The sequence below is a fragment of the Miscanthus floridulus genome, chromosome 2, assembly GCF_019320115.1.
Source record: "Miscanthus floridulus cultivar M001 chromosome 2, ASM1932011v1, whole genome shotgun sequence".
NCBI lineage: Eukaryota > Viridiplantae > Streptophyta > Magnoliopsida > Poales > Poaceae > Miscanthus > Miscanthus floridulus.
Window position 1 is genome coordinate 178,691,869 of NC_089581.1, and position 60,948 is coordinate 178,752,816.

At 43.2% G+C, this 60,948-nt stretch overlaps 7 protein-coding genes across 10 annotated transcripts; 1 reads left to right on the forward strand and 6 right to left on the reverse strand.

Annotated features, from left to right (window-relative positions):
• Positions 1 to 2,871: 2,871 nt before the first annotated feature.
• On the reverse strand, positions 2,872 to 7,710 carry LOC136535879 (uncharacterized). Of its 3 annotated transcripts, none has more exons than XM_066528317.1 (2): positions 6,738 to 7,710; positions 2,872 to 3,348 (listed from the first exon to the last, which is right to left on the reverse strand). In XM_066528317.1, exon 1 carries the CDS (start codon positions 7,532 to 7,534, stop codon positions 6,758 to 6,760), a length of 777 nt encoding a protein of 258 aa, XP_066384414.1. In that variant the 5' UTR covers positions 7,535 to 7,710; the 3' UTR covers positions 2,872 to 3,348; positions 6,738 to 6,757. The 3 variants fall into 3 exon arrangements, with proteins under 3 accessions (XP_066384414.1, XP_066384413.1, XP_066384412.1); XM_066528316.1 differs by having other exon boundaries at positions 6,747 to 7,686; XM_066528315.1 differs by lacking the exon at positions 2,872 to 3,348 and adding an exon at positions 3,361 to 4,330 and having other exon boundaries at positions 6,738 to 7,686.
• Positions 7,711 to 22,426: 14,716 nt separating this feature from the next.
• On the reverse strand, positions 22,427 to 27,867 carry LOC136535880 (serine/threonine protein kinase OSK4-like). Its single transcript, XM_066528318.1, has 11 exons — positions 27,577 to 27,867; positions 26,061 to 26,251; positions 25,737 to 25,921; positions 25,153 to 25,335; positions 24,928 to 25,059; positions 24,648 to 24,833; positions 24,119 to 24,208; positions 23,964 to 24,047; positions 23,733 to 23,873; positions 23,429 to 23,659; positions 22,427 to 22,956 (listed from the first exon to the last, which is right to left on the reverse strand). The coding sequence occupies exons 2-11, from the start codon at positions 26,242 to 26,244 to the stop codon at positions 22,843 to 22,845; spliced, it is 1,530 nt and encodes a 509-aa protein (XP_066384415.1). The 5' UTR covers positions 26,245 to 26,251; positions 27,577 to 27,867; the 3' UTR covers positions 22,427 to 22,842.
• A 4,500-nt stretch (positions 27,868 to 32,367) lies between these two features.
• On the reverse strand, positions 32,368 to 37,577 carry LOC136540846 (uncharacterized). The gene is made up of 7 exons (XM_066532874.1): positions 37,233 to 37,577; positions 37,066 to 37,121; positions 35,899 to 36,752; positions 34,350 to 34,548; positions 34,008 to 34,187; positions 33,532 to 33,908; positions 32,368 to 32,746 (listed from the first exon to the last, which is right to left on the reverse strand). The coding sequence occupies exons 1-7, from the start codon at positions 37,406 to 37,408 to the stop codon at positions 32,606 to 32,608; spliced, it is 1,983 nt and encodes a 660-aa protein (XP_066388971.1). The 5' UTR covers positions 37,409 to 37,577; the 3' UTR covers positions 32,368 to 32,605.
• A 1,556-nt stretch (positions 37,578 to 39,133) lies between these two features.
• Positions 39,134 to 42,080, forward strand: LOC136535884 (lipid phosphate phosphatase gamma-like). Its single transcript, XM_066528323.1, has 3 exons — positions 39,134 to 39,863; positions 41,024 to 41,234; positions 41,762 to 42,080. The coding sequence occupies exons 1-2, from the start codon at positions 39,387 to 39,389 to the stop codon at positions 41,228 to 41,230; spliced, it is 684 nt and encodes a 227-aa protein (XP_066384420.1). The 5' UTR covers positions 39,134 to 39,386; the 3' UTR covers positions 41,231 to 41,234; positions 41,762 to 42,080.
• Positions 42,081 to 42,248: 168 nt separating this feature from the next.
• On the reverse strand, positions 42,249 to 45,881 carry LOC136535881 (uncharacterized). The gene is made up of 11 exons (XM_066528319.1): positions 45,300 to 45,881; positions 45,031 to 45,092; positions 44,827 to 44,938; positions 44,462 to 44,529; positions 44,287 to 44,364; positions 44,093 to 44,157; positions 43,899 to 43,965; positions 43,590 to 43,772; positions 43,258 to 43,314; positions 43,065 to 43,160; positions 42,249 to 42,789 (listed from the first exon to the last, which is right to left on the reverse strand). The coding sequence occupies exons 1-11, from the start codon at positions 45,616 to 45,618 to the stop codon at positions 42,625 to 42,627; spliced, it is 1,272 nt and encodes a 423-aa protein (XP_066384416.1). The 5' UTR covers positions 45,619 to 45,881; the 3' UTR covers positions 42,249 to 42,624.
• A 1,231-nt stretch (positions 45,882 to 47,112) lies between these two features.
• On the reverse strand, positions 47,113 to 52,045 carry LOC136535883 (RNA pseudouridine synthase 5-like). Of its 2 annotated transcripts, XM_066528322.1 has the most exons (14): positions 51,877 to 52,045; positions 51,741 to 51,810; positions 51,619 to 51,646; positions 51,376 to 51,422; positions 51,135 to 51,225; positions 50,147 to 50,324; positions 49,311 to 49,398; positions 49,142 to 49,223; positions 48,903 to 48,978; positions 48,687 to 48,754; positions 48,440 to 48,509; positions 48,130 to 48,214; positions 47,951 to 48,044; positions 47,113 to 47,445 (listed from the first exon to the last, which is right to left on the reverse strand). In XM_066528322.1, exons 1-14 carry the CDS (start codon positions 52,004 to 52,006, stop codon positions 47,362 to 47,364), a joined length of 1,191 nt encoding a protein of 396 aa, XP_066384419.1. In that variant the 5' UTR covers positions 52,007 to 52,045; the 3' UTR covers positions 47,113 to 47,361. The 2 variants fall into 2 exon arrangements, with proteins under 2 accessions (XP_066384419.1, XP_066384418.1); XM_066528321.1 differs by having other exon boundaries at positions 51,741 to 52,045.
• Positions 52,046 to 52,254: 209 nt separating this feature from the next.
• Positions 52,255 to 53,753, reverse strand: LOC136535885 (uncharacterized). The gene is made up of 4 exons (XM_066528324.1): positions 53,621 to 53,753; positions 52,970 to 53,145; positions 52,729 to 52,858; positions 52,255 to 52,654 (listed from the first exon to the last, which is right to left on the reverse strand). The coding sequence occupies exons 2-4, from the start codon at positions 53,137 to 53,139 to the stop codon at positions 52,586 to 52,588; spliced, it is 369 nt and encodes a 122-aa protein (XP_066384421.1). The 5' UTR covers positions 53,140 to 53,145; positions 53,621 to 53,753; the 3' UTR covers positions 52,255 to 52,585.
• Between the last annotated feature and the right edge of the window lie 7,195 nt (positions 53,754 to 60,948).

Consider the following 60,948-nt stretch of genomic DNA (forward strand, 5'->3'; position numbering starts at 1 on the left):
AGTTTTAGTTCTACTAAGTCTAAAACCTTTGGACTCCAAAGTCTCCCGCCATAACTCCAGTTTCTGATTCACTCTTGTCCGGCTTTCATCAACTAGCACTACATTATCCGCGAAAAGCATACACCAAGGGATGTCCCCTTGTATGTCCCTTGTGACCTCATCCATCACTAAAGCAAACAAATAAGGGCTCAAAGCTGACCCTTGATGTAGTCATATCCTAATCGGGAAGTCATCCGTGTCTCCATCACTTGTTCGAACTCTAGTCACAACATTGTTGTACATGTCCTTAATGAGCCCGACGTACTTCATTGGGACTTTATGTTTGTCCAAAGCCCACCACATAACATTCCTTGGTATTTTATCATAAGCCTTCTCCAAGTCAATAAAAATCATGTGTAGGTCCTTCTTCTTCTCCCTATACCGCTCCATAACTTGTCTTATTAAGAAAATGGCTTCCATGGTTGACCTTCCGGGCATGAAACCAAATTGGTTCATAGAGACCCGCGTTATTGCTCTCAAACGATGCTCGATAACTCTCTCCCATAGCTTCATAGTATGGCTCATCAACTTAATTGCCCGGTAATTTGTACAACTTTGAATATCCCCTTTATTCTTGTAGATCGGTACCAATATACTTCTCCTCCACTCATCAGGCATCTTGTTTGATCGAAAAATATGGTTGAACAACTTGGTCAACCATACTACAGCTATGTCCCCGAGGCATCTCCACACCTCGATTGGGATACCATCCGGTCCCATCGCCTTACCTCCTTTCATCCTTTTCAACGCCTCTCTGACCTCAGATTCTTGGATTCTCCGCACGAAGCGCCTATTGGTGTCATCAAAAGAGTCATCCAACTGAAAGGTTGTGTCCATATTCTCACCATTGAACAATTTGTCAAAATACTCTTGCCATCGATGTCGGATCTCATCCTCTTTTACCAAGAGATGCTCCTTTTCATCCTTAATGCACTTAACTTGGTTGAAGTCCCGTGTCTTTCTCTTATGAACCCTAGCCATCCTATAAATGTCCTTCTCTCCTTCCTTCGTACTCAAATGTTGGTAAAGATCCTTGTACGCTCTACCCTTTGCCACACTTACAGCTCGCTTTGCAGTCTTCTTTGCCACTTTGTACTTCTCTATGTTGTCCACACTCCTATCATGGTACAAGCGTCTATAGCATTCTTTCTTCTCCTTAATAGCCCTTTGGACTTCCTCGTTCCACCACCAAGTATCTTTAGCCTCGCGTTCCCTTCCTTTGGTTACTCCACACACCTCTGAGGCTACCTTCTGAATGTTGGTTGCCATCTTGTCCCACATATTGTTTATGCCGTCTTCTTCCTTCCAAGAGCCCTCTTTGATAACCCTTTCCCTAAATACCAATGACGTCTCCCCTTTCAGTTTCCACCACTTTGTTCTTTCAATCTTAGCTTGTTTATCCCTACGGGCACGCACCTGAAAACGAAAATCTGCCACCAAAAGCTTATGTTGAGAACCAACACACTCCTCTAGTATCACCTTGCAATCCAAGCATGCTCGTTTGTCCTTTCTTCTTGCGAGGACAAAGTCAATCTAGCTACAGTGTTGTCCGCTACTGAAGGTCACTAGATGAGATTCTCTCTTTCTAAAAAAAGTGTTGGCTATCATCAGGTCAAAAGCTACCGCGAAGTCCAGAACTTCCTCCCCCTCTTGATTCCTACTACCATACCCAAAACCTCCATGAACTGCCTTGAAACATGCGCTTGTAGTACCTACATGCCTATTAAGATCTCCTATAAAAAGCTTCTCACTAGTAGGTATAACTCTAACCAGGCCATCTAAGTCTTCCCAGAACTGTCTCTTAGCACTCTCGTCGAGGCCTACTTGGGGGGCATACGCACTAATTACGTTCAAGACCATATCACCAACGACAAGCTTAACTAAGATAATCCTATCTCCTTGCCTTCTCACTCCCACCACACCATTCTTGAGGCTCTTATCAATCAAAACTCCTACTCCATTTCTATTCGCGACTATCCCTGTGTACCAAAGCTTAAAACCTGTATTGTCCACCTCCTTCGCCTTCTGACCCTTCCATTTAGTCTCTTGAACGCATAATATATTTACACGCCTCCTAGTCGCGGTATCAACTAATTTTCTTAACTTACCTGTAAGTGACCCTACATTCCAACTACCTAAACGGATCCTAGTTGGTTCGACTAGCTTCCTTACCCTTCGCACCCGTCGACTCTGATGCGAAGACCCTTACTCATTTTTCACTACACCCGGGCACCAATGTAACGCGCCACTAAGGAAGCGACAACCCGATCCTTGGTTACTTGACACCATGCCCAGATCACGACACGGCGCGTCACGAGGGTGACGACCCAGCCCTTGCCCATTTAACACCATACCCGGGTTCCAATATGGCGCGTCGCTAAGAGGGTTACGCCCCAACGATTTTCTTTCGGGTTTCATCTCCATTTAAGTGGCTAAGTTTTTACATTGGCTCGCCACGCCTAACACAACCCTCCTCCTTTACCAGGACTTAAGACCTGCTATGCTGGGACACCAAAGGCGCCCCCACCATAGGCGGAGTTAGACACCATCAGCCTAACAGAGAAAAATATTTCCCGGGTAACTTAAAAGTTGCAACCATGCTACGTATAATATAAGAGCAACAAGTGGATTTAATAATGGATGACACATCCTTGCCTTTTGCAAACAAGATAATGCCAGCCTTTTCACATATGAACCAGAAATGCAAATAAGATAATGCCAGCCCTTTCCCATATTAACCAGAAAATGGTGCCATGCGTAATCGCACAATAGCACAAATTGCAAACAGCTTATTTTGCTATCCCAGAAGATAAACTCAATGCAAGAGTCAACTTGTAACAAATGAAAGAAAACTAACGTTTCCTTTGATTTATGATGATTCAGTAACTACCACGATGCCTGAAGAGAGAACAATTATCTCTGCCAAAATGCATCACTGACAAATAAACGGTGAACAGAAAAGAAGTACCACGGTGATCTAAAAAAAATAGGAGTCGTGGTAAGTAATCATAATTAACAAGATTTGCACCGACCACGATCCCTTTAGAAAGTAAGATTTCCACCACTACTTCAGCAAAGACCTAATTACTGCACATTTGCTGTTTCTGGACCTCGATTTCCTTTTCTTTTTACCAAGATCTACACCGAACACCAACCATTACCCACTGGAAGTAAGAGATCACTACAGAACATCTCCCCAACTGGCCAGATCGTATGTAGTTCTGCAACAACACAGCAAAAACACTCCAGTGACTGGTAAAAAGGCAGTCCACTGTCCACATCATCCGCTAAACAAATTACGAACATAATCTGCACAGAAAGGAGAGAAACACAGTTTATAAATCTGTACACAGTAGCAAAAAAAAAAGCAATCCAAAGGTTTTCATAATGCACAAAGTTGCAAACACAAGTACAAAACAAAAGTGCTAGCTGATAACAAATATTACTGTGCTCCAACATGTTCACCATTTTCATATGCTTACACTTTCACCACATCACCAATTGTGCTAAAAGAGAAGAGCATTCACTTTTTTCCCACCACAGTAAAACCGAATTTCATTACCTTGGTAACGAAATTACAATGTTTAACAGTTTGAGAAAGTAAAACGTAATTGCTACCCAACTCATGTTTCTGATAGGGAGCAGACAACATGAGCCAACGACCAACTAACAACTGAACTAGCAGAGCTCTCCAACAAAACACCCAACCTAGCGAAGACCGATAAAAAGAACAGCATTCAGTTATACTCTTGGAAGGCCAATCCAGGTTCAGACTCCGTGATCTGGGCTTACTGACAGTAGTACCCAATCAAGTGTAGAGGAATGGCGGTACATAGCACTGTGGTGACCTAAGCTTGAGGCCATTGACCATTGACCCTAGAGTGCATAAGGAGAAACAAAGACTGGATCTCAGCTGGACTAAGTGCCATAATTGAGTGCCACCATTGGTTTAGAGAGTATCGACAAGCACATCCACAAACCGCCGGCCACCCTATTCAACCTTTTGTTGCCTTATACAAATGACAGGATAGGACTTTATATTCCCGCAGAGTGACAAGGTGGCGGTGGCAGCCAGCCACCACATGAGGACACTTGACGGCAAAATCCATCCACCCCCAAGCCAGATTAAGCACCAGCAGCAGGCTAAACACTCCAGGAGGTCATTTCAACAGTTGCAGCAGCAGCAAGCAACCATTTAATCCTCTGCCATCAGATCCAATCACTCACATGCTGAGTTGAGCAGCAGCTGCCACTGAATCAAAATCAACGCAAGGTGTTTGACATCATAGCCCTGTCAATGTGGACACCATAAAAAATGTTCAAACCAGCGAGCTCAACGGATAGCAGCCACAAGCATCATCGTATGAGAGAGATGTGTGGGTGATAAGGAAGAGAAGAGGAAAAGGAAATGCCCTGCCTTCCAGGACAGACGGGCCACAGGGGAATATGGAGGGGATCGTGCGAGAAGTGCTGAGCTGCTGCCACATGTTGGCACAAATTTTACCAAGGGTACAGACATAATACTACACATGGTGGTGACCGGACAACCACCACCAACTACCGCCACCACAGCCACAGTAATACTATATATATAGGCAAAGCTTAATTAATGTACTGATAGAATACACATCTTTAAGTTATCGTAGAGATAATTGAAATAAGCCACAGAAAATAATTTTCTTGAGTTCAGGCAGGTTGAATTTATGTTTCCTTTGAAAGAACTGCTTGAATTAGTAAATGAGTTTATCTGACCTATCTCATCCCTAGAACATTTCTACTTAGCATATCAAACAAGCAATGTAAGAGCTGGCCTGAGATACATAATGGACAAAGCACGGAGCACGCACAGATTCCTTTAGGTAAAATACGAAAAGAAAGAAATGATAAAAACAGTTAATCATATATCAGAATTCAGAACTACCAAGTTGTTTAGCTGCATAAAGACACTAAGTATCTTCAGCCACTGAGATAAAAGGACATCTATTAATTATGTTAAAGCCCTCCATGCTGAAGGAGTTGAACATTTTACTCTAAAGCGTCTTCAATTTGTCATTCGATTTAGGGACATCACTGGGTTCATTTATCAACAACTTGTCAATTTCCAGTTCTAAATGACACTTGCAGATAATATCCACCAGCGATTTGTCATTAGATTTAACAGAATTATCACTTATAACATGTGAACATCACTATCACACTGCTAACTATTGCATTGGTTTCAATGACACTTGTAAGTCAGTCTTGAATGAGTTACAATCATATATTTGATGCTAAGCAGTTGAACAACCTTTAAGACTAGAAAAGTGGTCAACAGCATGCAAGGCATTCCCAATTTATGTAGGAAAAAAACTTCCAGTGGCATACAACACATCCTAGTTTCCAATAGCTACACAAACTTGCCTCATTTGACGTTCGGTACATTACCTCCATCTTGCTAGTACTAATTTCATTGCCATAAACATCTATTGCTAGATGACTTATAGTTCAACCGCAATCATGCAGCGCAAAGAATAAAACTACCTTGTAATCCCTGGGCAACCAAATAATCGACTACATTTACAATTCAGAGCCCGACTCTTATCTTGTATATGGCCTAACTCTGCAGGTCTACTATCAGTTATCAGTCAGAACTGCTACCGATTTTGCATTTTGTTTTCACATGCACAATGTCATCAAGTAATTTTCAAGCACCTACTACTCAATTACAATCAGTAAGAAGATGCAAAACTTCGAAACTATGAAATGTAGATACTTCGCAAAACTCACATACCGGTATCAGACCCTCCACGCACAAACGTATCCCAGACGTATCAAAAGTTTACTCATTCCAAATAATAATAAAAAAACCCAGATAGTCTTGAGATACCTCACCAGTACACATGTGATACCTTGAAACCTTCGCTTCGTATAAGAGACCTTGTCAGATCATGGCTACTAGTTTGAATGCATTTTTATCTACCCATGGGTGGTTAAAGCGGAGGATTTCCTGTCTCCAACAACCCAGCTATTGCAACTAGGGTCTTGGCTTATGCCCTAAATAATGTTATATTATGTAATATTTGGCGTCTTTATTTTATTTTATATGCATATTGGCATATCGCCGTAACTGTGTTTTTTTGGCGGAAAATAGCGTAACAGAGTATCGCTGTATCGCGTACTAGTATCTATATCCAGGCATCACAGCTTCCAAATAAATTAAGTATGTTAAACATTACAAGGGAGAGTTGTGCGTAACAACAAACACATTACAGATACTTCAGGTGACCAGATATGGCTATATTAACTGGGGTAGCGCATAACCACCTTTCAGTTACAATCATGGCAGAAACAAGACCAATATCATGGGGTAATCAAGTTAAATTCAGATGAGATGAACACAGCAAACATCCATCCAACTCTGTGTTCTATGAGGTTTCAAAGGAAAAGAACAGAACAATAACGTCAACAAACTCATATCTTATTAAATCAAGATTGTAGTGGCTAAATGTTAGTTAGTTGGCATACAACCAAATATGTTCATATATATATTTCATTTCTCCTCAAATCACAATAATTATGTATAACACCTCCATTAGAGTTAAAATGATTACCTTAGAGGTTTACACAGTAAACTATTGCTGTACTGTAATCACTGGTGCATATAACAACAATAATCAAATTAAATATTTGCATGATCTAGTATAGTTGTCCAAGCATACCTTCCATACCATAAACGGTATCAGAAGATGACGAGCAACGAGAAGAGCATGTAGACGAGCCAGCACGCATAAGCGATGAGGCCCCTGTGCTCGTCTCCGCTGGATGCAAGCTCTGCTAGCAGCCTGGTGCAGACCCTGGTTGACCATATCACGAACGCCATCCCTACTCCAAATATGAGCCCACCGCCGCGAGGCAGGAAGAGGGAGACAGCAGAGAAGATGACCATGGGCAGCATGCAGTAGCCGACGAGGCTAACGCATCTGTACAGATCGAGGTCCCCGCGGCGGCCGCCCGAAAGCATGGAGAAGACGAAGTAGAGGAAGAGGGACGCCACGGTGACCCAGCCGAGCACGATCCCGAAGTGGAACTTCCCCGCGAGGAGCTGGAAGAGTCCAAAGGAGAGGAGGAAGAGGAACGGGCCCGATAGGTCGGCGTCGGCGTGGAGGGAGGGGTCGGCGGAGCGGAGCGGGTGGAGGATGGAGATCGTCTTCCGCCAGATCTGGCGCGTGTTGATACCGAGCTCCTCGAGGAGCGGCGGCTCGTCCTCGAAGGATGCGCCGGAACCGCCGACACCGATAGGCCCCGCGAAGAGGGGCGGCACGGAGGAGGAGGAGGCCGCGGCAGCTGAGACATCGAACGACATGAAGGGGAGCGGGTTGGCGGCGGATGAGGTGGAGGGGCGGGGCGGTGCGAACGCGGGCGGAGGGGAGGCCCCCACGCCGGGGCCAGGGTGGCGGCGGTGCGCCGGGGTGGACGGCGCGAAGACCACCGGCGGCACGGGGAACTCCTTCGCCATGGCCGCGGCGATCGGGAAAGAAGCGGCGGCGGCGGCAGATGCGGCGGCGAGGGTTCGAGATCTAGGTAGTTGCGGGGGATCGAGGAGTATACGACCGGAGCGCCCAACTGCGAGGGACAGCGCTGTCTTTACTTCGGCTTTCGGCTTTTGTTTTTCTCCTTTTCTTTCCTCGTTGTTAAGCAAAGGGATGCGCAGTAGACTTGTACTGTGTACTCTGTAGGTTGCTTTGGTGGAAAGTATCAGGCTGGGCAGTAGGACCTGTTTGAAAACATTGAAACACATAATGCAAAACAGATGAATTAAATAAAACATAGGAAAAAAAATAGGAACAAACCCCCTCCATCCTATAATATGTGACGATCAAGATTGTCCCGAAATAATTGACGTTGTAGACTAACAGGCCAGTGCCAGGCTGTTCAACGGGTCAGGTCAGCGCTTTGCTGCTTGCTTCCGTCCGGAAGTGAATAAAAAAGATTAAAAAATTCTAGCGCTGGCAGTTGCTCCCTCACAGCACCAAGCACCAAGCACCAAGGCGAGGCCTGTGCATGTCTCCTGCAGGACGTCGCAATCATCATGATTCTTTTGGTATATTACAGCCCGTTCGGCTGGTAATGTCCGGCTTGTTCCCGTCGCTGGTGTGAGCTTATTTTAACTTATTCTCTTTCACATAATACTATTTAATCATCTAAAATCAGTTAAAAGCTGTCAGCCGAACGCCATAATTAGCTCCAGCCTCGGTACCTGTGAGATGTTCTCAAACGATATCTTTTGAGACAGAACGAGCAGCGTTAGAATATATGAGTGAAAAACACAGGAATTAAATAAAACATATGGAAAAAATAGAAATATAGGGTGTGCTTGGTTCACTTTTAAAATTTACCAAACCAAAGATTTAGCAAACCATAATTTGAATTAGTATTTGGTTGTCTACCAAAACTTGTCAACTTTTCATATTTGGCAGTTTTTTTTGTCCAACTTTTGGCTGTCAAAACTTTGACATGGTAAATTTTGGTCGCGAACAAAGCAGAACCATAGTGTTAAAAACAGATGAGTGAAAAACATAGAATTTTTTTATAGGAATTTGGAATTCCATTAAGCAACCAGGTCGGCTAAATCGCTCGAGACACCGAGTACATAATAACAATCTGGCACACCGGCCATCATCGAGGATATTTCCTCAACACACATACTCCCTAAAGAGGCTAGCTCACGTGCTACTCGATTACAATCTCTTGGTACAAATTTCACTTGAGGAGATATGAAATTTTCAGCTAGCAGATCCTTCGGCTCATGCACCATTCCAGCCACCAAAGACAATCTAAAGGCCTCCGTTGGTGCAGCTCCGGACGGTTCCGGCTCCTCTTATTTCCTATAGCATCACTGTTTACCACTGTGATAATGAGCTATTTCGTTTCCCGAGAAAAAAAAATGAACTACAAAGAGGAAGAGCTGGAGAAGCCACGATTTGCAGCTTCACCGACTCCATGCTATAGTGTCGCTACGATGGAGAAGCCGGAGCTGGAAGAAGCTGTGCCAAACAGCCCCAAAATCATCACCCAGCAGCGCTTCTACTACCTGCAAAGCATCAGTTTCAAAGATAATATCAGTACATCCCATGACCGCTGCTGTTTTCAGCCCCTCGGGAGGCGAAGCGCTGTCTTCCATAACCAGACTGGGGCCTAGATTGAGGTTAGGAATTAGTATTTGGCATTATAGCACTTTCGTTTGTATTTGATAATTATTGTCCAATCATGATCTAACTAGGCTCAAAAGATTCGTCTCGTAATTTATAATTAAACTGTATAATTAGTTATTTTATCTACATTTAATACTCCATGCATGTGTCCAAAGATTTAATATGATGAAGAGAGAGTGAAAAAACTTGCAATCTAAATAAGGCCCTAGAGGTCGACCACCACCACCATGCATTGGTGTTTGAAATGCAGGAATAAAAGACGTAGTCAAACTTGATATTAACATATATAATTAGACTTTTGTACAATGTTTCGGTCAGCTTGCACGCCAACATACACACGCTACTGTGCTTCATTGTCTTGGACTTCACGAAGAAAAGAAAAAATAAGAGCTACAACTTAATGTTTTTTTAGTCTGTCTGTTTGACACTTCGGTGTTTTACCCTAACTCCACACCTGAATTTTTCTGGCACTATTCATCTTCTACCTCCAGCAGCCCGCGCGCACTGTTCATCTTCTACCTTTAGCCGGCCGCTGCACACTGTTCATCTTCTACCTTCATCCGCCCGTCGCACCGTCCGCAGCACTGTTTATCTTCTTCGTTGGCACAGATCACATGAAATAATTTTTTTCTATGAAAGGACAAGAACAAATCGCGGTTGTGTCGGCACAGATCACAAGCAACAAATCACGACGGAGCGGGCACGGCCGTGCCGCGCGAGGGAGGGGGGCGGCGGAGGCGGCAACGGAGGTCCAGCCTAAGGGTGGCGGCAACGGAGATCCGGTCCGGCCGAGGGCTGCGCGCGGCGCCGTCGCCTGGGCGGGAGGAGGCGCGGGCACCGAGAGGAGCTCGCCGGTCCCGTCGCCGGTGAGAGAGAGAGAGCACACGGAGGGGAGGACGGGAGCGTGAAGGGAAGGAGTCGGTCGGAGCCTCATGTCAGACACAAGGAAAAAATCGTGTGTTTACAGGTGCTAAAACACCCTTGTGGTGTTTAGCATTCCTGTTTTTTTAGGGGGCGTTTAGTTCCCACCGAATCCAAACTTTGGCACTATGCAAAAAGAAGATTCTCCGTCACATCAAACTTGCGGTACATGCATAGAGTATTAAATATTGACGAAATCAAAAACTAATTGCACAGTTTAGTCGTACTTTACGAGACGAACGTTTTGAGCCTAATTAGTCAACGATTGGATAATTGTTACTAAATACAAACGAAACGCTACAGTGCGCTGCAGTGCTGTCACGATGATTTTGGTTGTCCAAAATTGGGCAACTAAATAAGGGCTTAGGCGCAAAGCTAGAACTCAATGTTTGTTTCCCCCAAAACGTACACACACAGTAAACTTTTCTTTGGAAAGGAAGTGATCAATCCTCCATTCCAAATGCTGCTATAGCAGAAAAAAGAATATAGGAATGTTAATTCCTTTAAAATTTAATTGATCCAAATAGCCCCTACAATTCCCGGAGTAAATCAACTTTTAGTTATATAGTTAGACAAGTGTTTGTCTAGCTTCATAGCCAAAAATTGAATTTTGTTTCATAAGATAAAAAAACTGATTTATTTTGGAATGGAAGAAGTATGTGAACTGGTATATATAGCTGGGGCTATATAAGCCCATGTTTAGTTGGTGGAAAGTTAAAAATTTGGCTACTGTAACACTTTCGTTTTTATTTAGTAATTAGTGTTTAATCATGGACTAATTAGTCTCAAAACGTTCGTCTCGCAGTTTCTAACCAAACTGTGCAATTAGTTTTTTTCGTCTATATTTAATGCTCTATGCACGTATCGCAAGATTCGATGTGATGGGTACTGTAGCACTTTTTAGGAAAACTTTTCGTGGACTAAACATGGGCTAAGAGCACTATCAATGTAGGCAAATATACTACAATAGCATAAGAAAAAGCTCTGATATAAGTAAGAGTGGTTCATTGAAGCCAATAAGTAAGGGGGTGTTTGGTTCCAGGGACTAATTTTTAGTCCCTGTCACATCGGATGTTTGACACTAATTTAGAGTATTAAATATATTCTAATTATAAAACTAATTACATAGATGGAGACTACTTTGCGAGACGAATCTATTAAGCCTAATTAATCTATCATTAGCGCATATTTACTGTAGCATAACATTGTCAAATCATGTACTAATTAGACTTAATAGATTCGTCTCGCAAATTAATCTCCATCTATGTAATTAGTTTTGTAATTAAAATATATTTAATACTCTAAATTAATGTCTAAATATTTGATGTGATAAGGACTAAAAATTAGTCTATGAACCGAACAGCCCTTAAGAGTGGGTGCATTGAAGCCAATATCGGCTCCGCTAGGATGTGATTATTTCAGCTCCAGTGCTACTCTCACTGACTCACTGACAGTAAATAGTAGCAGCTGCAGTGCAGCTAAATGAGCATAGCCGATCGGAGCCATCTTCCCAACTCATGGTACATCTATTTTCTTTTTGGCCCTGCCACTCCATACTCCCGTGACTCTGTCACTTTAGCGCGTTTAGTTCCCACCCCAAATTCTCAAAAAGGGCTATAGTACCTATCACATCGAATATTGCGATACATATATGGAGCATTAAATATAGATGAAAAAAAAACTAATTGTACAGTTTGATTGAAAATTACGAGACGAACGTTTTGAGCCTAATGAGTCCATGATTGAACACTAATTGCTAAATAAAAACAAAAGTGTTACAGTAGCTCAAATTCCAAATTTAAGGCAACTAAACACCCCCTTACCTTTCTTGCGGTTTTTAGAAAACACACGCTTAGCCATAGCAGATACAAGCAAATAGCTTCATTGATGCTCTTGTAAATTTGTCAGGTGAGGCGTCGCATACTCCTCGATCCTATGACACCTGTTAAGCCACCGTCTCCCTACTTCTTCCCTCCCCTGGCATTCATCAGGAGCCAACGTGGAGCGTTGGGTCTGCTCTAAACCTCTAAGTAGTCTATAGTTATTTCACATGCCATGTAATGCTGAGTCTAGAAAAAATACCCTGTACAAGATGGTCATTTTAAAAAAAAATCAAGTGCAAACTTACAACGAATTAGTCAAACCATATTATCTATAAATCTTATCTTATCTTATACTCTTATAAAGCAAAACACCACTATCTATTTCTTTGAGATTTCATGAGGCCACGTCATGCCCCACCAAGTCACTAAGTACAAACACTAAATTGCATTCGCGAGCCCCATCAGGAGTAACTTCAAACACTAAATTGCATTTGCTGCCAAGCCATCAAGAGACACCCCACTTAGTTCCTAATTTAATGCACCAAGGCACTAATTCAACTATGCGTCCAAGCCATTACAAATTTTCACCCTGCACCTTCTCCATGATGGCTCCGTCCAGCATCAAACTCCCATGTCCTTCCAACTCCTCTACTCCACTTCCATAACGAAGTTAACAGCTAACCAAATTCATCCGTATTTTCTCTTGGATGCCCACAGTAACATGGGGGATTCTTCTAGTTTTACCAATTATCCATGCATTCACACGGATTATTTGCACTTTTACCTAACAAAGTTCCACTTTTGCGGATATTTGAGTGGATTATCCGCACAGAACATACTATCTATAAATTTTACAAATTATCCATGCATTCACGCAGATTATTTACACTTTTACCTAACAAAGTTCCACTTTTGCAGATATTTGAGTGGATTGTTCACACTTTTACGGAGATAGGATAATGCATAGTAAACTCAAACGTAAACTAAGTGTAATGAGTTCTAGGTCAAGCCAGATTTGGAGAAGTGTTTTTTAATATTTCAATTAGCAAATCCATAAAGTACCTGCACTCACTAACGCACATGACCAAGTATATTGAGTGGGGCAAGAATCTTTAGATTGTTAAAGGGGATGAATAGCCTAATTAAAATTTCTTGCAAGCACAAACACTAGATAAAAGGTTTGAGCCAAAGTTCGCCCTAATAATTTTACTCTAGCTAGTGTTTTGCGAACCTAGAGTGATCAACAACCTACAAAATTCTAGTCTCAAGATATGAACTAAGATATGTCACTAGAATTGAAAAGATTTAGCTAGGTTTTCTTCATAGGATGACAAGTCCTAATATCTCTACTCTAGTAATTGAAAAGGCACAATGTAAAGCACAAGAGTAGATAGCAATACCTCACAAAAGGAGACACAAAGATATATCCCCGTGGTTCGGTAACTTACCGGTTACCTACATCAATGTTGAGGTGAGACCTAGGATCATCGCTTCTCTATCAAGACTCAATCCCGCAAGGTTGGCTCATCCACTTGAGGGCTTGATCGCTAAGCCAACTCAATACCTAGGCACTCTCAACACCTCTGTTCCACTAAAATTGCTTTTGTGCCTACTCTGTCAAGGATGAGCACAAGAGCCTATCACAAATCACCTCCGGAGCACCTCACAATCCTCAATTTGAGTGCTTCTAAGGAGTCCCGCCGCTACAAGCCGTTTAGATGGCGGCGACCACAAAGGGTAACAAGCAAACCTAGGGCCAACTTGATCGCTAGTGTCACTCAATGCAATCTCTCAAAACAAATGCATTAAGATCACTCCAATCTCTCCAAAGATGCAATCACAAACAAGCAAATTAGATTGGAAGCTTAACTTGAGCTCTAGTGTTTGTGGATATCAATTAGGGGGTCCACGAGTTGTAATATGCCCGACCACACTCTCTATTTAGTCCCCCCCCCCAAAAAAAACTAACAGTTGCCAACTTTCAACAGATTTTCAATCCTCACCAGTGAGCTTCGGTGGTCACCAAAGTTCTCTCAACAGTCACTAACACCCTATTAGAGTTAGTTGTTACAACATTCTAAGCTCTAGTGCTTACCTCTCAGAGGTCAGGAGCACAAAAACACCTTCTCTGTAACGACACTCTGGTGCAAAGCTCACGTGGGTCACTGGAGGGCTTTGGTGCCCATATTTAAATTCTCCCATGCGCTAAATTTTGTCAGAACTAAGCTCTGATGCTCACCTCTCCAGTGTCACAGGAAGTTAGGGTCGTTTCACTAAAAAACACCCGAGGTTGGGTCATTGCTCTATGCTCTGGTGGTCCCCGGAGAGCTCTAGTGGGTGTAAAAATACACCACCGAGCTCCTTTTCAAAAAAAACATTTTCAAATGGATAACTCCAATAGATCTACCACGGGATGATCGACCAACACCTTTGGCACTAAGTTACCATTAAAAAAACTCAAAAATTTTTACTTGATCTCACCTTGCCACTCGATCCTAATGCATATACAATGTTAGATCTCACAAGTGGCACTACATAACTACATTTGCAAACTCAATTTGTCCTTTTATAGTACAACTATCTATCCTATCAACTCGGCCATTTGCACTTTTCTAATCATCTCATGACCGGTGAAAGACAAACCTATGCATATACTTTTGCCTCTACTTGTCTTTCCTCCTCTCCACTTCTAGCATCCATCACTTCCCATCTCATCACTTTACTACTACAAGAAACTTAACCGAGGCAGGCGAAATGGCTTAATCGAGGTGGGCAAGCCAACCGCCTCGGTCCAAACATCACAGTTAATCGTGCCCTTAACTGAGGCGGTAATTGTTTAACCGAGTCGGCTGAGTTAGATAGCCTGCCTCAGTAAATAATTTTATGCATTAAAAAAAGCCCACCGAGCCTAGTCCCGTGCGTCGTCGCCGCTAGTGGCTGGATCCACGCCCCTGCAATTGACGGTGGCCGAATCTACTTGGTGGTGGCTAGATCTGCGCCCCTGAAAGGTCCTTGTATGGTTTTGGTAATTAAGTGACAACCTAGGTGGACTAATTGTGTTTATATGAGATACACAGGTGATTAGTCCACAGGTACATGTGTGTGAGTAATATATGCCATGAAGGTGAAAATGGCTTAGAGATGTTGCAAAGCTCACACATGTGATGATGAAGGAGCTCATTGCAAATGAGACATGGCATTGAGTCATGTGATCAAGGTGGAGAAGATCAAGGCATGACTTGGCTTGATGGACCAGTTGCAAGCATGAAGGGCAAGTTGGAGGCTTTAGAGCGATGGATCGCATGTCGGTGAAGCTTAAGCAAGACTTGGCACTGATGGACGAAGGCAACGGTGAAAAGTAAGTAAAGTCAAGATCGAGGAACCAATACAGTCATGTGATGATATGAAGTGTATCATATCATTTGGTGATTGGTTGGTGCATGTGTTGCATCAACATTGGAGGAGATAGAATGGAATGCGCAAGGCAAAGGTATAACCTATGGCATTTTATTTCATCGGTCATAAGTGTGTAGAGAAGTTGATGACCGGGTTGAAAGGTCCTTGTGTGGTTTTAGTAATTGAGTGACAACCTAGGTGGACTAATTGTGTTTATGTGAGATACACAGGTAATTAGTCCATAGGTATATATGTGTGAGCAACATATGCCATGAAGGTGAAAATGGCTTGGAGATATTGCAAAGCTCACACATGTGATGATGAAGGAGCTTATTGCACATGAGACATGACATTGAGTCATGTGATCAAGGTGGAGAAGATCAAGACATGACTTGGCTTGATGGACCGGTTGCAAGCGTGAAGGGCAAGTCGGAGGCTTTGGAGCGATGGACCGCGTGATGGTGAAGCTCGAGCAAGACTTGGCGCCGATGGACGAAGGCAACGGTGAAAAGCAAGTGAAGTCAAGATCGATGAACCAATATGATCACGTGATGATATGAAGTGGATCATATCATTATTGATCATGTTGGTGTATATGTTGCATCGACATTGGAGGAGATGGAATGGAATGTGCAAGGCAAAGGTATAACCTAGGGCATTTCATTTCACCGGTCATAGATGTGTAGAGAAGTTGATGACTGGATTTAGGATAGATGGCCGTACTATCAAGATAGGCAAACTTGTTTGTATATCGGTCATCTAGTGCCACTTGAGTGATCTAACTTTGCATCGTCGCTAGGATTGAGTGGCGTGGAAAGTTGAGTGGCTAATCCTTTGGAAAATGATTGTGAAAATGCTAACACACATACACATAGTGGTGTACACTTTGTGGTGTTGGCACATTTGCAAAGGAGATGAAGTTAGAGTTGATATGGATCAACTCGGTGATAAAACAGAGGTGAGAAAGGTCCCACAGAGTGGACCGGACTCTGGTCACGTAGTGACCGAACGTTGGGTTCTAGCGTCCGGTCAGTAATGGTAGACAGCGTGTAGGCGATCGGATGCTGGCGCTAGAAGTGATCGAACGTTGGTTGTGTGCGTCCAGTCAGGGTGACATGTGATGACGCAGGCAGAGCAGAAAAGCTAGAGAGTGACCGGACACTGGTGCTGCGTCCGATCACGATCGACCGAACGCGTCCGGTCATGTCTGGTACCTTACTAGAAATGACCGGACGCTAGGGTTGCTGCATCCGGTCAGTTTAAGCTGTTGCGTCCGGTCGACAGATGACCGTTGAGATCGGGCGATCAACATTTGAAGAAGGGGACACGTGGCGTGCATCGCATGACCGGACACTGGGGTCCAGCGTCTGGTCGATCGGACCGGAGCGTCCGGTCGTCCTGACTTTTGCCCAATGAAGGGGTAACGGCTAGTTTAGCCCATGGAGCTATAAATAGAAGGTGGCCTCGGGCATGGCTAGTGTTGAGCACCTCGGGGGGCTTTGTGTCCATGCTTGTGAGTGCTTGGGAGCCCTCCATCTCACATATACTTGATAGTGATCATTCGATTGTGTGAGAGAGCGATTCTAGTGTGATTGCATCGTGAGGTTGCATCGAGTGGAACTAGGTGATCGAGTTGCAAGCCGGTGGTGCTTGTTACTCTTAGAGGTTGCCACCTCCTAGACGGCTTGATGGTGGTCTCCGTTGAAGCCCGCAAGAAGCTTATGCGGTGCTCCAAAGAAGAGCTTTGTGAGGGGCATTGTGCTCGCCCCATGGGAGCCACGAAGAGCAACTCTAGTTGAGCGTATCATTGAGCTACCCTTACTTTCGGAGTAGGTTCTTACGGTGCCTGATGTGCGGGCTTGGCGGGTGATGCCAATTAGCCGCCGAACCACCAAGTGAGCGGTCGACACAACGGGGACTAGCGTGTTGACAAGCACGTGAATCTCAGAAGAAAAATCACCATGTCAACCTTATTCTTCCCGTTGGTTTGCATCCTCGTTACACAAGCTTGTAATTACTTTCATATACATTGTGCTTATATAGTTGCTCTTGTAATTAGTTAGCTTGTGTAGCTTACTAGTTATCTTCTTGCTTGTGTAGCATAGAAGTAGCTCCCTTGCGTGGCTAATTTAGTTTATGTAACCTTGTTAGTCACTTTGCTTAGTTTGTATAGCTAAGTATTTGCGCTCTCTAATTTGGCATTGGTTGCCTTGTTATTGAGCATTGCTAGTGAGCTTATTTGGCTTTGTGCTTTTGCTTACTAGCATAGTAGCATGTGTAGGAGCTCCCTCATTGCTTGAAGTACTAGTGGCATAGGTTTGTGTGACATTGCTTCTAGAATTGGTTAGGTGAGCTCTAGCTAGCCCGGTACCTTTGTTGCTTAATTAGTATCTTAGAAAGGTGCTAGAGAACATAAATAGAGGGGTGTAGTCTTGGCTAAACTAATAGTTTTATTTCCACACTTGTTTTGGTTAGCCGACGCGATTAATTTTAGAAAGGACTATTCACCCCCCTCTAGTCCGCCATCTCGACCCTACACGGGTTTAGGATAGATGGCCATACTATCAAGAGGGGCAAACTTGTTTGCATATCGGTCATCTAGTGCCACTCGAGTGATCTAACTTTGCATCATCGCTAGGATTGAGTGGCGTGGCAAGATGAGTGGCTAATCCTTTGGAAAATGATTGTGAAAATGCTAAAACACATACACATGGTGGTGTACACTTGGTGGTGTTGGCACATTTACAAAGGAGATGAAGTTGGAGTTTATATGGATCAACTCGGCGATGGAATGGAGGCAAGAAAGGTTCAAAACTCCACCGGCGCCCTATACAGAAAAGACAGGGTTTCATAGAATTGATTGGACGTTGGCCTTGGCAGGACCAGCGTGTCCGGTCAGTGCCAGCAGTGAGTGCACGGTCTCGATCTCGTGACCAGATGCTGGCACGAAGAGTGACCGGACGCTCAGGTCTGTGTCCAGTCAGTGCTGACGTATGGTGATATAGGCGGCGCTGGAGTTAGGCGCGCGGGCATAGAACTGATCGGACGCTGGTCTGTGTCTAGTCATGGTGGACCGGACGCATCCGATCACAAAATAGAGGCTCAGGGAGCTCTCTAGAAATGACGGACTCAGGCGCAGCAGCGTCCGGTCATTCACTGTGCAGCGTCCGGTCGTAACTTAACCGTTGAGATCGGGTGGCTCTGGTTGAACGTAGAGCGACACGTGGATGGCATAGAGCGACCAGACGCTGGCAGGGTGCGTACGGTCGATCTGACCGGAGCATCCGGTCGTCCCAAAATTTGCCCAGTGAAGGGGTAACGACTAGTTTAGCCCATGGGGCTATAAATAGAAGGTGGTCTTGGCCATGGCTGATGCTGAGCACCTCGGAGGACTTTGTATCCATGCTTGTGAGTGCTTAGGAGCCCTCCATCTCACATATGCTTGATAGTGATCATCTGATTGTGTGAGTGAGCGATTCTAGTACGATTGTATCATGAGGTTGCATCGAGTGACACTAGGTGATCGAGTTGCAAGCCAGTGGTGCTTGTTACTCTTGGAGGTTGCCACCTCCTAGACGGCATACGGTGGTCTCCGTCGAAGCCCGCTAGAAGCTTATGCGGTGCTCCGGAGAAGAGCATTGTGAGGGGCATTGTGCTTGCCCCACGGGAGCCGCGAAGAGCAACTCTAGTAAAGCGTGTCATTGAGCTATCCTCACTTTCGGGGTAGGTTCTTGTGGTGCCCGACGTGCGGGCTTGGCGGGTGATGCCAATTAGCCACCGAACCACTAAGTGAGCGGTCGACACAACGGAGACATAGCGTGTTGGTAAGCACGTGAACCTCGGGAGAAAATCACCGTGTCAACCTTGTTCTTCCCGTTGGTTTGCAATCCCTTTACACAAGCTTGTGATTACTTTTATATACATTGTGCTTAGTGTAGTTTCTCTTGTAATTAGTTAGCTTGTGTAGCTCACTAGTTACCTCTTGCTTGTGTAGCATAGAAGTATCTCCCTTGCGTGGCTAATTTGGTTTGTGTAACCTTGTTAGTCATATTGCTTAGTTTGTGTAGCTAAGTGTTTGCGCTCTCTAATTTGGCATTGGTTGCCTTTGTTATTGAGCATTGCTAGTGAACTTAGTTGGCTTTGTGCTTTTGCTTACTAGCATGTGTAGGAGCTCCCTCATTGCTTGAAGTACTAGTGGCATAGGTTTGTGTGACATTGCTCCTAGAATTGGTTAGGTGAGCTCTAACTAGCCCGGCACCTTTGTTGCTTAATTAGGATCTTTGCAAGGTGCTAGAAAACATAGATAGATGGGTGTAGTCTTGGCTAGACCGATAGCTTTAATTTCGCACTTGTTTCGGTTAGCCGAAGCGATTAAGTTTTAGAAATGACTATTCACCCCCCCCCTCTAGTCGCCATCTCGACCTTACAACCCCGCCGCCTTCGGTGGCCGGTTGGTGGATGGATCCACGCCGGGAGCTTGGAGAGGGAGGCCGCACCACGCTCGGAGGAGAGGGAGGGGGCGCCGCCATCGTGCTCGGACGAGAGGGAGGCAGCGCCATGCTTGGAGGACCGAGAGGCCACACGCCTCCACCCCGCGCTCGCTGCCCACCGGAGCTGCCACGCGCTCGACGACCACCGCCACCGCGCCGGATCTGCTCACGCAGAGGCCCTGGATCCGCCCTCAGGGTGCGGCCGCCTGCCTTCATCGGCGCAAATCTGAGCATGGGAACCCACACGGGCAGTGAGAGGGATAGAGGACGAGGGAGAGGGAGGATGGCTGCCGGATCTGAGCGTCGGAGAGGGAGCCGGACCTGGTTGTGCACGCGAGGCCGCGCCGTGGATGGACCAGGAGGAGCGCCATCATCGCATCCGGACGCTCCATCGCCAGATCTGCCACCACCGCCCCAGCTGCCGCCCGGATCTAGCCCCCCGTTCCACCAAGGGGAGGGAGGGGTGCCGCCACGCCAAGGGGAAGGAGAGAGGTCGCCGCCGTTGGTGAAGGCCGGTGCGCCACCTCTGTGGCCCCCATGCGCGCCGCCGGGAGAGCCCCCACGCGCACGGCACGCCTGCTCGCCCGCCTGAGGAGGAGAGGAGGGTGGGACGCCGCTGCCTAGGAGATGGAGAGAGTGGAAAGAAAGGGGCCTACGCCGCTGCCTGGGAGAGAGAGAGAGGAGAGAGCGGCGCCGAGGGAGATGGAGAGCGGCGCCGAGGAATACTCGGTTAGGTTAGGGTTTTCATCGGCGTTGGATATTGGCTGAAAATGTTGGGTCAGAATTTTGGAGGCAGGCCTTATAGACGACCGCCTCGGTTAATCGATTAACAGAGACGGTTGCAATACAATAACCGCCTCTGTTAATAGGCATTAACCGAGGCGGTTTTGTTGCAATGTCCGCCTTGGTTAATGATTAACCGAGGCAGTTGCTGGCCCGGCTGCCCTGTCTTGAATAACCGGCCAACCAGGCCAACCGCCTCGGAGCTCCAAAGTGAAACGCTGTGCAAAAGATTTTCTGTAGTAGTGCTTTGTTGAGCTTTTGCATATCATGATCATGCCATCGCCACAATGGTTCTCATGCAGCTCCAAGTCTTGCTTATGGACTAGTCGATCTTAAGCTTTCATCTCGCATGAAATCATTAGTCCACAAATTTTGTCATTAATTACAGGTGGCATGAAGAAATCAAAACAAGAACACAAAATACAATCAAAGCAAATGGATGACTAAGGATTTGTTCCCCGAAGTTCGACTACTTCCAAGATGGACCTACCTCTTCGTGAGAAAGCCATGAGTGACCACCAAAAGGTCAAGCTCAAGCCATGCTTCTTTGAACCGCTTTTTTCACTTCACTATCTTGATTTATTCACTTGCAGAGGTGAGATTGGGGTAATCACAAACTTTTCCACGACTCACCATAAGCACGGGAGATCGTCAGGCGAGTGTTTGATGGTGTGAAGTAAGAGATAGGGTTTGAGAGGAGAATCTAGGAAGGCAGCGAACCAAAGAACTAACCATGCAACGCCAAAGATGATTGAGAGGGCATGTATTCCAACTTCATCGGTGCAATAATGTTTGTTTTTATCAGTCGCCCACTAGTGGGGTGCAAATCACTTCGATGTAGCTAGGGTTGTGGCCTATGTCTCTCGTCTGCTCCCTTGCTTGACCCAGTGACGAGATGATGACGTGAACGCAAGGTAGACTCAGAGCACATGCCAATGGCAGCCCCAAGGGCAGCTTCTCAAGGTCACACTAGGCAATGCCTGTGCTAACTCGAGTTGGAGCTTATGGCGTCCAGCCATGAGTTCAATTGGCTTGAGAATGGCAACAGAGTATAAGCAAGCGAAAGTACATGACACATGAGCAAGGTTGTTGAAATCATATTCTTAATCAAATCTGAAATCTTTAGGTTAAGATCATAATCTTAATATCACAAATATATAAAAAAAAATCATAGAAATGTTGACTCTACTAACTAGAATCGTAGAATCAAACCCCGTAGTTAAAATTATAAAGACGTAAAACCACATATTTTAACAATTATGCATGTGAAACCTAAGCGTCAGTGAGGTGAAAGGAAACTATGGTATTGCAAGAGAATTTTAGGTGATACGAAACACATTGACCGTGGTCCGGGTTGTTTGCTTCCCATCGTGGAAAGCACGCCTGGCCCTGGCCACGGCTTCTCGACAAGGCTGCAAACCAAACACGCCCTCAGGGCGTAGAAAGGGCATATCTCAGGCAACGAAAGAATTGTAATAACATGGTAGCAAACAGATGATTTACAGCAACATTTCTCCAAAAAAATTTGTTAGTTATAATGGCATATATCATATTCATCCTTTCTGCTTGTCGCCGTGCTTGTTCGATTCCTCCATAGTCCATACATGCATATATAGGGGGAAAAAGAAAAACTTATTCAACAATCATGAAAAAATATTCAATTAAAAAATCATAAAAAGTACTCCGTAACTTAATGGCTCACAGTGAACAGATATTAGTAAATTCACTGTCGAGCAGTCCTATATCTATTTAATAGTAACAAAAATTAAATCAAGTAGCACTATTTTTTTACAGATGCGTCTCAGTAGTTGTCAAGAAAATATCAGCAACTGCAAAATTTTCGAGTGCAACACACCATAACTATGTACAGTAAGGCAAACAAAAGCCGGATCTTGCAAAAAAAAAAAAAAATCATAATAGCTTGCACTGCAGCATCGCCATCTGCGGTGCCACACAGCCTGCAGAAACAGCAATGTCCATGCAGACAGTAATATACTAAACCTAAGTATACATCTAGGACAAGTTAACAGGCAACCTTTAGGCGCTTAACACAAGACCAGTCACTAAACATGTTCGCTGTCCAAAGACGAGAAAAAGGTTCCTATTTACATGCTTTCGTTTATTCATCACCTCAGTGAAAAACTGCACATGGTAGAGCCCTATGTTTAGTTTTTCACCACTCTGAAGAGAAACAGAGCACTATAGAACCCTAAGCTTGGTAAGGAAGGCCGCACAAAAGTCAAGGAAGAGGAGTTGAGGTCCAGTAACTCTCTGCATATCGAGGAGGTACTTGTCGTCCTTCGTCTTGTAAAGCTGAAGAACAACAAAACAATGTCAGCAAATGCATCGCCAGAGAATGTGGCATTTGAAATGCATTACAGCATTAGTACTACGAGTACATGATAGATGTAATATATGGTTTACTAGTGATGTTAAGTATCAAAATTTGAAAGTTCGTTTGGTAAAAATGGCACCAGATACTACTTGTTAGAACTACCAGATGCGTGTGCTGTAGATTCACATGCTGGAAACACAAAAGTATGTATTAGGAATTCCTTTTAAAAAAAAAAGACTGAGGCAAGGCAGCTTGAAAACACACAATTTACTTATATTATTAACGGTGATTAAAACCACAAGATTGAAAGAAATTGAGGATGCATTGCTTTGTCCCCACTACAACAATGATTCAAAACATGTGAATGGACAAATCGACAATAATGGGTTAAAAATCATGATGAATTACATGGTGAACAAAGTTCAGTTAGTGTAACGAGCTACTACACACCTGGAATTCAAACTTGATCACAGCAGGTAGCCTCCCATTTGCATCATCATTATCCATGATGGTAGAGTCACCAAGAAAGCTGTTGCTGGCATCTAACATGTCATGGACTTCAGGAAACCTTGGGAGCCATCTGCATTTCATGTTGTAGTGCCCATTCTTCTTCCAGCTGACGTTTAATTCTTGAAGTGCTTTTAAGACCTCAATCATTATTTCACGAGGGTGGGCCCGAGACTGTTGGTGAAGTGATACATCAATACAAGTGCTAGGTCATACAAAGCAGAGTAAAATGAACAGTATGCAACACCTGGAGTCCAAGCGCCCATTTTCTTTCAACAGGATAATGTTGTCGCAAACCACAGCTATGAGGATCACTGCTTCCTGGAACATAATTCCTCGTACCAGAACTAGATGATTCGGACGACGCCAGCTGATTTAAATTCCTGTCCTGGAGAGGCAACCATTCAAACATCAATAGATCAAATAAACCCTCAATATTTTTTTTTGTTTAAACACCCAGGTGTTAATGTGTACTAACCATTGATTCTTGATAATCTGCCCCAAGATAGCCACTAGTTGCTCTAAACCGATTGTCCAATAGTAAATAATATGCAACAGTTGCCTGAAAAATTTGCCAAAAATTAGTAGTGAAGTCACCAAAAGGAACATAAGGCTCACAATGCATGTCCATACCTCATTTTGAAGTCTGCTGCACAGTGATTCACACACTTGGTTCTTGTTAAATCCCATATTAACAACATCTCGAAGTGTATCTTCATCAATCTTCAGAAAATGACAATGTTGGAAAATGTCATAGAATTGTCAGGAGAAGAATGATAGGTGGCTAATAAGTGTAGAAATCAATCCAACGGAAACACCTAAATATCCCTCAAAAAAGTAACAATGCATGAAAAATTTAGTGCTCCACTTAAGTACTCCATGAGACATACATGCTGGTGGATTGGTGCTACTATACAGACTAACTGCAGTAAGGAATTACTCCAAGAAACAGCTTTTGACTATAGATTTGTACAGTATAATATTACGTTCAATAGATACTACAGAAACATGCTTATAAAAGTATTTTTCATGGAAAATAGATAGATGACATTCTGATATGAACAATATATATACTTTTTCCTACACATTAGTGGACAAAATTAGAAAATTTTGGACACAACCATACAATAGCAGCATAGCACTTATAATTCAGAGGATATACCATTTTGGCTTGCTGTGTTGTGTCCGGTGGAGGCACTGCCAAGTAACGAGGAAGGCGAGTCTGGAACCATTGATGCTCCCGAATTTCCCGAATTGTGATTCTCTTCATAGGCTCGACAACAAGCATTCGTGGGATCAAATCCCTTGCCAAAGCAGACAAATGACTTGGAAGTGTGTAGATACCTCCCTAAAAAACCGTAAAACCAGGTAGAGGATGGTCACAACTCCAGAACAGAATCTAATTGGTGCAAGGTTTGTAGTCCATATAAGTGCTTTCTCACCTTAATTTTTTTGAACAGGTTGGGAATATTCTCATCATCAAATGGAAGAGTTCCACAAAGAAGAGCATAAAGGATCACTCCACAACTCCATACATCGACCTCAGGTCCAGCATATAGTTTACCAGATATTACCTGCAACGGAACACCCACTATGTATCAAGAAACATGGTGTGCAAAAAAGGACAAAAATATAACAGCAAACTCACAGCAATAGGAATAAAATACCTCTGGAGCAGCATAGTTCGGACTCCCACAGCTAGTCTTCAAAAAATGGCCATCATGCATGACATTGCTCAAACCAAAGTCAGCAAGTTTTACATTGTACTTTGAATCAAGTAACAAGTTTTCTGGCTTTAGGTCACGGTGGACAACCATGTTTCTATGGCAGTATTCGACGCCAGATATGATCTGTTCATGAATTTTTCAATGCGGAAGAAAACAAAACTAAAATAAGAGAAACCTTGAATTTAGATACAAAAGAAAAGGGAATATTTTAACTGGCATATCCTCCACGGAAAGATGTAATGTCTAAAGCATGATTCAAAATTCTGAAACATGCGATAGTGATACCCTAAGACAAAGCAATTACCACATCATGTTTGTGAGTCAACATGGTGACACGTCAGAAGCTAAAAATAAGGCAAGGCAAAACCATCCAGATACTCAATGAGGAGGAATATGGATGCAATGTCCATAAATATCAAAATTCACTGATGCAAAGCAAGATAGAACAGTTCTTTGATAACTACCTATTGTGACTTGGAATAGCAAGTCAATAGAAGTAACTAGACACGAAAAATGATAAATACCTGCTGGAAGATGCGGCGAGCTTCATCTTCCTGTAATCTGCCTTTCTCAACAATGTAATCAAACAACTCGCCGTACTTACAATATTCCATCACAACATATATATCTGTCGGTGTGTATATGACCTCGTAAAGCCGGATGATATGGGGGTGAATGAACAACTTCAATATCTTGATTTCTCTCTTTGCTGGAAACAGGATCCAGGGGGTCTTAATTATCAAAGCAATTCCAGGTCAATATTATCAAAAGCACCATTAAAACTAAGCTTGCTTATTATAAAAAAGTTATTAGCGAAAAATGCACTGTAACTGGATAAGAAACCATACCTTTCTCTTCCATTTCCATATTTCTCATTTGGCGGCAGTTGATGATCTTTATAGCAACCCTATGTCCTGTAAGCTTATGCTCAGCAATCTTCACTTTTCCAAATGTGCCAATACCTAAAGTTCTTCCCAGGTTGTAGTTCCTTAATGCTTCAGAATGTCCACCCCCTCTAGTGCTTCCATCCATTTTCACTCTGCCATTAATAAAAGAAGATATTATGTTCATTGTATAAGAAATAGGGCAATATAAATTATATTTAAAGGATTCATTGCCCGGTAAAAATACAGATTGTACTTGGTGTACTCCCCTTAACCAAACCCTAACCATAAGCCATCCCAAAAGCCTTTAGAGGCCTTTGTCCTATGCAAAACATCCTAAGGCATCCTCGCAAAATAGAACCCCGTTTAGAGCATAACCTTTACGGTGCCTGCTCACTGGATCTCGTCCATGGATGTTCAGGTGTTGCATCCACAATATTTAACAGATAAAAAAAACTCGGGCTGCGGGGTAGATACCTCCGAGCTATTTTAGCTTCAGGAAGAGGACTTCTCACCCAGCCTAAGAAAACCCCCGAACCCCATTGGTCCGCCCGCACATCCATTTGGGAACGGAAATTCGCCTGACCAAGGATTCGAACTATGGTCACGGGGGACGCCACCCGGAGGCTTGACCAACTGGTCTAGCAACCGTAGGCTATTTAAGTGGCGCAAAAGTAGATTTCCACAGCCAGGGCTCCCTTGGTGCTGGAAATATATTAGTAAGCAATGGAATCCTATGGTTTAATTCCTTCAAAAAGCCCTAACCAGCAGAGGCAACCCGGTCACCTCAGACAAATAGATCGATAAACGGCAGCACCTAATTTGCTGACTACACCTAATTTGCTGACTACCTAGTGTCAAGAGTCAAGACGCTTAGTATTAACACGTGAATCTGCACACATAACACACGCCAGTAACCAATCAGGTACTACGGTCCCATCCATACAAGAAACAGACGGGATACAAATCGGAATCTCTCGGCCAGAGAGGCCTTTGAGCTCAGAAGCTAAAAATTGAGGAAAGTGAGATCGACTGTGCACTCAATCTACTGACAAACTATGGAAGCAAGAGACCTCATGGAAGCAATAGATCGAGGTTGATCTTGTGCCAAGCGATGAGAGCCTAGCTGGGAAGGATCGGAGATAACGAAGCTAGAGGAGAATACTTCCTTACAGACCTGGTGTTGCGTCCGTGGAGACGAACACCGCCTCGCTCTAACAGCCCGTCAAATCCCCCGCCACAACCGCAGCGTCAGCACCAAACGCCGCTCAACTCCCCCACCTCATCTACTCCTCCGATGCTACGAAATCTCCTCGCCCTCCCCAGGCAAATGCGACAGCGAGCGCCGCCTTGATCCGCAGCTCAAAACCACCCCCGAATCCCGGACCAATTATTACCTCAGTTCCCAACCCGAAGAAGAATCGATGCAGGAGAGCTGAGCCAACCAGGAGGAAATCCACGAGAACAGCAGCGTGGTTACCTTTACTTACCGGGCTCGCCGGCCCTCGACAGGTCAACCTTCCTGCGCGCGGACGAGCGAGTGCGGGCGGAGGAGACGGGGAGCGGAGCCACCCACGAGTGCGAGAGCAGGGCCGAGAGAGGTTTTGGTTGGGCAGTATGGCCGGCTTTGGTCCGATTCCGGGGGGCGGAGCGCGGAAGCTTTAACCCGGTGTTAGCTTAGTTTAATCGTCCGCCCTCGGCCGGGTTGGGCGAGTCGGCGGCGTTACCGGGGGAAGGTCACCGTCGCGCTGACGTGGCAGCTCGCTCTCCCGGCCGCGGCCGCGGCCGCGTTTGGCTCCTTCTGCCTTTCGGTCTTTCCGTCGCTTTGTGGCTCCTCTCGATTTTCTTTCCTTCTTTTTCTCGTGTGCGTGCGTCCGTTTGCTGGATTGCTGGATGGCGTGAGATGGACGGACGGCGGCTGTGGCTTGTGAGAGGCGCTTTTGGTCGCCGGTGGGGTGGGCCGTGGGCGAGCTGACACGGCGCTGATGCGGAGCGGCGTCGGAGCATGGTGCACGTGGTGAATGGCTCCCCTGGTTGGTTGTTAACCCACACACGATGACGCGACGCGATCCCTGGCGCCGGCGCATTTGCGCTGCTCCGCAGTTCGCCGCTGGCGTGGTCTCGTGGCCATCGCCGCCCGACGGAGGAGACGTGGTATTATCAAAGTATTTCCAGCGAGAGATTAGCTAGGTTAAATGTGCCCCGTGTCAAGTCGCTAAGAACCTTTGTTAATACTCATTATGTTTGCTTGTTGGTTTCAACCAGCCTAAACCAGCCAACCAACAGTGTTTTTCTCTCACAACAAACCAGCATCAGTCAATCTAAACCAGCCCAGAAACCAACCAGCGAACAGGCCGACTGTACGATAATACGATAAGGTGAGTGACCCAAGCTGGGAGGTGGGAGCTGACTGTTCTGAAAAGGGGTTACATACATTGAGCATTGTTTGCGCTGAGCTAGTTGCAATCCATTCTTGTGGTACTTTGGGAGTGTGTACGAAGGAATTTGGTAGCAAGTGGGGGTATTGGCACGGGGTTTGGAGGTGCAATCGAGCATCGAATTGTTCTTTTCTGTATTTTAATGTGCGAAAGAATTTGTTAGCTAGTGGCCAGTGGGTCTTGGTTCTTGGGCACGAGGATTGTAATGCAACAATCGAGCATGGAACTGTTCTATTCTAAATTTTAATAACGTCAGATACTCTGTTTTCTTGTCAACGCCACGAAAACTGAGTAGATGTTCTTTTTATATCTATATCTATAATATCTATGTATATATCTACTTAATATTAATACCTATACATACCTAGTATTAAAGAGATAAATTTCTCTCCACCCATTCTTTCATTAGCCCTCCCTCTAATTAACTCTTGGATGTGAAAATTGGATGTGTTCCTTTATTTGCAGCCCTCCATTTTTATATATGAAATATGTAGAGCTTCCTAAGGGGGTGTTTGGTTTCCTGGACTAAATTTTAGTCCATGTCACATCGGACGTTCGGATGCTATTTAGGAGAACTAAATATGAGTTAATTATAAAACTAATTACACAGATGAAGACTAATTTACGAGACGAATTTATTAAGCCTAATTAATCCGCCATTAGCACATATTTACTGTAGCACAACATTGTCAAATCATGGACTAATTAGGCTTAAAAAATTCGTCTCGCAAATTAGCCACAATCTGTGCAATTAGTTATTTTTTATCTATATTTAATACTTCATGCATGTGTCCAAACATTCGATGGGACATGGACTAAAATTTTTCTGTAGTAACCAAACACCCCCTAAGATAACCTAGATAGCTACGAATCCCAATCAAAATAGATCTTCTTAACAGGAATCTAATCTAAATAAAAAATTATATATTATCTATTTATCCAAATATTAAATCATGATTTTTTGTGTTTTGTGTTCTAGCTGCGCTTTTTTACATGTATACTAACTCTGCCTATCCATATTTTTTCCGTTCGGCCTTTTTTTTGTCATTGTTTCTATTTCCCGACCGTCCTCATGTGCGCGTTTCTGTTTTGCGTTTCTATTTTTTTTTTGTCTTTCTTTTTTCGTTAACGCTTGAGTCAGGGCGTCCCTCTGCTCGGACACTGGCTAGCTTCTTGGGCCTGCGGACCAGTCCAGCCTGCTTCCCCTCACGGTCCATTTAAAAATAAGGAACACGGTTTTCTTCCTTCTCGCCTAGTCACTCATTGCGCCGCGATGCCCGCATCGTCCACTGAGCCCCGCTCCTCTCCACGCGCTCCTCGGTGCCGCATTCTCCGCCTCCCCGTGCCCTCCTCCATTCTCTATCTCCACCACATCCGAGCACCAACGGTCACCTTCCTCCATCTCCACCGCGCTCACCAAGCATTGTGCAAGCACGCAGGCGCCAACCGTCGTGTGTGGCCAGGCAACCAGGAGAGGGGCAGTCGCTGGCCGGGCTCAGGCCAGGTGTAGGCATAGCTGGCCGCTGCCAGGTTACTCCACCATCCTCGGTCGTCGGCTAGCTAGAACCGACCGTTCCCGGTCTACTTTACGTCGTCCAGAAAAAGAGTTTCAAGAATATGTTTCAAGTGTTTCATATGTTCCATAGATATGAGTGTTTCATATGGATATTGTAAAAGTAGATCAGGATGTTGCATATGTTGCAATGCTTGTACACGTATGTTGCAAACTTCTGTTTCCAATGTTTCATCTATTTGTTCAGACACATGTTGCAAGTGTGTTTATCTGAATGTTGCATATGTTTTCACACATATGTTGCAAGTGTTTTATCTGGATATTGCTTATGTTTTGCAATAGTTTTCAAGTGCTTTTCATGTATTTTTATAAATGTTTCAGACGCATGTTTCAAGTATTTCATCTTCCTTCACACGTATATTTCAAATGTTGTATCTAGATGTTTTAAAAATAGATCGGTTATTGCACATGTTGCAATGAGACCCACATGCCGCAGCGACCTGCAGCAGTTGCTGGGGCGCTGTCGAGCGAGCACAGACGGCGGAGGGGGCGCGAGCGGTTCCCGCGCGTGGTCTAGCGGCGCGGGTGACGTCCGGGGCAACGCAGGGCCCTACGTGGACGTGCAAAACACAGGTACGGCGGGGGCATGCAGGCGCGGGGCGAAGTACAGGCGTGCGTGGAAAATGAAGCGCGAACGAGAGCGGAGTGCAGGCACGTGGGAAACGAAGTTCAGACTCGAGCGTCCGGGCGCGTGTGTCCGTCCGGACATCCGAGCTCCCGTTCTTTTTTCCCGTGTCTAACTTCTCTTCCTGTTTTGTAAAAAAACTTTATGTGTCCCCACATCTCTTTTTTTCTATACCCAGCTCTCTCGTTCACTGATTTTTCTTTTGTTTTTTTCTTTTTCTAGAGTGTCTCCATTTTATTAGATAAAAATAAAAAATAAATATATTATTATGGATCTTTGAACTTTGGCCATTCTTTATCCCTATCCCTCGTCCCTCGTAAACAAATATTCTCACCACTAAGTTATTAGTGTAATTTTAGTTAGGGATACAACTTATTATTATTAGAACCTGGATTAGTCGAATGTTTAATTAATCAAACTGTGAACTAAAATCTTGAGTAATTTATCAACTTAATGAAAATAAATATATCTTCAAGTTGTACATACACAATGCAATCCTTGACAAGGGTAGCTATATATAATTTGATCGAGAGAGGTCTTGATAACAACTAATTCATTACCAATTTTAATCAGATATTAGAATTACATATTTTTATAGATGCCACGTAGAAATCAAGATCTTCGACAACAACTAACTCGTTGCCTATTTTAATCGGATATTAAAATTACATACCTTTGTGGATCCTAAAAAGAAGTAACTTGATATCTAACTCTACCAACACATACATGGTATGAAAAATAAAGATGATATATTTATGAGTAAGTAAATATTTTTGTACCTTACAATGGAGGAAAAAATCTATCAAGATTGTAGTTTAATTCAACGTAGACTTGATAGGTCATCGTCATATTATTGTCAATATTAACTTATAGAATATTGTTATATTATTGCCAATATTAATGGCTTCGGCACCTGATCATGCGAAGCCATGTCAAATGAGATCATACAAAGGAGTGCTTCTGCCCTCTCGCACACGGAGCCAAAGTTGTTTTGGTGGCCAGAGCTCCGAGCACCAAAAGTTGACTCCGCCGGTAGGCCTTTGACTCCGGCCACATAGCACTTGGCAGCCACATAGCACTTGGCATAGAGCCGCACCAAACGTGCGTGCCCTTATATTATGGATGCTATAGTGATCATATAATAAATTGTAGCTATTAAATTTTATTGAAAGGATTAAAAAAATAAATAGATATTACATATCTCATTCATAATTTTTCATTAAAGTTTGATAGTTTTTCTCTTCCGTTGCAACACAAGGCCATATTTGCTAGTTAGGGGAAAAAACAACGGTGGAGGAACACCTGCAATCCTATTAGCAAATTTGAGGTGCCAAACTACGAACCAATGAACAGTAAAAACAGTGAACGAGACATTTGGCTTGGATAGTCAAAACTCAAAAGCATACTCTCTTCATCCCAAAATAAATGCTCATCTTGCATTTTGAAGAGTCAATTAATTTTAAGTTTGACTAAATTTGTAAAAATAGTATCGACATTTTATCTCTAAATAGGTTTATTATAAAAATATATGATGTTACTAATGAGTAGTTATTACTGTTAATGATTAGTATGTTAAATAACGATTGAAATCGATGAACAGATCCAAACGTTACTGCAGTAAATTACTCGAAAAAATACAAAAATGTATTGGTACATTAATAGAGGATTTAAAGCACAGAACGGGGTTAAGCAAATCAGACTGTCACAAATCTAAGGTACAGCTTGGGCTTAACATTCAGATGCCCCCTCCACCAGGGCATATTACAGCTAAATAAAGCTATGTCAATTGCAAACATGCTAGGGTTAATTACAACATCAACAGCAGTAAACTAGCTGGTCACAGTTTATCCCCTCAAGACTACGAAACCAACTTTCAGCTTTCCGATTCTGAATCTATAACTGACTGGAGGTTCAAGGCAGACGAACCAATATGGATTCCTCTAACCACACCACCATACCCAACGTTTATTTGGTGACATAAAAGTAGAATGGCATCCCACAGAGCTGTTCTTCCCTGGAAAGTGAAAACATAGATGTATAGTATCAAGACTTATTTTCACGAAAGGTTTAGCGTTAAAGCTTAACCATCGATGCTCTAAAGAGCATAGTCCTGGGGTACGAATTAAGAATTCACATAGGTAACACATATATATTAACAAAAGCAAAGAACTTATTGAGAAAAAGGGCGTACCCAGTGTAGAGAGCTCCCGCTCTGTGCGGGATTTGGGGAAGGGTGTTAGTGGCAAGCCTTACCCTCGCCTGTGCAATGCGAGGAGACCGCGACTTGAACCCGGAACCTTACGGTCACAGGCGGTAAGACTCTACCGCTTGCACCAGGCCCGCCCTTCAAAGAACTTATTGAGAGAACAAATATAATTGATTAATGTCATGTTTAGCAGTTTAAACGATGCAAGCATGTACTTCTCAAATGAGGCTCATCAGCCGCTCAAGTTTCCATACTGATAAATCATCATGTTCATAATAAACAGCAGATGAACAAGAGGTACGACCTCCGAAAATATGCCCATCTATTCCCAACCAGATTTGAGTTCATAAGATGATAACTAAATGTAGCTTCATTCAAGTCCTACCTCAACTCCTCAAGCAAACAAAACTACCCGCTTCCTACCTTTATTCTGTGTTTGTTTCTCCCATCTTTCCTTAAATTCCTAGATTGTGTATCTTATTAAAACAAAAGAGCACTCCCTCAACAGCAACCCATGCTGAAATAAATGACTGAAGGGAGGAAAAGGAATAGTAACAACCATGATAGAAGAACAATTGCACATAACAAATCACCTGAAGAGAAAATTGCTGCTTCTTGTCCCAGTATAGAGCAAAAATTGGAGGACTCTGCTTGCTCACAGCCAGTATAAGAGCCCCTGGGTGAATAATTGCCGGAACACCTGATATCAGAGCAACATACTTTTCTGGGAACCTCTCTTTTGGTGGAAGAACTCCCAGAAATAAGGGATTTTTGCTGGACTGGGCACCAGAATACGAGGTAGGGTCAACATGAAGCATCCATTTTGGATGTTCAAGGAAAGCAGCAAACAGGTACAGAAGAAGGTGTGAGTCAGTAGGTAGCTCGGTGGTCCATTTCTTTTCTGATTTACCATAGCCATTTCCATGACCCATGTAATCATAATTCTTCAAGCATGTTCCTTCAGCAAGTTCTGAATTGAGATAGAAGCACACAAGTTATACCAGCACTAATTCAACAAAAGGCTCTGCAGTTGGCTACTTTGAGAAAAAGGCGAAAGCAAGGTATTCACCTTGAACTCTCTGGACAGTGTAATCAGCACGGACGCTACTCTGTGGCAACAAGCCTTTTATCAGCTCTCCCTTCATCAGAGTGTTGAGCCTCTGATGCTCTGTAATTGCATCAATACATGCTTGAATAGCTGGAAGGAGGGGGTTCTGTTGTGGCTGTTGTGGACTGCCAAAAGTTTGCGCTGCACATAGGAAATAATGACTAACAACTAAAGAAAATCTAAGGTAAACTTTAAGAAGTAGGTCAACTTCAACCACAGCACAAAACCCTTGTTACGTGTATTGATGGAAACACATGAAAAAAACAAAAAACGTTAAACCACATCAGGAAGTCAGGAACTCACCAACAGGGGCATCTCGAGAATGTAGGAGTGCAGAGCGTAATTGGTTAAGGATCCCATCCTCATCTACCGTGACAGTCGGTTGCCAATCTTTAGTCCCACCAAGAGGAGACAAGGCAACTGGTGGTGTTGTGCTTGGCAGATCGCTTCCAACTTGGCTAACAGTAACTGAAGCCCCAACAGTAGTTGTTGTTTGCTTAACCTACAACAGAGTGCACATGAAAGGAATATTAAAAAGAAGGGAAAATTGTGTTCTTGCCCCTGTCCAGCAGTCCAATTGTGATTTTGCCCTTGTTTTTTCAACTTTGTGATTTTGTCCCTGTTATTTTAAAACGAACCATCCGTTTGCCCCTGGTTTGGATGTCTGTTAGATGGACATGGAATAAATGAATTAAAAAAATCAAAATCCCTGCAAACAGAGCCTAAGTCAGGATAGTAACGTGAAGAGAGGCAGATGAAGACCGAAGTTGACTTGGGTAGAGGCAATAAAAGGAGACTTGAAAGGATGGAATATACCCAAAGACTTAGCCTTAGATAGGAGTGCTTGGAAGATAGCTATTCACGTGCCTGAACCTTGATTGCTTCTGTTGGGTTTCAACTCTAGCCTACCCCAACTTGTTTGGGACTTAAAGGCTTTGTTGTTGTTGTTGTTGTTGTTGAAAATCCCTACAAACAGAGGCAAAAAGACCATGTTGCCCCTCATCTTATCTTCAACCTCCTACTCGTCCAGCCACTCCAGCCACAGGCAAACTGCACGGGTCGGGGATAGATCGAGCGGGGGTGCACGCTTCTCCTCTGGAGTGGTCGGTGTCAGCTTAGCAAGCATCGCGGGGCGTAGGCCGGTCCCAGCTGCGGGGCGCGTTGTGCGGGGGACGGTGGCGCCTGGCTGCGGGGCGCGGCGCTCGCCCACGACCGCGGCGCGCGCAGGGCAGCAGCGGTGCCCGGCCGTGACGCTCGGGTCAAGGCACGGGGCGGCGGCGGCGCCTGGCCACGGGGCGCGGCGCTCGCAGGGCCCCGGCACGCGCAGGGCGGCGGCAGCGCCTGGTCGCGGGGCGCAATGCTTGTAGGGCTGCGACACCCGCTCTTGAGTGCGGCGCGCGCAGGACAGCAGCGGCGCCCGGCCGCGATGCTTGGGTCAAGGCACGGGGCAGCGGCAGCGCCTGGCCGCGGGGCACAAAGCTCGCAGGGCCGCGGTGCCCCCGCCCACGAGCACGGGGCTTGGTGCGGGGGCGTGCGGGGGCCGCGCGGCTCAGCGCAAGGCACGCAAGACGGCAGCCGAACGCGGGGTGTGGGTCATCTCTAGGGACATGGGCATTTTTGTCCAATTGTATAAAAGTTAACACCGTTAGGGGAGGATGATGGAAGAGGGGCAAAGTGGTGCCTCGTTTTGAAAACACAGGGGCAAATTCACAAAGTCAAAAAAACAAGGGCAAAATCATAATTTCAATACAAAACAAGGTTATAAACGCAAGAGCCCCTAAAAAGAAAGATAACCAATATTAAAAGGCATAGAGATATAGGGTCATGTAAAAAGAATCCTAGAAATCTGCACCTGAGTATGGCTTGTTTTGATTTTTTGGACAAGTGGGTTCATCACAACTGAAGAAAACCACTGCCTGAGACTATCTCGCCACTGCTCAATCTCAGGATATACACCCAAGTTCTCAAAGGCCTCCACTGCTTGCTCTAAGGACATTGGAGATGGAAGTTCACCCTCACCCTTTTTTGGTGGCGTGCTGTATTTCTGATGGGAGCCAGGAGACATCCTCACAGGTCTTAGAGGTGTGCTTCTTGCAGCACCAGAAGGGGTGGTTGATGTGGTAATTGAAACAGGGGTAGCAACACCAAAGCTTGTAATGGTTGCTGGAGGTGTTGCGGTCTTAGTCTCTGGATCCGTGATTTTGTCAATATTTACATCCAAGCCAGCCAAGAACTGGTCCAGCATTGCCTCTGTCTGTATGCCCTTGGCACTGCCTGAGCTTTTCCTTGACCACGGAGTTGAAGGAGAAGAGACATGCTTCTGCAACGGTGTGGAGGGTGACATTGGCAATGCCGTGGTCAGTCTCTCACCACCAGGGCTCAAATGGCTGAAACCAATCCTACTAGATTGCCCCGAAGGCCGAGATGGTGTATAGCTGAACGAAGACCTCCTGATAGGCACAATTGGCTCCGATGGTGTTGATGGCTTGTTCTTGGGAGGCCTTTTGGTTTGCTCACCTTTCCCACCTCCTTCTGAACCCGCCATCTTTAACCCAAGAAGCCCCAGTTGGCGTTCAGACAACACAACCTTGTCGTCCTTGGCCAGTGCCTTCTTCCCATTGTATAACATCAGTGCCCTGAAGAACCCCAACAGTGTGAAAAGCGCAACAAGACCCAGTGCTGCCTCCACCAACCTAAAGACAAAAACTGAAAGACCAAAACAGGTTAATGTTGACAGATGCACCTCTAGCACAAGTGAACAACAAAAGTTCGCCATTTACATTTAATCATCTGTAAACATCCAGACCTGTTAAATGAGTCTAAAAATAGGGATTCGTATACAAATTGATGTGTGACAAATTATGGCGTTTCTGCAAACACTTGATGTGCAATGCAACCAAGATAGGCGTGCCTGGCATTTTCACAAACACCTCACGCGCAACGGGGCAAAGCACAGTGCCACCACACCAAGCTTGGGATTCCCCAAACGCCAAACCAGCAGAGAGATAGGCGAACTTACCAGCAGCAAGGACAGAGATACCGGCTCGGCCGGCGAGCTTGGTGAGCTGCTCCTCCCTGGAAAAGCACCAAGATACAAGAAGAGAATCCACGCATGGTTATGACATTGGGTTTAGGGTTTAGGTGCAGATATGAGAATGGGTGGGTATTAACGCTGCTTGGGCTTACCGGGAGGAGAGGGCGAGGAGGGAGGAGGCGGAAGCGACGGGTAAGACCGCGAGGACGAGGAGGACTGTGACGGAGGGGCGGGCGCTGCGGGAGTCTAGGGCCCGGGTGAGGGACGGGTTCTGGTACACCGAGAACATGTCCCGCGCCTTCCCGCCGCCGCCGTGATGGGGTTCCATCACTGCTGCCACCGTGAGCTTCCTGCGTGAGGCGATTCGCGGCGGCGTCGCAGTCTGGCGGAGGCGTGCAGGGCTGCAGCCTGGAGGCACAGCGAGCGAGCTATTTGAAATCGGGAAGCAGCGGCCACCGGGGTTCGAATTCAAGGGGTGGCAAACGGGCAAACACACGAGTCCCAGACGGACACAGCGGCGGCCGGCGGCCCTGGCAAGGCCCAAGGCCAAGGGTGAAAAAAATAAAACTCGCCGGCTCTCACTCTCTAATTATTAATAAAGTAATAAATAATACAGAAATGCTAAGTCCCAAAATATTATCTTACAGTAGCATTTTCCTTTTAAATTTATTCTAAAATAGTGATCGTTTACTTCACAATGCGCATTTCTCTTTTCTTAATACATTTTTTCTTTTCCTAATACATCTCTACCTCTATTTTAGAGGTACTAAAATCTTTTATTTTGAACAATGGTGTCTATGATATATCCTAAAACGTTTACTATTCTGAGACAGAGAATATAGCAATAGTAGCAAGCACCTGCCTAATGTCCAACTCCAACACCAGGTTTGTCTAAGTCGTGTGGCGTGTGGTGTGTTTCTTGGAAGCACCAAGCACATCGAAGCTCATCCAAGCAGGGAATCGAGTAGAGCGACGGGCAACGACGTCCGCTCTCCGGCAAAAGGAAGTGTTAGTCGTTGGAAGCGGTCCAACGAGAATGAACATTTGGATTTATTTGACAAAAACGATGGTATTTTGGTCATCGATAATGATATATAATGATATGCCGCAAAAATGAGAAAAAACGTCTTTGAAACTAACCAATGGTGCAAAACAATAGTTTGATAGTTGGAACACCATAGATACATGTTTCAAAGTTAAAAGGGCAAAATCAAACTCAATATGATATAGTTGATGTCAATCGTAGACTTCTCTATTAAATCAGCATATAGACTTGTGTGAGGATGCTCCGCCAACAAAGGAGTCAGTCTAGAGTCCGAAAAAATCCGCTATGAGAAGCTCTACCAAACGCCCTAAAATTATATATAAGTTACAGTGAAAACTATGTATGTAGAAAAAAAAAATACTTCCTTCATACTAAAAAAATAAAGTCGTTTTGGACGAGGCTTGGGTCAAACATTAAAAATATAAATCATGAATAACTTTTAAGTTATTGAGTTTGGAAATGTGAAAACCATATATAGATTTGTCTTTAAAAATACTTTTACAAAAATTTACATATATCACTTTTTGATAAATGTCTTTATAAAAATATGTAGTCAAAGTTATACTTTGGAGACCGTGTCACTGTCAAAAAGACTTTATTTTTGAGTATGGAGGCTAATAACAATTTAAAACAGAGTAGTATTTTTCTGATCCCCTTCGTCAATTTGAGGTTCCGATGAAATCTATCGTCTGATGCCGGAATCTCCAATCCATCCGTCGTGTGCTCGCTCAGGGCCTGTTTAGATGCCGAAATTTTTGGCAAAATGATATTGTAGTAGTTTTTGTTGTTATTTGACAATTAGTGTCTAATCATAGTCTAATTAGGCTTAAAAGATTCGTCTCATAGATTTCGTCTAAACTGTGTAATTAGTTTTATTTTTTATTTATATTTAATACTTCATACATACGTCTAAAAATTCGATGTGACAGAAAATCTTAAAAAATTTAGCATTTTAGGAGGGAACTAAACTGTACCTCAGTCCCTCTAGCCTTTTCCTTCTCCCTCACCACGCGGCTTCGCCTCCCTATTCTGGCACGTTCGTCCGGCTCAACGGACCACGACGCGTCCCGTCCCCCAACCCCAGCACCAGGCTCCAGCTGCAAACACGCGGAGGGCGCAAATCCCCGCGATCTCCACGCCAATCGGAGCAGCGAGCCGTCGCCGATAGATTCACCACCGGACCCCAATCCTAAACTTGCGCCGGGAAATCAAATCCTTCTCGATTCCTCCGCGACGCGGACCGCAAGGCGAGAGCGCGACGATGTCCGGAGCGGCGGAATACCAGGAGATGGCGGCGTCGGTGCCGCCCTCGCTGAAGGCCATCACGCTGACGTACGTCCGCTACCGCCGGGGCGACCCGCTGGGTCTCTTCCTCGCGTGGGTCTCCCTCGTCCCGGTTTTCATCAGCCTCGGCGGTTTCGTCTCCCACTTCCTCTTCCGTCGGGAGCTCCAGGGCCTCTGCTTCGCCGCGGGGCTCCTCGTCTCTCAGGTCCTCAATGAGCTCATAAAGGACTCCGTCGCGCAGTCCCGCCCGGCGTACTGCGAGTTGCTCGAGGCCTGCGACTCCCACGGTTGGCCGTCCAGCCACTCGCAGTACATGTTCTTCTTTGCCACCTACCTGTCGCTCCTGTCCCTCCGCCGGTCGCGAGCGCGCCAGGTGATCGCCGCCGTGCCATGGCCGCTTGCCTTCCTCACCATGCTGTCCAGGGTCTACCTAGGCTACCATACCGTCGCGCAGGTGAGAGCCCCTGAATTTCGGATCCGATCTGACTAGATGTGCTTTTTGTTCAAAAATCTCCTGCCTCACTTAAAGTCCTAAACTGTGGTGCCATGTGACAAATGAAATGGAAAACTCGAAACCTTGAAATTTTGCTACTTTAGACTTTTTTATGAGGGTGCGGTTTCTTTGGTTTGAAGTGAAAGTTCTCTATGATTGAAAATTCACGTGTGTTTACTAAGGAACGTAGGACAGAAGTACTAAAGATCAGCAGTATGACAAAGTGACAACAAACCCTTGTAGTCCCAGCAAGTTAGACCACGCCACCATGGAAACTACTCTCTCCATTTAAATTGTAAGTCATTTTAGTTTTTTCCTAAGTCAAACTTGTTTAACTTCGACCAAATTTATAGAAAATATATTATCTACAGTATCAAACAAATGATCTATCAAAATATGTTTTATGGCGTATCTAATGAATTTGTTTTATGTTGTACATGTTTGTGCATTTTTCATAAAAAAAATAGTCAAAGCTGGAGAAGTTTGTCTTATGACAAAGCTAAAACGATTTGTGATTTGGAACTGGCAAGTTAGACCATGGCACTTTCCATAACTATGTTATTTGTCCTAACCTTAGCTGATGGAAACAGAAAATCAGATGCGTTAAGAACAGTTTCGAAGAAAGCTGCTGCAGAAAGTTAGTGAGTCGTGTTTGAGGGGAAAAAATGAGTCAACACTGGTTTACTATCCTGAAGGAAAACTGTGAAAGGATAATCTCCATAATAAATATATATGAAACGAGCATCCAAATTCTAGTAATTCGTTGTTTAGGTCAGAATCATGAATTGTCTCCCTGTTTTTTCTGGATACAACCGTGCATGTATACCCAATTGAATGCATTTATCTGTATTGAGAAGTTCTTATGTCTTCTTCTCTCAAAAAGCTGTGTGGCATTTGTTTCTGCGGGTGTTTAATAGTGCTTAACTCTGTATCAATCTACTTAGCATTATGTATCATTTAGTGAGATGTCAATAACAATGTATTCATTTACATCGTTACCTGCCTCAAAAACCTGCTTATTTGAAAGAGAAGTGGTTCGATGTGATTGTTCTTATTCTAGGCAAAGTGTGGCACATAGCTTCTCAAAACTGAAATGAGTTTCAATTGATAAATTTCATCAGGTTTTCGCGGGAGCAGTAGTGGGCCTCATGTTTGGTGCTATCTGGTACTGGATTGTCAATACCATGCTTGTTAATTACTTCCCAATGATTGAGGAGAGTGCAATCGGGAGGTGGTTGTACATCAAGGATACATCTCATATTCCAGATGTGCTCAAATTTGAGTATGATAACGCAAGGGCAGCAAGGAAGAAAGTTGCTACTGATTGAGCTTGTAAGTCGAGCATATTTAATTGTGTTTGGCTTGTTTAGCAGATATTGTGCATTCATGAAGTACTGTACCTGCAAACCGCAGCTACTTTTCCCCCCTTATACTAGACGCTTTTGATTGAAAACCCACAATTCCTAGTCCTCCAATCTTTCAAATTCTTGTTCCGAATGTTTTGCTGAATGCCAATTTAGTCGTGAACATGTTATTCTTGATATCATTGGAATTAGCTAGATACATTGGAAGTTATTGTTAGTCCCATTTGCAACTCCAAAAATCATCGTCGTGTATCAAACTCCAGTCTATCAATATATTGGTTTTACGATACAAATTAAACACCTACATCAAGGACTATCGCATTGTCAAATTTTGCCTATCAAACTTCACCTCAGTTTACCTTCTACCATTTCAATTATTTTCACATTATAGTCTCTATTTTTTTCTGGCAACTAAATTAGTTGAGCGTTTACCATGTGACAATTACTTAACCTCAACCTTTGAACTGTTCTTCATATTTTCTTATGTCTATGCAGGTTATGCTTCTGGATTGCATTTTGCTGTTGTTAAGGCGATTATAAGAATGTGTGGCATGATATTTCCTTCAGTTATGCTACACGCGGGCACATGTGCACATGTAGCAGCAACATTCAGTAGAAGAAATGCTCACTAGAACTTGTTGGATTTAGCTCTTCCTGGGCATACGCCACTGTTTTCCCCCCTTATTAGTCACTAGTCAGACATTATTTTATTAAAGGTTGTTCGATTATACTTGATGATTGCTTACATTTGAAAAATGACGTGAACAAAGACGTGAGCTCATCTCTGCAGTCTAGCGTCCATACTTCACTGTTCCGTTGGTTCTCTGTATATGTAAGTCAACTGCATTTTGTGTTGAAACATGAAGAATACAGGAATGATGGATCATTTCCAGAATTTGGGACAACAAAGGATAACTCATTAGACTACCGTCTCCAAACTAAAAGATGTTTTAGTTTTTAACATGATAGTTAAGAGAAAGCATGGAACAAAATGGCCATTTATTAAGGCCAAAACGGCCATTTATTAAGGCCAAAACGGGAACAAAAGATCAGAGGAATCAACACACCCGCAATGTAACAACCTTTGTCTCGAACGAAAACAAGAAAAAGGAACGGCCGAGAGCCGAGTGTGTAACAATACCGAGTTACTTGTAGAGGAATGCACCTCTAGGCTACAATCTCAAAGGCCTGAGATGGACAGTAGGTAGACAGCTGAGTGTGTGTTAAATGTGCCCAGAACTCCCGCAAACACAAGCAAAACAGGATATAAGTAACATATGCATTTCTCAGGCTTCAGAAATCTCGGCAGCTGTAGCTGGCACCAACGGTATATTGACAAGCACACCAAGCACAAAGTGCTAAGATTCTTGACTTGTCGCTGATACATCTTCTTGGCTAGAAGGGGCGTCTGGAATACTGGCGGAGGGGCCTTGTTTCCTTTCTGCCTGTAGTGATCGACACAGGGATTCAAGCTTCTCCTTTTGATTTTTCAATTTCTCCATTTGCTTCTTCGTTAGCTCACGCTGCAGAGGCATCGCAAATGGGTCGAAGTTAGCAAATACCACTTATATAATGCAGGATCAACTGGCACAAGATTTTCCCAGTATGCATAGAAAGACAAATGTCACAAATCTAACTCTATAAGCTAGAGAACTGGTCCTAATTTTTCAAACACGGTAAAGGAGATCAATGTACTGTGCTAAGAAGGCAGGCAGGTATAGTTGTCAAAACTGTGGTCTCAACATAGCAACCTGGTTTAGTACAGCTAGGAGATAGCTTTTTGCGATGCACACATTACCTCTTCAATGAGCTTCACAAGAGCAATATCTGAGTTCTCGCATTTTCCCTTCAGAAATTCATTCTCCTTCTTAAGATTCTTTATCACCGAAATCATCTGATGAAAAAGATCATATGAGACTTTTACTTCAGTCAACAACAACTGTTGACAAGTAAAGCAGATACAATGATATTGAACATTATGTAGAGCATACCTTTTCCATCTCCTGCTTGTAAGTTTCAAAGACTTCATTGCTTTTTGACAGGGCATCCTGATAAAGCAACAACAACATAAAGGTATAACAAAAAAAAACGGATTAAAGTGCTTCCCGTGCTCAAACTTTTAAACCTTCACCTACAAGGGCAAAAATGGCCACTACTAAAGCGGGTAAAGTGCACGAGTAGTTTTACATTTTTCGTTGGGTTTCATATCTAACCTACACCAACTTGATTTGGACCAAAGCCACATGTTGTCATTATCGTCGTCAGTTCGTCACCTATTGGGGGACCATTTGGAACCTGGAAATGGTCTTAGAAGTGAAAGTACCTGAAAGTGCTGAAATCTTTCTCCATCAGAAGCTAGTTGCAACCGCAGGTTCTTCTCAGTAGTCATAAGCTGAGAAACTTGCTCAGCATACAACTGCATTTGGGTATGTTCCTGAGCAGCCTTCTCTTGATGTTGTTGAAGTCTCAGATCAGCAAGCTCAAGCTCCAGCGTTTTCTCTTTCAACTATACATGCCATAACAAGTTAACCAAGAGCACAACAAATAGCATTTAAAACTAGTAAGAACAATATTGTCATACAAATATCAATGAGACTTCAAGATCTATTAATATAGGATATTGATAGCATACTTGGTGAGCATATTTCTGCTGAGTAATGTCATATTGATCAGCAAGGTCTTTGAGTTTACTTCTCAACCTACAAAAGCAACAAGTGTCAGTGTACCAGACTAGAAATGTCAGAAGGCACTTTAACAATGAGTTGATACCAAAATCAACTAATGGAACTCCTAATGTTCAAGATATGAATAAGGTTAGTATATTGCATATTGTTCTCTTCTAGCTGAGCAATGGACAACACTCTCTGCTCCTCAAGCTTGGCACTGACACCCTACAAAAATATATCATGAAAATTTGATAAATAAGAGCTAAAACTTAGACATACAAGCAAAAACAAATGAAGGAGCTTGTATATGTTTATCATATATCATAATCAGATGATGTATTTTGAGCTGTCAACCTTTATGGCGTTATCAAATTTTTCAGACAATTCCATACGCATGTTCTGTCCCTCCGTCGATACCCTTCCGCACTCTTCCTGAGACAAAGATGTTAAAATGGTATAATAATTGAACAAAAATGAAAAGAACTCTTTTATACCACTTTGATTCAAAGTTCAAATACACTGAACATACCTTTAGCATTTTGTTTTGACGCTGAAATTCCCTACAAAGAGATTCTAGTCTTTCTTTGACTGCAATGGCTGCAAGGACCCAAATATAAATGACAAATGTTAAGTAGATGAATTCTATGAGCACAATGTGCACGCACCAGTTCATATGCAACAATCAAACTACACATAATTTTTAGCGACACTGGATTATCTATGCTAATAAGAAGTTTCAATTAACATCTTAATACATGGACATACAGGGTCATCCATTCGACCAAAGAAACACACATGTTTTGTCGGCGAAGATATAAAGGAGAATCACAAAGGGGGGCATGCACTCATTAAATTCAACTGTACAACGATCACATATTCAAGTAATAAACTAACCTGCATCCCTTTCTGCAACCACTCTGTGGTATTGCTGGGCCAGTTCAAACAACTCTCTGTCCCTCTCGAGCTTGCTACGCTTCACGACCTTGCGTTTCGGCTCACCGCTCCCCTACAAAAGCAAGCAAATCAACCCCAGTTCACAAAGACAAATTCTTCTTGCAAACGCTTATATGATACTATGTGATAAACAATCTTGACCACCTTTTGAGCAGTTGGAGCGCCCACTTGCTCTGATGCGCAATTCTCGTTCAAGGATTCTTCACCTGTCAAAAGGAACAGCGAAACATGGTAAGGAAACACAGCCCCTAAGGTACATTTGGAGCTCAAACTCCACCGTGATGAAAATCTTAATTTTTCTATGTTTACACTGAACCGCTAGAGGAATGGCTGTCATTCTGAAATAGTAACTAGGATCAGGAAGCTCATGGTGAATGAAAAAATAAAATCGAGAAAGGACTACAGAGGATCACCTCTTGAAGCGCCGGCGGGTCCGTGCTCCCCTAGAGCGCGTTCCGGCTCCGCAGCAGCGGCCAGAGAAAGTGTGCCCAAGGCTTCAGCAGCGGCGGCCGAGGAGGCATCTTCGGCGGTGGACGCAGGAAGGGAGGGATCGCTTAGGGTTTCCTCACCGCCGGGGTTGGTGGCGGCGGGGATATCGGAGTCGAGCGCATCATCAGCGATGGGCGCGGAGGAGGGAGAAGTCGCGTCCGTGCCTGAGCTCTCGACGTCGGGGACGAAGCCATCGGGGAGGGAGTTAGCCTCCGGGAGGCGCGTCACCGGCGAGCCTTCCATTGCGCGTGTGCCACTGCGATGCTCTCCTTTCTCTCTTTTTTTAAGGGTTTATTATGGGGAGAAAATGGAGAAGTAAGTGCTGGGAATGGGAGTGCAGCGAGGTGGACGCCGGTGCCGCTGCCTCGCTGAGCAGAAGCTGCTCGCCACCGCCGCGTCCTCCTTTCCCCGAATTCTCTCTTGTTCGGGAGGTTTTGGGGGGAGGAATGTCTGGGACTCTGGGGGTTGCAAGCAGCAAGCCTGATGCGTAACGCGAAGGTCCAGCTAGGTCAGTCCATTGCACGCAAATGAATTCGTTAGAAATCTTCTCCTAGACTCCTACAATTCACCTTCCTCCATTTCAAACCAAAGCATATTGGAAAAATTCTACTTCACTCCCCACCTATCAATCATAGTCTATTTCACCCCTCAAACTATAAAACCGTATATTTTACCCCTGAACTTTTCAAAACCGTCTATTTTACCCCCGGGCGGTTTTCGACGGTGGTTTTGCTATAGTAACAGTGGTGCTGATTTCGAAATTGTCCAGAGTTTTTTATGTTGTTTTCATTGCAAAATGATGGATCTCCTTCCGTAACTTTCCAATTACGAGTACGAGAATTGAAAGACATAAAAATTCTCAATTCTCTACAGCGTCTAGGAGATAGATCAAATATTTTCAGGAATAAGAAAATCAGAAGAATCTTTTTCTCTATTCACTACCATTCCGCGTCTTCGACTTCTATTAGTTTCTTTTTGCTACCGTAACATTGGTTTCACCTTTTTCTTTTTTTATTTATTTTCGCTGAATCTTTGAAAAATCATAGTAAATCATAGAAAAATCATAAAATAGAAAATCCAATTTTGTTGGACTCCACATGAGTAGATCTACATAGTTAACATATAATGTGGTATACTTTAGTACAAATGTTTTGCTGTACCTTTAGATTAATTGGAAAATCTAATTTTGTCTGTAATTAATTAGAATTTATCTATAACTAAGTTATACATGGTCCAATGAGTACGAAATTTTTACTATAGTTCAAGCATACAATAATTAGCCTACCATAAAAATTTCACCATAATTGGACCACAGAAGCTGCAGCTATGAATTGTTCCAATTAATTATAGACAAAATTGGATTTTCCAATTAATCTAAAACTACAACAAAAATTTTGTACTAAAGTATATCATATTATATGTTCATTGTGTAAATCTACTCATGTAGAGTCCAACAAAATTAGATTTTCTATTTTATAATTTTTCTGTGATTTACTATGATTTTTTTAAAAATTCAGCGAAAATAAATAAAAAAAGAAAAAGACAAAACCATCGTCGAAAACCGCCCGGAGGGTAAAATAGACGGTTTTGAAAAGTTCAGGGGGTAAAATAGACGGTTTTATAGTTTTGGGAGTGAAGTAGATCATGGTTGACAGGTGGGGGTTAAGTAGACTTTTTCCAAAGCATATTTGTGACAAAACATTTCTTCAGCGAATTGAACTTTGAATAGACCGAACAAGATTCAGAGTCATTAGCTAGTACTCCATTTATTTTTAAATATCTGATGCTACCCGTTAGCCTGTCATAAACGTCACGTGAGACGGCGCTGCGTCGAACCAGTAGTTGATAGTGTACGACGGAGGTATTTCCTCAAGAAAGGTGATCAAATAGAGCAGAGGTCTGAGTGTGAGAGTGTCTAACGTCTGTGAGGACTCGCTGCTTGCTCAGTTCAACAGATATACATGGAAAGATTCTACGTTTACATGTTCAACCACCGACTTGCTCAGCTGTAGCACGGCGCTCCTCCCGTGTCTGCAGAATTTGTGGAAGAGGAGCGGTAATTTTTACCATCTGCATAGCCGGCCATGGTAAGCGCAGAGTCAATACAAGGAGTGGAGCAGTAGTTACAATAATGCCAATTAAAAACATAAAAAAAACTACTTATAGTTTCTCTTTCTTAAAGCTAAGAAAATCATTACATTTATTGCTTCTTAATGGAATGAGAGTTCATTTTGCTGGTCTAAATTCTAGGGGTTCCTACCTTCTGTTAGATCTGCAGTAAGAGCAGTTTACAACAAGAGTAAATCTTACTTTTTGCCTCCCTCGAATACATAGAAGAGGAACCTTTTTTAGGGAGCTATTATTATCCAACAAGTCCAAAATTCAGTTTTTTTTTTTTCATTGACCTCCTGTCATCACCTTTTTAGACCTTAGCATGACAGTGCTATATATTATCTTATGGACAAAAATAGTGCAGACTATAAGTTCATGTCCAATTCAACCCATGCATTTTATTTAGTGCCTCGGGAAGGCAGGTTGATAATACTTGCCCAAGATTAGATATAGGTTTAATCACCTTATTGGTTGTTGGGTGGCAAAGAACAAGCCAATGTGCATGTAGGTGATACCCGCAGTCCCCGGGAACAGGTTGCAAAGGTCTCTCATAACCTCTAATAAGAGCAAGAAAGGTCAGTTGAACTAAATACAAGAAGCATCCAAAGAGGTATCTCAATGGAAACGAGATGAAAGAATTACCCATCAGATGCAAAAGAACTATTTGTGCCAGTAGATTCTGGCTCAACAAATTTGGGGTGCCCACCAATACCATAGAGAGGATCATCTGTTGGTGCAAACAGAAAAATATACATGAGTTCAAATTACAGCTGTTAGAAATTTATGTTTGATTTGGATAGTAGGGCCGCCTACCATTACTTAAAAAAAAGACATGTACTGATAAATACAAAAGTATTTCATCCCTGGATGTGAAGATGAGTTTTGCCAAGTGCATTAATTAAATAAGTAACTCAAGAAATGAATTTTTAAGTAGAGTGAGCGAGGGACTTGCCTACAAGAGGGTGCCCAATGTATGCAAGGTGTATCCGTATTTGGTGAGGTCGTCCTGAATGAATTTCAACCTACATCAATGAAGAAAAGGAAACATCAAAGATTAAAATACCCAAGGCAGCAAACGAAAACTTGCCAGCATACATACTCGCAATTAAAAGCACATGATGCTATGCACATTTGTGAACATGTAAGAGCAGGAGCTAAAACATTTATCTTGTTTACAGTCAAGAGTCAACACACCCTACCTGGACCAGTGTGTGATTTTGGTGTGCAAGTCTCTCAAGAACACATACTTTGCTCATTGCTGGCTTTCCTGAAAATCGATGGCACAAGATAACATAACAAACAAAGAGAACCAATGATCAAAATTTACCCGATAGGAATTATATCAACAGTACTGTGATTACCCGACCCCCAAGGACCTTCACCAATTCCAAGTTACAGTATTACAATTGCAATACCTGAGGAACATGCCGCATAAAGTCCCTCTGCAACTCCAGGATAATGAACTAACCCTATGGGTTGCATAACCACAACCTACATGTGTGATAAAAATAAATTACATGAGAGAGAGAGATCGTGCATACAATACAAGATTATAACTAGGTATGCAAGACTAACTGAGGGAAAACCAGGGGGTCATAACCTGAACAGCATATAAGAGATCAGATCAGCGTATCAAATAAGTAAGGGATAGTACCTCATCATCATCAAGTATGCCAGTCACTAAGGCTCGATAAAATTTTGAAATTTTTCGCTCTTCACTGAACTCTGATTTATCCCTATAAATCATGTCAATCACTTGAACTGCATACATGATGTGAATACTTGAAAAAAAAACTTTTAAAATTAATGAGAAGTTTTTACACCTTTTCTTTGCAGCATTTATAGCACCTTCAGCAAAATAAGATGCAAGTCGAACTTTGGCAATCTTTGTCTTGGCACAAAGCAGGAGGCCTAGCAAAATAATATACAAGTCAGCATAGCTAGCAAGAACAGACATTATAAACTAAAACAAAACTACAAGCAAAGCAAATTCTCCTCTAATACAATGAGGCGTAGCTCTCCTGCTTGTTCTAGGAAAACAAGCAAAGAAAATTACAGATGAGCTTATACTGAATGACCAGCTTTGGCTAAACAACAATTTTTTTTGGCAATACACATTATTGCAGAAAACGGTTGGTTACCAGTGGAACGAACATGCAGACCTTTCTGTCTAAACAAGTGGAAACTCATCTTGTAGTGGAAATGTGGATCATGGAAACAAGCATCCTAGATCATCTAATCAAGGTTCATGCCTCCCACGATCCCCCGACCCCACCCAACCCACTCAGCAACCACAAACACATGCAGCTCTTGGAACCAGCATGACCTGAGCATCGGTATTATCTCACACATGGGTTCCCACAGTCAACCATGGCTATTATCGCTCCTCTCTCCACCTTGTCCCTGTCACACATCATAGTTACCTAAAAAATTCTCATCACCATGTTCATGGCTCCCTGATGTGCCATGACTTGAACTTCCCTCATATTACTTGATGGTTTGAACATCAGCTTTTTGGAGAAACTAAGGTATCTTTCTCCTAGATTCTTATGTTCATGCAGAGAAGCTACAAAAACTTACACCTACTAGACCTCAAGTGAGTGTCAGTGAACCGGAGTTTCTGAGGAGTGAGGACTGAGTTGTAAAAAAAGAAACAAACCTGATGTTCCCCTCCCTAATCGATGAACAGGTACTGGATGTGACTGCACATCTTTTCTCTTCGACCGGCAAGATGAGGCCATCTTCCAGTCTTTCGATTGAAGCTGTGCTAAAACAGTGCGCTGCTGAAAGAGTCCTTTAGGCAGAACTTGCAAACCAGAAGGCTTATTAAGGGCAACCTGACAAAACATTCTCTGGCTAAGATTCATAGTTCTAAATGTAAAATTGGAAATTAGCTTCATGTGCTATTACAGATTTTGGCAAACATGCACAAGAACAGAATAAACCTTACACCTTATGAAAATGGATAGTTGGAAACGACGGGTGTCTGTGGATCCCCAGCAATAACTATCCTGGACCTTATGACTGAAGGTTGCTATTTTGCAAGACTAGAAAATTCTGGCTTTTGAAGGCAATCTATCCTGTAACAGCAAGAAACGGCCTGCTTGGCTCTCCATCAGTGGCAACTGGCAGGCAGGCAGTTGCATGGACAAGGTGCTTACGACTAGCTTGACCTAGCCTAGCCTACGGCTAGCTTCATCTCTGAGCAAACAAACGCAATACCTTGCTTACGGCTAGCTTGACCTAGCCTAGCTAGACAAGGTGCACTAGTGATCCAAGTGTACGCAATACTTGCAAGTTCAAATTAGTTGGGTGCTCACAAGTCGGACAACGACGACAATAACAAAGCACGTAAGTTGGGGGTAGGCTAGAGATGAAACCCAACATGAGCCACTAAAAAAAGGAAAAACTAAGGCATTAAAAATCTAATTCATAGTTCATGCACATGGATATTCATAAGTCAATAAAGTTAAAAACTTAAGTCCATATCTTCCAGTCCTCAGATAAGCATAGACTAAAAATTAGATGGGACTTGAAAGTTGAACCTTGCAAATCAGCTCGGGGCATGAAATGTGAAACATAGACCGAATTTACAGAACAATCTTTATCTCACAAACTGATAAATAGCACCAAGGTCATTTGCATACCATGTCATCATCCTCGTAGAGCACTTCCAGCAAATATGGCGCAAATGGCTCCTGCCAGGGAAAACGATGATATACCAACTTAGAACCATCCCTGCAAAACAGAGTTAGCTTAGGTACCTGTCATATTAATAAGATTTTTGAACTCCTTTGAAACAATAAATACAGAACCAAAGGAAATAATCGAATGCAATCGGAGATTTGGAAGAATATAACAATAATAAGCTTGCTGAGAGAAAACTACCCGAGAGTCATATCTGGATCAGTGACAACTTCACCATCAACGGTTATCTGCAAACAAACTGAAACCTTCATTTGAACATCCAAGAAAATTTGCCAGAAATTCATAAATTAACTCATTTTCCAAAATACGTGTGACATTTTTTTTAGAACTCCCTTCTAAAAGCAGACGAATCACCATAGCTCAGGTACAGATAGCACCAAATAGAAGATCAGTAAATTTTCACTAAATCCCCAATTTTCCTACCTGTCCGTTACGAATCCTCTTGATCCACCTGCGGAGCACACCACCACCATCATTAAATCAACAAGAAAAACCATCAACTGATCACGGAAGTCAGGAATTAAGCGTAGCAGATAGGCACTTGCCCTGGCAATGGCGCTGAGCTCTTGTATTTAGTAGAGTAGAACTCAATCAAGGTGGTAGCGGCGTCCGCATCTGCTTGCAAGTAATCAGAACAAGTACCAAACAACAAACCAGAGGGAAGGAGATAGGGAGGCGAACCAGCGCAACGGAACGTGTCGGTGTAGGTGAGGCCTTGATTGAGCTCCGGCCACAGCGTTCCGAAGGAGTAGAGAGCTCCTGGCGGCGGAGCCCCGTCGCCCACCGGTGTTTCTCCCGCGGCGGCGGCCATCGCGCTGGGGAAGAGGTTTAAGAGTACATTTGCAGATAAGTCCATAAGTTCTCCGTTCTCTTTACATAGGCCACGTCCACAACTTTTGGCATCGAGTGCAGGTGCAGCAAGGAGCCAAGGACAGACGGACACGGGTATCTCATTTACTATAACACGAGGGCAGTGAAATGAGACAACGAAATGGAAATCTGATACAGTAGCAAAGTTCAAACTATCTTCAGCGAAGAAATCTAATACACAAAATGCGATTGTCCACTTAGAATCTGTTAACAATTTATTAATTCACGTTAGTAGCATCAAAAAAATTCTCAGCAGAGTAACAATACAGGCATGCCATGAAGGCGTAATTGCTGTTGCTACAAACACTGATTCCTACAACTCAAGGATCCTCGTGCCAATTCTCTACAGCTGGTGGCTCACAGAGCAGAGTTCTAATGATGATGATGGGTCATTCCTCTTCTAATTTCAAACTTGAATCATCTCCATACATTCATACAAAACTTGTGGCAAGACGAGCCGGCGAAAGTATCAAGACACAAACATCCACTTGACGCACTGGTAAATGATGTTCAGCTTCACTTATTTCTCATTGGGTCTTGGGATGGGCTTGTAGTCGTAGCTGTTTATGTCAACCTTTTGCTGCAAAGCCTGTGAATGCGCAAACGGCTAACTTTAGAGTCAAAGCAGACGTGCATTTTCTACATAATATGAATGCAGCATACCTTCAGTTCATCCTCTAGAGAGAGCTTCTTAGGCTTATAGGCTCCTTCCACTGGCCCTGTTCGGCTTAGAGCTTTTGTTGTTTCTACAACCTCCCATTCTATATCCTCCTTTTCCTTTGTCACTTCTTTGCTGCAAAAGTACAAATCAACCAGCATTGTCAGATAGGTGAAGACCAAAGGAATGCACAACAGACTAGTTCATGTGATTTAGGCAAAGTGCAGAAAGGTTTTAATCATTTACCTGCCTTGTATAAGATGAGCAAGCCCGACGGCACCAAACACTGTCAAGGAAATGAGTGGTAACCCATACCGAACAAATGGATGTTTTCGCCCCCACCTTTTGAACTGTGAGGCTTGCTTCAAAACCTTAGCATCTTGTTCCACTGGATCAACTTTCTGAGTTGTATTCATGATCGGCTGACAAGTAAAGAAGGAAAACAATGAGAGAGAGCAAACGACATTGATATCATGGATCCTCTTGTTGCATAGTACTAGGTAGCGTGGTTGTAAAGAACTTCTCATTCATTCATACTGTCAGATGCTGCCGCATAGAAGCCTACGCATGTCATTTATAAACAAAAAAAACATACCGAAATTTTACACAGCAACATGCACAACTTATTCGTGGGGAGTCAATTTAATCCTTTAGACCTGAAGCATATAACATAGCGAAAGGACTGGAGGAAAATAATTTTATGTAATAACTGATAAAAGCGAAACAGGACTTTTCACATAACTGAGTAACTGACACGTTTGAATGGTAAAGCAGCCCAAAATTAAGACTTCCAGTGGCGGAGCCAGTATTTTGCAACAGGGTATTCCAAGAACAATTTTTTCGCCTCCAATACAGCAAGAAGCTGATGTGGAGATAACCGAGGATGTGAACTTTCACCTCTTACAGTCAGAAGACGACGGGTCCGAGCGGCTGAGCCGGATCCCGGAGGCTGGAGGGCGGACGTTCGGACTGACAGACTTGCTTACCTCTGCGCCTGAAGTCTGAACTGCTGGGTGCTGCCGGCTAGCCGCCGCTGTCACTTGCTCCTGCGCTAGGGAACACCGGCCTCGGCCCCTCGGGAAATCGGGGGCTGCGATAGGATGAACGACGTGTTTCTTTTTCCCTGAAGACCTGAATCACAGCGATATGGCCGGGGAAATCACGGCAGGATGAGTTAGCGCCAGAGACGGGAAAGAAGGGCGTGGCAGGGCGACGACGCGGTGGAGAGACTTACCCTAGTCGCAAAGAACGGGACGGTGGAGACGCGGGGACTGCAGCTCGAGGTCGCCGGGGTCGACGGCCTCTGGCGTCGGCGGCGGCTTTCCGGACAGAATGGATCGGGTGGAGAAGAAGGCCTATTGTTGATGGTGCGGAAGATCTGGGCCATTAGATTACACAGATGAAAGGCCCAAAGAAAGAACGTTTTGGAGGCCCAAAAAAGAACCGTTCAGGAGGCCCCAACTAGAAAGGGCTGTCATTCTCAAATACTAAAAAAAAAGGGAAAAGGTCCATTTTACCGCCCTGAACTATCCTCAAAGTCTAGTTTTCCTCCCTGAACTCCAAACTCGGGTAAATCACATCCCTCAACTTCTAAAACAGTTCAATTTACCTTTCTGACCTGGTTATAGGTGGTTTTCAAATACGGTTTTGCCTTTTTATTTTTTTATATTATTTTGGTAGAATCTTTGAAAAATCATAGTAGATCATAGAAAAATCATAAAATAAAAAACTAATTTTCTTGGACTCCACATGAGTATATCTACATAGTAAACATATTATATGGTATACTTTAGTATAAAGTTTTTATTGTAGCTTTAGATTTATGTTTTTCTGTAATTAATTCATAGCTGCAGTTTCTATGGTCTAATTGTGGTAAATTTTTTATGGTAGTCTAATTATTGTATGCTTTAACTATAGTAAAATTTCATACTCATTTCTATCTTTACACACTTTTAACTATTTAACAAGCATAAAACTGAATAAATTTATAACTCAGTTATACATGATCCAATGAGCTTGAAATTTTTAATAAAGTTCAATCATACAATAAGTAGTCGACCATAAAATTTTCACCACAATTAAACTATAGTACTGTAGCTATGAATTAATAACAGAAAATCATAGATCTAAAGCTACAACAAAAACTTTATATTAAAGCATACCATATTATGTGTTCACTGTGTATATCTCCTCATGTGGAGTCCAAGAAAATTGGATTTTTGATTTTATGATTTTTCTATGATTTACTATTATTTTTCAAAAATTTAGCCAAAATAAATAAAAACAAAAAAACAAAATCGCCTTTGAAAACCACCTATAACCGGATCAGGGAGGTAAAACGAACGGTTTTAAAAGTTAAGAGATGTGGTTTACCCGGTTTTAAAGTTCAGGGAGGAAAACTAGACTTCGATGATAGTTTAGGGAGGTAAAATGGACTTTTTCCAAAAAAAGAAAAAAGGGGCTATTAAGAAGGTCTAGCCTCCACAGTATGGGCATGCTGTTCAAGCAGGCCCAAGATGACAATAGCCTTGGCTAACTTCGCATGGCCCATTTCTTAGTGGAAAGTGTCCATTTGCCCTTCCTCACTCGCCTCTCCCAATAATTGGAAAAAAATTGCTCAAAAAATAATAGAAAAAATGGCATCTCCCAATCGAAAACCATTTTCTTAAGGGTTTATTTAGTTGAGCTACGTAGTTAGGCTAAAAATTAGCAGCTAATATTAGCTATTCCCTCCGTTCCAAATTATAAGTCGCTTTGACTTTTTTAATACATCTATTTTGATACGTATCTAGACTATCTAGATACGTAGCAAAATAGATGAACCAAAAAGTTAAAGCGACTTATAATTTGGAACCAAGGGAATAGATATTAGCTATCGACTAATTGAACGCTTGGCTAAACAATTAGCTTACCTAGCAATTAGCTCTTGTATCCAAACAGCCTCTAAAACTATTTGTTGAAAATCATTTTTATTTTATTTTGCTCCCTCTACGGTTTTAGTAGGGTCAACAACCAGTTTGTAGGCTGTCTGTTGAAACCATTTGATTTTGATCCTTCAACGGTTTTGACACGTGACACCATGTTGGCCACGCTGAGGGAGCAAAAATGGATGGTTTCAAGAGAATAGAGAGATAAAAAAAAAAACTAGTTTCCAATTGAGGAAGACGAATTGACTTTGATGAAAGTTGTGGGTAGTCAAAGGAACTTTTCCCTTTGAGTGAAGTCCTAACCTTCTAAATCGGAAGAAAACCTCAACTCCGTTACCTGAATTCATACATCCTCTAACTTTCGAAACAGAGCAAAATACCCTCTGACCATTTTAAAGTGGTTTTTTACATGGTTCTTATCGGTTTTAAAAGTTTTTTGTAGTATTGAAGTTGAGAGGGTTTTCAGACAAGGTGACAAGTTGGGGGGGGGGGGGGGGGTTCAAATACTCAAATAGACTTCCCTCTTTCCTTGATCGACGAGAGGTAGGGATCAAAATGGTCGGGAAAATCCTCTAACCATTTTTTTATTTCATATTTATATATGGAAACAGAATCGGGATATCGAGAACAATACAATGCGGTCGGATACACGTCGATAATGGTCGGGAACGGTAAATTAAATCGGAAACAGAGGTGAAACACGGGAAGAATGAATAAAATTTTGAAACCTAAGCCTTCAAGGCTTCCTATCCGCATGGATGGCGAGCGTCCCTTCACTATTTGCACAAGTTGGTAAACGGCCCACTGCAGCCCACGATGACCCCGTTCGCTTCGCTGAAAAAATAAGCTGAAACAATGTTCCGGCTGATTTGTTATAAGAGAAAAACATTGTTCCGGCTAAAAAAATAAGCTGAAAAAGACGGATTATAAGAGAAGCGAACATGGCCTATGTCAACACCACAATAGCAAGTTGTAATGTAAATAGCACCACATCGCCTCCCCAAGTGAGCGGCAGAAATTGCAGCGCTTATAAAACTAGTATATTGCCTGTGCTAACGCTACGGTGATATTTAAGACCACAAATTAAACAACCAAAATAATGTATATGCTTTAATGATTTTTTAAAAATCATCGATCACATATTATAATATTATAATAAAAAATATGATTCTGATTACAACCTGACATACCAAATAAAGATTACTTGCATGACAACAATGATATCAAAATATAGTGGATAAACACACATGTCTTTGCATGACAACAAAGATAGAGAATTAACATCAACCAAAAATAAACTGAAATTATCACTAAAACTGTAGCAAAAGAGTAATACAGGCAAACATAGCTCGAAATATGCAGACAAGCATAAGTCCAAATATATAGTCTTCAATTTGAGAATGATGAAGTACATCTCAAGGGTTGTGTTGCTGCTCAGAGAGCCCCGGTGGCATCCCTGCAAGTATCATCAAGAATTAAAGCCTGCAATAAAAGAGAAATACCATGTATCTATCTCATATCTCCCAGTTCAATCTTCGTGATATTTTTCACCTTTGTGAATTCTTTATGTTCCCGTAAGCTGGCTGCATGCCGCTCCTCCTCATGTCCTTACTACCAAAACAATTGAGGTCAAATGAGCAAGAAATATTTTTTTGAACTGAATGCGCAGAGAGGTCATGCTTCAACTAACATTCAGATAATAAATCTTCACATAACACTTAAGTGAAAATAGTAAATGTGTGATGAGACAGGAAAATTAAGACCGTCACAAGCCACATACCTTTCCCCAGAAGCCAAACACCTTAGAGCATCTCCAACCAAACCCTCAGCTCAAATTTTGACTGCCTATCCTTCAAAGTAGGGCTCCCTCATCCAGATTCCACCCCCTACTTTGCTGTGAACTCCATCCGATCTCTCGTATTTGCCTCCCTACTTTCTCCCACCTCTATTTAATGCATAGAGTATCTTGTAACTAACAAATGAACCATTTTTAGCAGCTATATTTCTAATATTTATACTTCTAATGTCTACATTCCCACCTCTAGCCATGGTAACACCAACATGTTATCCTCTTTTACACTGAAATCTTTTGATCTCTTCTTGCTTCCTATCGGTAGACTGAAGTAACACCCAAAATTTGCCTCTTTTGGAAAATAGGTTTAAAAGGATTTAATTCTGTATTTTGTGCTCATGAAATGTAGAAATAAATAAATTTCTCATGAATTTAAAATTTATCATAAAATAGTAACATATATGTGCATTCATGTTGCTGCATATTATTTTGTGAATGTTTGATATTGATCAAAAATTTCAAAGAGAATTGAAATTTGAATTTAAAATGCTTTTGGAAAATTTGTTTGGAAAAAGAAAAAGGAAAATTCTTTCCTTTCTCCCCTCCTCTGTTTTCAGCCCGAGCAGACATGCTAGCCCGGCTCGACCTCCCCCTAGCATCCCGCGCTGGCCCAGCCCAGCGCCGGTCGCCCGCCTCTCCCCTTCCTCCTTCCTTCCTGGGCCGGCCCTTTCCCTAGCCGCTGACCACCCGGGCCCGCACGTTAGTGCCGCCCCCTTCCTCCCGCAACCGCAGCTCCCGGTCAAGCCGCGGCCGCAACCGCGCCCGCTCCACGCGCGTCGTGGGAGCGCCCCCTCCCCGCGCCCTGGCCTCTTTTTAAGCGAAGTCGAGCCCCTTGTGCACCCCCCCTGCTGCCTCCTCGCCTCTTTTTTGCATTCACCGGGCGCTGCCGAAGCCGCAACCGCCGAAGAACGCCGGGTTCCGCCGAGCTCGGAACCGCCGCGTGGCCTGTCTTCCCTGAGTCATCTTCGACCCTATTCTTCCACTCTGTGAGCTTCGTTGTGACCCCCCTCTTTCTCCCCATGCAATCAATTCATTGTTTCACGGTCCCTAGGGCTCTACCCGTAGGTGCCGATGATCTCCGGCCATCGTCCATGGCGAGCGCCACTACAGCCGCACCCTTCGGCCACCTCTTTGGCCTGGACATGATCGCCTGCTCCCCCTCTCTCATCCGAAGGTTTCGGTTCATCGAATCATGAACCAAAGCCCCCGAACCGAGCTCGCCGGCGGGTCCTCGCCGTCGGCCATGGCGTCTGGCCACCTGGAACACTGTTCCGGCCAGCCCCCCCCCCCCCCCCCCCGTTCTCTCTCCTCTGTTTTAATCCCGACCGTCCATCGCGTGATCTACGGCCTAGGATGGCCGATACCCTTTCGCCGTGGCAAATTTGTTAAAGAGCCCCTCCCTTTTCCCGAATTAGAACCCGCCATCCTTAGCGTATTTCCCCATGTACGCTTTCTCGTTTTGAAAGCGTAAAGTTAACTGTTTTAGTTCAAAGTACGCTTTCAGTATTTACAGATCTGCCATTTGAACTGTTTTGCTTATAAAATCATCGTTTTAGCTCCGAATTGATCCGTTCAAATCGCGTTAGCTTCATAATTTCATAATCTACATGTTAGAACCACTGTTAGTCAAGTTTCGAACTTTTTAAATTTCATGGTTAGATTTAATTAAATATATTGTTATAGGAAATCCTGTTTAAATCGTAACTTTCGCATTTTAGCTCCGTTTTTCGTGAACTTCGCGTTGACGTGATCGTAGCGAGACATAGATTATTTTCATAAATAATTTATCTTGTTTTCTATACTATTGGTATATTGTTCTAATTATAGGAATGTTTGCTTTGCATGAATGCCTTTGAAATGTTGTATGTTTTCGTGTTGGTCGCGTTCAGACGATGAGGAGAACGTTGGAGACCAAGAATTCTTCGACAACCAGCAGGACCAGCAAGAGTTTGTGAACCAAGGCAAGTATTGCATGGGCCTACCTTGATGTCCTAATCACTTTAATCAATTACTCATGTGCATGTGTCTAATTTTGATAACCCTAAGGACATTCTAGACATTTGATGACTTGTTCCCTTGACTCCTATGGGGTAACTGCATATGGGTAGATTGCTAGTGCTCTAACTGAACATGATCTACATGATGATGAATGATTCTATGAAACTAAAAGTATAACATGATTTATAACAACTGTTCCATAGGGCGAAGGTGCAAATAACTTTTGATCATGTTGCTCCTGGCCCTCCATAAGGACTTATCTGTCGGCAAAAGCTGGGACTGACAGTGCAACTGGGAGAGTCATATGGCTCTGACTTTAGCTCAGTAATAGAACCTTTTCTACCTAGTTAGAGGTTACCTTTATGGCGCAAAAGGAGCTTGCCACGTTGGGTATAGGGCTGTCTCTGTTCCTATATGTATAGCCGCGATGGATATGTGCCATAGGAAAGGGGGGTTCCTATATCTGCTTGCCAAGGAAACCTAGCGGTCCTAACTTGTTAGAGAAACCTATGAAATGACTTCATAGTGTACCCTGCTCGCTCACCTTGGCAGTGACATGGGAGTAATTAACCCGGGCATATGGGAATCACGACTCGCGGTGAATGTGCATCACCTCTACAGAGGGTAACAAACTATTATAACAGCCATGCTCACGGTCACAAGCGGCCTAGAAAACTCACAGAATAACTGGTTGCTTGTTGATGATCATTTAAGTTGTTCTACGAGGATATATGATGCACTTGACCCTGATATCTGTTCATATGGGATTAAATGGGAGCTTAAGCATAATTTTATAATACCTGAGAATAAAAGCTTGACTTACTAAAAATGCTAACTGCAGTAAACTAGAGTCAACCTTTTTGAGCTTCATAACCCCATGTTAACTTATTAAGCATGGGATGTACTTATGCTTGTTTATTTTTTTTATTTGGATAAAAATCCCAGATGGGTAACAGATGACAACGGGTATGAGGAATTCCCTAAGGATTTTTAGATTTGTGGTCAACCAGTTGACCTTCCCTATAATGAAGCCCCATGAGAGAGTTATCTTTTTATATTCCGCTGGTGATGTAAGACTAAGTTATATTATGGATCTGATGTAAGAGACATCGTGATGATACTTTATATAATTTGTCAACTTGTGTGTGTGATTGATACCTAGGCACACACGAGTTTTGTGTATTCAATTTTATCCTTAAAATTAGGTGTGACAAATTAGTATCAGAGCCGTGTTGACTGTAGGACGCAAGCCTAGTTAAAAACGGTCGTTTTAGCATCTTTGCTCCTCTAGTTTCTTGCTTACTATCTTATTCTTGTTATTTTATTAAAATATTTATGCTTTTTATACCTTAATCTATTATATAAAATTGTTGATTCTAATTCTATCTCACTTTAAATCTATAGATGTCTCATAATCCGAAGACTGCCCGACTCAGCACTGCTGGCTA

Coding starts and splice junctions, on each gene's coding strand:
- LOC136535879 (XM_066528317.1), bottom strand. CDS start 7,534: ATGGCGAAGGAGTTCCCCGTGCCGCCGGTGGTCTTCGCGCCGTCCACC.
- LOC136535880 (XM_066528318.1), bottom strand. CDS start 26,244: ATGGATGGAAGCACTAGAGGGGGTGGACATTCTGAAGCATTAAGGAAC. Junction 25,922..26,060: donor TATGGAAATGGAAGAGAAAG/GTATGGTTTCTT, acceptor TCCTGTTTCCAG/CAAAGAGAGAAATCAAGATA. Junction 25,336..25,736: donor CTCGCCGCATCTTCCAGCAG/GTATTTATCATT, acceptor ATTCATGAACAG/ATCATATCTGGCGTCGAATA.
- LOC136540846 (XM_066532874.1), bottom strand. CDS start 37,408: ATGGAACCCCATCACGGCGGCGGCGGGAAGGCGCGGGACATGTTCTCG. Junction 36,753..37,065: donor TATCTCTGTCCTTGCTGCTG/GTAAGTTCGCCT, acceptor TTGGTCTTTCAG/TTTTTGTCTTTAGGTTGGTG. Junction 32,747..33,531: donor AGCAGCAATTTTCTCTTCAG/GTGATTTGTTAT, acceptor TTCACTTTCCAG/GGAAGAACAGCTCTGTGGGA.
- LOC136535884 (XM_066528323.1), top strand. CDS start 39,387: ATGTCCGGAGCGGCGGAATACCAGGAGATGGCGGCGTCGGTGCCGCCC. Junction 39,864..41,023: donor GCTACCATACCGTCGCGCAG/GTGAGAGCCCCT, acceptor AAATTTCATCAG/GTTTTCGCGGGAGCAGTAGT.
- LOC136535881 (XM_066528319.1), bottom strand. CDS start 45,618: ATGGAAGGCTCGCCGGTGACGCGCCTCCCGGAGGCTAACTCCCTCCCC. Junction 45,093..45,299: donor ACCCGCCGGCGCTTCAAGAG/GTGATCCTCTGT, acceptor TCCTTTTGACAG/GTGAAGAATCCTTGAACGAG. Junction 43,773..43,898: donor AGCAGAAATATGCTCACCAA/GTATGCTATCAA, acceptor TGGCATGTATAG/TTGAAAGAGAAAACGCTGGA.
- LOC136535883 (XM_066528321.1), bottom strand. CDS start 52,006: ATGGCCGCCGCCGCGGGAGAAACACCGGTGGGCGACGGGGCTCCGCCG. Junction 51,423..51,618: donor AGAGGATTCGTAACGGACAG/GTAGGAAAATTG, acceptor GTTTGTTTGCAG/ATAACCGTTGATGGTGAAGT. Junction 49,224..49,310: donor ATAAATGCTGCAAAGAAAAG/GTGTAAAAACTT, acceptor CATGATTTATAG/GGATAAATCAGAGTTCAGTG.
- LOC136535885 (XM_066528324.1), bottom strand. CDS start 53,139: ATGAATACAACTCAGAAAGTTGATCCAGTGGAACAAGATGCTAAGGTT. Junction 52,859..52,969: donor GCTCATCTTATACAAGGCAG/GTAAATGATTAA, acceptor GTACTTTTGCAG/CAAAGAAGTGACAAAGGAAA. Junction 52,655..52,728: donor CTCTAGAGGATGAACTGAAG/GTATGCTGCATT, acceptor GCGCATTCACAG/GCTTTGCAGCAAAAGGTTGA.